This window comes from Aquarana catesbeiana, linkage group LG01 (genome assembly GCF_042186555.1).
Source record: "Aquarana catesbeiana isolate 2022-GZ linkage group LG01, ASM4218655v1, whole genome shotgun sequence".
NCBI classification, from domain to species: domain Eukaryota; kingdom Metazoa; phylum Chordata; class Amphibia; order Anura; family Ranidae; genus Aquarana; species Aquarana catesbeiana.
The window spans coordinates 417,915,179-417,987,267 of NC_133324.1; positions in this window are offsets into that span (position 1 = coordinate 417,915,179).

Sequence of the window (72,089 nt, forward strand, 5' to 3'; positions counted from 1 at the left end):
CCAAACTGCCCCAATACAGCCGGGCAGGGCTGTCCAGATGCATTTTTAGCTCAGTATGCAGAGTTCGAAAGACAGTATTGCCTGTCAAACTCGCCCATTGAGTTTAATGTGGCTCGGCCACAACCTCATGCAATGTACGCAATTGCAGCTGGGTAATGTGGCATTACAGAGTTAAATCAGGTGGTGACAAGACACCTTCTTATCACCTATAAAATGCCCTCTGAAAAGTGGTCCAAATATGGATCACTCTTCAGAGATCACCATAAGTCTGAAATAGCCCTTAGCGAGATTCACCCTCTCTCTTTGTCCTGGTGACTGTTGTGCTCATGACTGAATAAAATAGAAATTCCCAAACTTGAAACCAGAGTAGCAATGGAGGGGAAATCTTTAAATGGGTACACTTGTTCTGGTGACAATTATTGAAGAGGGCAATTTCATTACTTTGTAGATGTTTCTTCTCACTTCCTGCTGAAGCTACAGGACAGGAAATAAAGGGAAAACTTCCAATTGGCACAAATGGCAAAAACAAACCTAACAGGGGTTTTAATTATTCTACTCTCTATACAGCAGTTTTGCCAGCCTACCAGATTGAAATTTACTGACACGACACCTAAAATTTACTGGCACAGACAAATTTTTACCGCCATTTCTAAAATGCACAAAATTACAGTTGTAAGTGCAAATTTCAGTATTTAAGCTACAAACAAGTACAATATGTAACTAGCAATGTGATTTAGGGTAGATATTAAGGCAAAAGCATATTGCTTATTTTATTTACGATAAAGTAAATAAGTAGCTCAGGACAGGACAGATGATGATGACTCCTCACTGACAGGACACGTCCTCTCCTGAATCACAGTGACAGTCTCTCTCCACACCAGGTGGTCCATTCAGTCCACTCCAATCCAAACAGCACTGACAGTCCTGTTCCTGGCTTGCCTTGCTTCCATCCTGCGGACCCACACACAAAGCTCCAGCTGCTCCGCTCGGCTCCCTTGCACCATAACATCACACCACGCACTGCCTCCGCCAGACCCACGCACCACCCGAACACACTGTAGCAGACACTCAGATGGTCTCGGCCGGCTCCAGACTGAGCTGAGCATCACAGCCATATTTTTTACTGGCAACTTTTCCTGTCACTGCCTTTACTGGCATTCAAAAAGTTCGCCAGACCCACGCAACGCCCGAACACACTGTAGCAGACACTCAGATGGTCTCGGCCTGCTCCAGACCGAGCTGAGCATCACAGCCATATTTGTTATTGGCAACTTTTCCTGTCACCACGGCATTTACTGGCAGGCAAAAAGTCTGCCAGACTCACGCAACGCCCGAACACACTGTAGCAGGCTCTCAGATGGTCTCAGCCGGCTCCAGACCGAGCTGATCATCACAGCCATCTTTTTTACTGGCAACTTTTCCTGTCACGGCATTTACTGGCAGGCAAAAAGTGCCCTTTTTTACTCGCTGGCAGTACAAATACTGAAAGTTAGCAACACTGCTATACAGAAAAAAGTTTTGATTTTTTAAATACTTTAGGTTATCTGTCACAAGAATTACTCAAATGTAAAAACAAGACATTTACTAAACATTCCACATTTATGAATTGCTATCTGTTGCAATATTGTTTATAGTAAAAACATTTTTTTAAAAACTGCTCTGTTGGAAATCCCTGCTTTGTGCAAAGAAAGGTCTATGGGAACTTTTCATTCTTCTGAACATGTTTTTCAGCTATATACAGTATAACCACATAATTTATTCAGCTTTCTAGTGCATTTTTTAACTACTGATGTCAACTGTCCAGACAGTCATAAGCATTAGATAATCAAATATTAAAAATGCAATGAGAAGAAGACAAAGAGATTAGACACACATCTGGACATATTTTTCCATACATTTCTTTTTTATGAATAAGCAAAATGCTAAAATCTAGTATGTTAGCACTTCAGAGATTCACCTTAAACAAAGCACCTCATTTTAAAGTAGTGTTTTAACAGGATAATGGCATTGGTAAGTTATATCAATAAATCCCCTGGTTGTGAAATCCATTGTCCCTAGCAAGTATACTCAAATGAGATCTACAACCCCCTTAACTATAGCGCTAAAGAATGTCAGATCTTTATAAACAAACTGTCATAGTTAAATAATAACAATAACACAGCACGCACAGACACTCTCCAAGCTATTAACATGATAAATATTATACATTGTTATTGCTTTTTCACATTAATTGAAAATCGGTTTAATTATATTTTGTTATTAAAAAAGATTAATGCTGGTTTAAGCCACCACTAAACTGCTTACTATCTGTAAAGTGTGTTGTGTGCATATTAATGTTCTAGGGGCATATTTATCATTGTTAGGCAAACTCTGGCTGATCAATTTCACCAACATTCACCAGAGTCTGTTCGATGTCTGATGTGCATTTTAACCCATACTTATGAAGTTGCAAATAGTTCTGAACAATATAAAACAACTGTATTCAGTTGAAACTAAAAATGTGAGTATGGAAATCATGTACAGGTACAGTAAAACTTTGGATGGTGAGCATAATTCATGCTTGTAATCCAAAGCACTCAAATATCACATTTCCCCATAGGAAATAATGGAAACTCAGATGATTTGTTCCACAACCATTTATTTATAAGTCCTTCAGTTTATAGTCCATTTTAAAATATTATAGCAATGTGACCAGGTTGTGTAACATTAAAATGTCCATTCACAGATGGAAGCTTCCACAAGGGGATTAGAAGCAAAATCCAGCAGGAGCTATAGAGCATACAACAAGAGAGGCGCCTCTAAGTGTAACAATATGGTTACATTTAATAAGGTAAAACATTTAGCAACTCACATGGTTGATGATTAAAAGAGGCACATCTAAGTATGCAGGCATCCGGGGTAAAGCTGTCCATATAGACTGTCCTCCGCACCACCAGCTTTCACCGCTGTCAGTCTGCAATCACGACTGGGAAGATTACTCTGCAGTAGAGCGATCTGAAAGTGAGGCTTGAAGGGCTCGTGGAGCGCAGCATGCAAGGGATGACATTAATGGCGGTGTGGAGGACAGTCTATGTGGACAGCTTTACCCCGGATGCCTGCATACTTAGATGTTTTAATCATCAACCATGTGAGTTGCTAAATGTTGTACCTTCATTAAATGTAACCATATTGTTACATTTAGAGGCCCCCCTCTTCTCTTTTATACTCAGTTGTGACGTGACGCTACTTGCATATCAAAACATCGCTCATTTTTCAAGGCAAAATGTATAAAAAATGTTTGCTTGTTTTGCAAAACACTCTCAGACCAAGTTACTGTTTACAAGTTTACTGTATTTGCAAAACCTCTTTTGCTAATAGGGCATCAAACTACCTAAGGGCTCGTTTACATTTGTGTTAGCAAATTCAGTAGTAGATCACTCTTCAGAAGGTGATTGATGGGCACCTGTTTCCACCCCTATAAATCTGCACCACTATGTCGCAACTGTGTGCAATTGGATGATTGGTGTGCAGCTCCATTCAGTTGAATGGGTGGTGCTTGGCAGCCAGTACTGCCTGCCAAACCAAACAAGGGGATCATTTTTGCCACACCATGTGTACACCCAAAGCAACCCTTTGTCTTTGCAGCTTAAAGGGGAGCAGTTGGGGTGGTGAAAACTCAATGCAACCATGTGTTTTTACAACTCTTCCAACCGCAAATGTAAATGAGGACTAAAAGATCAAAAACTAGCTTCATCTTCAGTTCTGACATTAATTACAGATGTAAAGCTATTAAAAAAAAAAAAAAAACGGAAAGCCCTGGCTGTAAGGAATATAATTAATACTTACCTATTTCACTGCCAAAGAAGAGCTAAGTTTGCAGAATTATCTATGATATAAATTGTAAGCTCTAACGAGCAGGGCCCTCTAATTCCTTATGTATTGAATTGTACTGTAATTGTACTGTCTGTCCTACTGTTTTAAAGCATGGCGCAAACTGTCGGCGCTATATAAATCCTGTATAATAATAAAAATAACATCCAAAACACACTTCCAGTTGTGCTAGATGCCTGATTCCCCATTACCTGCCGTTGTTCTTTCCGCCAGCCCCTATGTTACTGCTGTTTCCTGTACTGATGTAGGAACTACTTTTATATATGGTTGATGGTGAAGGATATACACTATTCACAAAAAAAAAGTTTCTAGTTTGTCCATATTAGCTCGATGTGACATTTACTTTATTTCTAGAATTGGAATACTAACAACAATGTGGTATTTTTTTGTAGAAAACTCTTAATAAATATATTGAAACAAAAAGTTGTATTAAAAAAACTAATAAAAACATGTATTTTTTAATTATTTTTCTCTATTTTTTCCTTTTTTAAAGCCTAGGGCATAAAAATATGTGTATCCAAATCTGCTACCAAATTAAAGTCCTGAAGACAAAATTAGGTATAATACCATAAAGTAACCGACAAAGAGTACAGAACTGAAACATCACTTAAGCCAAAAATAAAATACTCTGGGATTCAAGGAGGTTAAAGTTTAGGGACTCAAGAGGTAAAAAAAAAAATGATGCTTTAGACATTTTCAAAAAATGTTTTAGCAAGTGCATCTTCAACCAGAGGTTAATAGTACTGCACATAAAACACATTAAAAAGAAGAACCTCAACAAATTAAAATAAGAGGTATAAATGGGCTGTTAGGCATCGGCTTTTATTGCTGTTTCACAAATCCAGGCCTGGTGCACTCCCTCCACATTGTCCTCCACCTGCTCACTTCTTGCCTTTGCATGTCAGATAGTAAATGTTCCCATTACAAAGAATCTTATGATACCGTGGGCCAGCGCATATAAAGCAGCAACAAAACCTGCACAAGAGAATTCATGCCACATGATGTGTTGATCATCAGATCACTGAACAGCAGGGATGTAGCTGAGTCAAATTATCACCTCTGACTCACCTCACATGCTCCTCATACATTTACACTGGGAGTCATTTACTAAATGTTAAAAATAATTTAACCTACGCAGGGTCTGATTGCGAGTTTTTTTTTATAAATGGTATGATTTCCATCCATACTTGATTTTTGTAATGATAAACAAGTATTTCTGTAAGTACATAAAATAAATACTACAATTGAATATGCAACTGTTTTATAGGGGTTTTAAAGCACAACTGTCATGCAGTTAGATGTGAGGGGGACTTAGCAGCACAATGTACCTGTCACTGCTTCCAACACTGCCTATACATAAGTAACATCATTGCTCTGCAGCACAGCGTATCTGTCACTACTACCAACACTGCCTATACATAAGTAACATCATTGCTCTGCAGCACAGCGTATCTGTCACTACTACCAACACTGCCTATACATAAGTAACATCATTGCTCTGCAGCACAGTGTATCTGTCACTACTACCAACACTGCCTATACATAAGTAACATCATTGCTCTGCAGCACAGCGTATCTGTCACTACTACCAACACTGCCTATACATAAGTAACATCATTGCTCTGCAGCACAGTGTATCTGTCACTACTACCAACACTGCCTATACATAAGTAACATCATTGCTCTGCAGCACAGTGTATCTGTCACTACCACCAACACTGCCTATACATAAGTAACATTGTTACTCCCCAGCACAATGTACCTGTCACTACTACCAACACTGCCTATACATAAGTAACATCATTGCTCTGCAGCACAGCGTATCTGTCACTACTACCAACACTGCCTATACATAAGTAACATCATTGCTCTGCAGCACAGTGTATCTGTCACTACTACCAACACTGCCTATACATAAGTAATATCATTACTCCCCAGCACAATGTACCTGTCACTACTACCAACACTGCCTATACATAAGTAACATCATTGCTCTGCAGCACAGTGTATCTGTCACTACTACCAACACTGCCTATACATAAGTAACATCATTGCTCTGCAGCACAGTGTATCTGTCACTACCACCAACACTGCCTATACATAAGTAACATTGTTACTCCCCAGCACAATGTACCTGTCACTACTACCAACACTGCTTATACATAAGTAACATCATTGCTCTGCAGCACAGTGTAACTGTCACTACTACCAACACTGCCTATACATAAGTAACATCATTGGTCTGCAGCACAGTGTATCTGTCACTACTACCAACACTGCCTATACATAAGTAACATCGTTACTCCCCAGCACAATGTACCTGTCACTACTACCAACACTGCCTATACATAAGTAACATCATTGCCCTGCAGCACAGTGTATCTGTCACTACTACCAACACTGCTTATACATAAGTAACATCAATGCTCTGCAGCACAGTGTATCTGTCACTTCTACCAACACTGCCTATACATAAGTAACATCATTACTCTGCAGCACAGTGTATCTGTCACTACTACCAACACTGCCTATACATAAGTAACATCATTGCTCTGCAGCACAGTGTATCTGTCACTTCTACCAACACTGCCTATACATAAGTAACATCATTGCTCTGCAGCACAGTGTATCTGTCACTACTACCAACACTGCCTATACATAAGTAACATCATTGCTCTGCAGCACAGTGTATCTGTCACTTCTACCAACACTGCCTATACATAAGTAACATCATTGCTCTGCAGCACAGTGTATCTGTCACTACCACCAACACTGCCTATACATAAGTAACATCATTACTCTGCAGCACAGTGTATCTGTCACAACTACCAACACTGCCTATACATAAGTAACATCATTGCTCTGCAGCACAGTGTATCTGTCACTACCACCAACACTGCCTATACATAAGTAACATCATTACTCTGCAGCACAGTGTATCTGTCACTACTACCAACACTGCTTATACATAAGTAACATCATTGCTCTGCAGCACAGTGTATCTGTCACTTCTACCAACACTGCCTATACATAAGTAACATCATTGCTCTGCAGCACAGTGTATCTGTCACTACCACCAACACTGCCTATACATAAGTAACATCATTACTCTGCAGCACAGTGTATCTGTCACTACTACCAACACTGCTTATACATAAGTAACATCATTGCTCTGCAGCACAGTGTATCTGTCACTACCACCAACACTGCTTATACATAAGTAACATCGTTACTCCCCAGCACAATGTACCTGTCACTACTACCAACACTGCCTATACATAAGTAATATCATTACTCCCCAGCACAATGTACCTGTCACTACTACCAACACTGCCTATACATAAGTAACATTATTGCTCCCCAGCACAATGTACCTGTTGTTACTACCACCAAATATACATAAGTAACATCATTACTCCGGAGTACAGTGTACCTGTCACTACTACCAACACCTCCTATACATAAGTAGCATCATTGCTCTGCAGCACAATGTACCTGTCACTACTACCACCTCCTATACATAAGTAACATCATTTCTCCCCAGCACAATGTACCTGTCACTACTACCAATACCTCCTATACATAAGTAACATCATTTCTCCCCAGCACAATGTACCTGTCACTACTACCAATACCTTCTATACATAAGTAACATCATTGCTCCCCAGCACAGTATACCTGTCGCTACTACCAACACTGCCTATACATAAGTAACATAATTGTTCTGCAGCACAGTGTATCTGTCACTACTACCAACACTGCCTATACTAAAGTAACATCATTACTCCACAGCACAATGTACTTGTCACTACTACCAACACTGCCTATACATAAGTAACATTATTGCTCCCCAGCACAATGTATCTGTCGCTGCTACCAACACCTCCTATACATAAGTAACATCATTGCTCCCCAGCACAATGTACCTCTTACTACTACCACCAAATATACATAAGTGCCATCATTGCTCCGGAGTACAGTGTACCTGTCACTGCTACCAACACTGCCTATACATAAGTAACATCATTGCTCTGCAGCACAGTCAACCTGTCACTACTACCAACACCTTTTATACATAAGTAACATCATTGCTCTGCAGCACAGTGTACCTGTCACTACTACCAACACCTTTTATACATAAGTAACATCATTGCTCCCCAGCACAATGTACCCGTCACTACTACCAACACTGCCTATACATAAGTAACACCATTGCTCCGCAGCACAATGTACCTGTCTCTACTATCAATACCTCCTATACATAAGTAACATCATTGCTCCCCAGCACAATGTACCTGTCACTGCTACCAACACTGCCCATACATAAGTAATATCATTGCTCTGCAGCACAGTGTACCTGTCACTACTGCCAACACTGCTTATACATAAGTAACATCATTTCTATGCAGCACAGTGTACCTGTCACTACTACAACACTACCTATACATAAGTAACATAATTGCTCCCCAGCACAATGTACCTGTCACTACTACCAACACTGCTTATACATAAGTAACAACATTGCTCTACAGCACAGTGTATCTGTCACTACTACCAACACTGCCTATACATAAGTAACATCATTACTCCCCAGCACAATGTACCTGACACTGCTGCCCACATTGCCTACACATAACTAACATCCATTGCTTAGCAACAAAATGTACCTATCTCTGATGCCAGCACTGCCTATACATTAGTAACATCCATTACTCAGCAATGTATCTGTCATTGCTGTTTGTCTCCATTTACTATGAAATACACAATACACTGCTCAACAGCACAAAAGCCCTATCTCTTTCTATCTTTATACATAAATATAATTTGCTGCTTATTAAAAAATATCCATGTCACTGTTACCAACACATTTATTGCCCACCATGCAGCAGTATGTAGTTCCAATTGATGCCGTTGGTACTAATTCCTTTCTACATGTATTATTTGCTGTTCAGCAGTACAGAATCCCTGTCACCTTGGCTGACTGACTTTGATTGATAGCAGAAGGAGCCAATGGTGCTACTCTGCTGTCTCAGCCAATGAGGAGGTGGATTCCCGGGAAGCCAAGACACCCCTGCAACATCGCTGGATCTAGATGAACCTCAGGTAAGTATTAAGGGGGCTGAGGGGAATGCATTAAGGAAAAAAAAAACTTTCTGCCTTTACAACTCATTTAAGCTTTGACAAAAAAAACTGGAAGCTGATTGGTTTCTATGCAGAGCTACACCAGTTTTTGCACTCTCTAGTTTTAGTAAACCAACCCCTATATGTCCCAGCACAGCGCCGGATTACAAAATAAACAGAGTAAGCACCGGCCTATGGACCCAATGCCAGTAATGGGCCCCGCAAAAACAGATCAAATTAAAATTGATTTGATCTTGAAAGAAAATTGCAATGAAGCTTTCTTAAATTGTTTACAAAAGATAGAAAACATGAATCAACTCAACCAAACAAAAACTTTACATTAACATTTTTATAGAGAAAATACTGTATTAATGTAATGCACCCAATAATCACTTAAATGGCATAAACCATAGACAGGTTTACATTATACTTTGCCTCCTAAAAGCAAAGTGTAATGTGTCAGCTGTCAGTTTGAAAAACAAATTTGGTGCAACGTACGTACAAGTAATACACAGTATGGTCATCTTAATCTAGCGGCCAACGTGCACACTACTTAGTTCAATTTCATTCGACTAGAATGTACACACTAAAAACCTCCAAAAACCTGCAAGGGGGGCCCCAAGTTTTTGACTGTCTAGACAGTCATTAATCAGAATTTAATCCGGAACTGTCCCAGCATGACCTACACATACTTGATATATTCATTGTACATTACCACTCCCATAACTTCTGTATGTTACTTATATGGATGATCTGTATCACTGATTGGTGTTTGCTCTTCTCTTCTGAGTCACCAGATTTAATTCAAGGTGGGCACACATTTGCCTCGTAAAATAAATTATATATATTATGCTTCTCTATTTTATAACTTACATGAACAAAGATACACGTTAAAAACTGTACCTTTGAAAAACACTTTCTTAATACAATAGAGTACAGTGCACTGGTTGACCAGGCAGAAGTATTGTATGATACTAGTAAACAGATTTGTATAATATAAGCTGGGGCATGCATTATCCTAATTTAGGGTTTTTATGGCAAGGTGGACTAAAAAGTCCAAGATTTTACTAGAAAAATGATCAGCCTACTCATAGACAACCAGAAACCCCAAAGATTCTTGTCTTATTTGTGAAAATTGCTGATCAATTTGTTTCTGTGGGGCTTGCTGCTTTGAAGTTTACAATGTCTGCTCTGAAATAGATAATCATTGAGGGTACACTCGGAATAAATCTCTCATTGAATAGGTTGCTTGCAATTCTTCATAGAAAATCCATATAAGGTAGCCATTTCATCCTTTTTGGAAATACTGACACATTTGAACCCACGGCTCCAAGTCCTAAGCATGTAAGAACATCCTGAAACATCTGCAAACGTATAAGATCACTGTTCAGCAGTGGCGGAATTACCGGGGTCGCAACAGTCGCACTTGCGATGGGGCCCGGCATTCCGCCACCATTTGGGGGACCCAGCAGGGTTGCTATTCATGGCTCTGAGCGGCTCTAAAGCACCGGCATTAACGTTCTATTTGCCCGTCCGTCCTCTCTCGCACGGGATGAGAGAGGACACACAACTGATCTCACTGCTCCCCCTTCTCCCCCCCTCCTCTCCTAAAGAGCTCACATTTCCCGCGGAGCACACAGGAGAGGGGAGGGGGGAGAAGGGGGAGCAGTGAGATCAGCTGTGTCCTCTCTCATCCACTGCCAGAGAGGACAGACGGGCAAATAGAATTTTAATGCCGATGCTTCTATCAGTGCTACTGTTTCATGACAGACACGATCTCTGCTCAGAGCCGTGCTGTCCAGAGAAGGCAGACGGCACTGATGGAAATTAATAGCATTCACTGAAGAGCACTGATAGAAGGCACTGATGATCACTGATAGAAGGCACTGATAGAAAGCACTGATAGAAGGCACTGATGAGCACTGATAGAAGGCACTGATAGAAAGCACTGATAGAAGGCACTGATGAGCACTGATAGAAGGCACTGATAGAAAGCGCTGATAGAAGGCACTGATGAGCACTGATAGAAGGCACTGATGAGCACTGATAGAAGGCACTGATAGAAAGCACTGATAGAAGGCACTGATGAGCACTGATAGAAGGCACTGATGGGCACTGATAGGAGGCACTGATGGGCACTGATAGAAGGCACTGATGAGCACTGATAGAAGGCACTGATGAGCACTGATAGAAGGCACTGATGAGCACTGATAGGAGGCACTGATGGGCACTGATAGAAGGCACTGATGAGCACTGATAGGAGGCACTGATGGGCACTGATAAAAGGCACCGATGAGCACTGATAGAAGGCACTGATGAGCACTGATAGAAGGCACCGATGAGCACTGATAGGAGGCACTGATGGGCACTGATAGAAGGCACTGATGAGCACTGATAGGAGGCACTGATGGGCACTGATAGAAGGCACTGATGAGCACTGATAGAAGGCACTGATGAGCACTGATTAGAAGGCACTGATGAGCACTGATAGAAAGCACTGATGAGCACTGATAGAAGGCACTGATGAGCACTGATAGGAGGCACTGATGAGCACTGATAGAAGGCACTGATGACCACTGATTAGAAGGCCCTGATGAGCACTGATAGAAGGCACTGATGAGCACTGATAGGAGCCACTGATGGACACTGATAGAAAGCACTGATGAGCACTGATAGAAGACACTAATGGGCACTGATAGAAGGCACTGATGGGCACTGATAGAAAGCACTGATGAGCACTGATAGAAGGCACTGATGGGCACTGATAAAAGGCACTGATGGGCACTGATAGAAGGCACTGATGAGCACTGATAGAAAGCACTGATAAAAGACACTGATGGGCACTGATAGAAGGCACTGATGAGCACTGATAGAAGGCACTGATGAGCACCGATAGAAGGCACTGATGAGCACTGATAGAAGGCACTGATGGGCACTGATAGAAGGCACTGATGAGCACTGATAGAAGGCACCGATGGGCACTGATAGAAGGCACTGATGAGCACTGATAGAAGGCACTAATGGGCACTGATAGGAGGTATTTATGGGCACTGATAGGAGGCACTAATGGGCACTGATAGGAGGAATTTATGAGCACCGATGAGCACTGATGGGAGGCACTGATGGCCACTGATAGAAGGCACTGATGGGCACTGATAGAAGGCACTAACGGGCACTGATAGAAGGCACTAATGGGCACTGATAGGAGGCACTGATAAGAGGCACTGATGGGCACTGATAGGAGGCACTAATGGTCACTGATAGAAGGCACTGATGGACACTGATAGAAGGCACTGATGGGCACTGATAGGAGGCACTAATGGGCACTGATAGGAGGCACTAATGGGCACTGAAAGGAGGCATTTATGGGCACTGATAGGAGGCACTAATGGGCACTGATAGGAGGCACTAATGTGCAGTGATAGGCTGCACTGATAGGTGACATTGATGGACACTGATAGGTGGTACTGATGGTCACTGAGGAACACTGATAGGCAGAACTCAAGCAGTATTGATGGGCTTTGATGGGCAGAATTTAAGAGTACTGATAGGTGGCACTGATGGACGCTGGTAGGTGGCATTGTTGAGCACTGATAGGCAGCATTGATGGGCACTGATAGATGGCACTGATGATTGGGGCACTGATTATCAGTGTAAACAATTTACTGACATTCTTGACAGTTAACGGCAGTCCTTTCCTAACACAGACACAGCGTGGGAGGAAAGCGCTGTGGATAACCAGCAAGTCTGTTTACATGTGATCAGCTGATCACATGGTAAAGGGCCGCTGTGATTGCGCTGGATGCAAGTCCCAGGAGTCATGCGAGAAGTACGGTTTTGGGGGGATGTCCATGGACACCCCCCAAAATTGGAAGCCCAGGACTCGGATGGAAGGGGAGCAGGGGGGCCCATCATGGTTTCTTGCACCGGGGCCCTGAAGGTTCTAGTTACGCCTCTGCTGTTCAATATTTCCACTTGTGGTTACATTTTTAAAACAATATGTTAGATGGATGATAAATGTACTTACAGTGTGCAGTCTCATAAACCAATGGTTAAATGCAGTTCAGGTAACTACTGACCAAATGGTATGTGTCATTATTCTGAAAAGAGATATAAAGATCAGTCACAGATGAAGCAATTTAGTAGTAGTTGTACTAAGTAACGATCAGCAATTTTTTTGTGTGTTTCAAGAATAATGGAACCTGCCTTAAATATGAATAACAAATAAAAAAAAAATAAGAAAATGCATCTAATCTATTCACAGGAGATGTGTCCTTTCAGACTTTAGTCCTATCGACATCACCATCAGCCTCCTTCCCTGTCTTGAAAACCACCTCTGCTTTGGCAGAAAGAGAAGATACCACTGAAACAAATCCTCACATGGTGCAGGCCGAAGTGCAAACAACACAGCATTCAGGTACAATGATGATGAAAACTTTTTATCTACAACAACTCCAAGAAAAAATGTCAATGCTAATTCACAGTAGTGCTTGTCTGGAGTGTAGTGATTCAGGTTAACGTTGCTGAAATGGGACTCTTATCAAAGTTTTTATTGAACCTCCTCACTTTAGACAGTAGAGCCTTATTGCTTTAAATATTAGGGCCGGTAACAATCTTACCCAGTAAAAGGTACATGCCAATCAAAACTGAAAATTAAACGCCAATATGCATATGCGTACTATACCAGTCAAGTATACTCCCTTTTGCTTGTAATCTGGGGATCCTGAAATGCACCTGCTGGTGATGGTGGTACACTCTCCTTGACAACTCATACAGATGTACTGTATTGATTTTATAAAACAGTACTAAAATGTTTACCCCTGTCACCAATCAGATTCAACCTGCTTGCATGGTGTGGCATTAGGCAGAGAGACAGAGACAGAAATTTACAATGGAAGTATTGTTCCACTGCCCAACTACTGACCCTGCATAGAGGTATGGGTGTAGTTTAGACAGAACACGTTAGTGAAATTTCTGATGTGCGCAAAACTGCAGTGTTTGCTAAATAGCATTAGTAGTTATCACGTACCTGGTAAAGACTGGGGTGTTGTGGAGGCCTCTTGCACCTCCCGTCCAATACTCCTGGAGATGGAGACAGAGTGTGCGGGCACGAGAGCTCTTCAAGTGGGTAGAGCTGGTAGTTGCAGTCCTCAGAACAGGATACAGAAGCAGCTTGGCACCAGTGCAGGGGACAGAAGCATATGTGCGATGAAATGGACCAGCACATCTAACCTTGCTCCTTCGCTTGGAAATATGAGCATGTGTGCTATGCTTTGGTGCTGGAGATCCAGTTTACCTTACAGTAGGTCACTGAATGCTTTTGTTTGTTTGCTCTGTAATGCTTTGAACTTGCTCTGCAGTATGTAGAGTTAGTCTAGAGTACAAGCTAGTATTATCGTGCTCTCTACAAGGTTGGATAAGAATGCAAAGTACATGTACAGGCCCAACAGGAAACATTTTCACCAGCAGCTATGTGGCACCGACAAGGTTGGACAGACCCACCATTGTCCTCTTTCTTCACCTTTGTATTTTAGCTTTTTTTGTAATTTATATTAAACAATTAAATGAACCCTGGTTACACAAAGTTAAAAGAAATCTTACAGCACAACTTGCATCCTTACCCTACCCTAATAGTAGAGGTACAAATGGGAGAAAAGGATGAGCAAAACTCACTCTGCTAATTAACCACTTGCCGACCAGCCGCCGTCATTATACGGCGGCAGGTTGGCTCATTCCTGCGAGTCGCCGTAGCTATATGGCAGTCCTTTTAACAGCTACATTGGGCGCACGCACGGCATGGCGGGGGAGCCAATGTCCGCTGGCCTCCCGCGTTTCCTCCACAGAGAGCCAGAATGGGGATCTGTCAATGATTGCCCCCTAGTGTTAACCCCTTCCCTGCCAGTGACATTTATACAGTAAATCAGTGCATTTTTATGGTCCCAAAAAAGTGTCCGATCTGTCCACCGCAATGTCGCAGTCCTGCTAAAAATCGCTGCTCACCACAATTACTAGTAAAAAAAAATAATAATAATAAAAATGCCATAAATCTATTCCCTATTTTGTAGACGCTATAACTTAATATAACGCAAACCAACCAATATACGCCTATTGCGATGTTTGTAGAAGAATACATAAACTGATGAAGAAATTTGTTTTTTTACGTTTTTTGGGGGGGATATTTATTATAGCAAAAAGTAAAAAATAATGTTTTTTTTTTCAAAATTGTCGGTCTTTCTTTGTTTATAGCACAAAAAAATAAAAACCACAGAGGTGATCAAATATGACCAAAAGAAAGCTCTATTTGTGGGAAAAAAAAGGACATGGATTTTGTCAGTTAAATCAACACAGCGCCGTACTGCAAAAAATGGCATATTCATTAAGGGGACAAATCTTCCAGTCTTTAAGTGGTTAAATACCACTTTAAGCTGGTAAATTAAAATAGCATTTGCATGTTTTTTGTTGAAGAAAAGGAAAGTGACTCTTCTGATTTATTCAAAAAATCTACACTCGAATGGTACTTATAATGTTAATAGAAATGGGTATATGAATCATTGGTGGGTGGGGGCTGGGGAGGGATCATATAGTGATGGTTAGGAAACAGAGCAGCTACAGCGGCGGTGATGTTGCTGAATAATGGCCACCAGTGCCAGGAGTTCTGATGCCGTTTATTAGTAACAAATGGCAACAACAACAATGGTGACCCACAACAGTAAAAATCAGTCTGTAAATGCAGTAAAGCATGTTTGTTATACTCACTGTGGATCTTATGGGGTTAGTCATCTGCATTGTGTAAAAAGGCTGTTTGATCTGTCTTCTCTAAACCTCCCCTTTTTCCACTGTCCCCAATCCATTTCCTGATAAGACAGAACCTTTGGAGTCACTCTGCACATGCTCAGTTTGGCGTGTATTGCTAGAGAGTTTTTTTTTTCTTTTCTTGGGAGGGTGTATGTGATCAGCACAGGGCCAGCACTGTCCAGAGGGTCAGGGGTCCTACAGCTTCATAGGACAGTTATAGTAGAATGAAAACTCCTCCTATAAGCTTTAACCAGACACTGATAGAAGTCACAAGACTACTATATACTGCTGATGAGAAAAGGTATTTAGCAGTTTATATTCACTAAAATAATTGAATTTCAATGTTCTGTGTACTGTAAGAAACCAGATATATAATAAATACAGGGTCCTGGATTTAGTAATACTTATTGATTCTGCATCACTAGAAAAAAGCAGAAGATACAGGCCCTTAGTGCTTTTTTTAATCCAAAAAGGTTTTTAGTACTTTCTGGTGCTCATGGGCAGCAGTCTTGTAAGTTAAATTGCAACAATGACAACTCATCTAGTCTACAGACCCAGTTACCCATGGGGCCATCAGTTAAATTTTTGGGGACCACGTAAGTGGTGACAATTCTGATCAGCCAGCATAGAAAACTAACATCTATGCAATGAAGTTCATCAAGTGGAACATACCAAAGTAAGTGGAAGATCAGGGCTCTAACTTGCAAAGAAAATAACTAATACATGTTCAATAGAATTCACAAAGTACCACTTTGCAAACTCTCCTGGAAAGGTGTCAGTTCTTTTTATGTAGGATTCTAGTTTGCAAAGTAAAGAACTGACAGAAAGTCAGGAAACCCAGTATTATAAAAAATAATATACAAAAAGGACATCACCAAAAATTGTAACTGCATTTGATTATGTGCTATAATAGAAAAATTCACAACTGGTCAAAGAAAATAGAACCCAGTTCTGAATAAATTTACATGAAAAATGTATGAACACCCATGATGTATACATATATTATATTAGGAGTGGGCTTTTTACTGTAGTTCCAGGTTGGGCAAATCATAGGCCTAAACTGTCTATAGTGTGCCCAAGTATGGGGACTGACCCTAGGATGGATGATTCAAAGGGTACTATTTAACCATAAAATCCGTTTTTCTACTAATATTAATTTGGACAAAATTACTCTATGATAGTTCATGCATTCTATCATTGCTAGTAGCCATCTCCAATTAATGTTAAGAACCTTTATAATTTAGGAACATTGTGTGCATTTTCATTTTACATTTTTAAATTGTTTAATATTTTCCCAGACAGGTATATCTAAAAATAGTATTCTTAATTTAAAAGTTTTGGAAAACAATTATTAACAACATTTTGGCCAATAGAATTTAAAACAAGACAAATGGGTTGCTAGAGTATTTTTTCTTTAATTTCTCTATCACGTTAAATAAAGCCTTTTCATTATTAGCTCCAATTCATTTGTGCAATGTAATTAAAGTACTACATCTTTCTACAAATTCAAGCCCTAAATGTGAAACTAAATAGTTTGATTTGTAGTATTTTAATTTGTTACAAGGTTTTACGCATTTTAAGCGCTGCATGGGTTTGTCTATTATAAAAAGGCATAGCATTACACAGACTGCAGTGACTTAATTGCTCTATTTTCCTCTTGGAGTACTATTAATTACACAGTTTCTTTATGTTTGACTTACTGGGGATGTGTTAGCGGTGGAGTTGACATGCTTTAAATCAAGTGACTAATTGTGCATTAGGACAAAAGTTAGCTTCTGTGGTTTATGTTTAATTCAAAACTATTAGTTAAAATATTCATAGTACATGTTACAAATGGATTAGACAGTTAAAGATCATGGTAGTTGGGGCTTTTGAAAATACACAAAAGGTGTCAGATTTTTAAATGTAATAGTTAAACTGAATGTATAGTTTGTTTATGAAGGTTCTCCTTATTGAGTTTGTGACTAAAATATAACATTTAGAAAAAAACAGTATAAATATTATTTAAATATTAGGTAAATATGAAACTTTGTATGTGGATATTACATCTACCTATTTCAAGCCAGTAGTCAGCTTGTGGGCTCTTTTTACTTTTATCAGTTTAATGCTAACTGATTTTGCTGACAAAAAGCTTGTTGATTAGCCACACACTCTTGTGTGCCCACTTCCTTATTTGCTCTTTATGCCTTACTACAGATTTTCAATTAGAGAAAGATTTTCTGAAAGCAAACAGCTACTATATAAATAGTTAAAGAAATACAATCTCATGATCACTTTTAAACATGTAAAATATGTTCTTATTTATTTCATCATTATAACTTCCCATGTAGACACCTTTCACACTGAAGACCACCCTGCGCTAGCAGTAAAGCACCGCTTGTTTTAGCTGCGCTTTACAGGTGCTGTGCAGGCGGGAGCGGGATACTTTTAACCCCAAAGAAGGGGTTAACAAGGGGTTAAAAGCACCCGAAAAGCGCCGCTACTTTTTCAGGCGCTTTGGCAGCGTTGCCCATTGATTTCAATGGCAGGGGCGGTTTAGGAGCACTGTATACACTGCTCCCTCACCACCCCAAAGATGCTGCTTGCAGGACTTTTTTTTCCATCCTGCAAGTGCACTGCCCCAGTGTGAAAGCACTCGGGCTTTCACACTTTGGAGGCTTGAGAGGAATTTTCAGGTGCTTTACAGTCGCTATTTTTAGCACTAAAACGCTTGAAAAGTGCCTTTAGTGTGAAAGGGGTCTAAATAATTATAACTGTGCATTATATAGCATAGAAAAGGTTATATATGCATATTTTTTTTTAATACATAGAAGGGGGTTGTCATGCCACCACTTAAGCCTGCTGTCTATGGGCTCCATTCAATAAAGCATAACGCTTGTGGTAGTTGGGTCACATGACACATTTTTGCTAAATATCGCATGTGAAACTGAAAATGTCAATTCGCTATTCCTTTATGCAGTATTTAAATCAAAAAGCAAAAACACTCAGTAAATATCGCATAAACAGCATTGAAATCAAATCACTCTCATTCATTCAAAGAAATAAATAAATGCATGTGTTAAATAAGAAGTGGTCCATGCATACAATAGTTAAAGAATGTATTTTATTTCAGAAGGTTGTCAAGAAGCTGGCACCCACTGTGGTCCTTAACCAACTGCCTACTGGGCACTTTTACCCCCTTCCTGCCCAGGTCAATTTTCAGCTTTCAACATTGTTGCACTTTGAATGACAATTGCGCGGTCATGCAACACTGTACCCAAACAAAATTTTCTTAATTTTTTTTACATAAATAGAGCTTTCTTTTGGTGGTATTTAATCACTGCTGGGTTTTTTATTTTTCGCTAAATAAACAAATAAAGACTAACAATTTAGTAGTAGTTTGTTTTAAAATTTTGCAAACAGGTAATTTTTCTCTTTCACTGATGTGCGCTGATGAAGCTGCACTGATGGGCATTGATAGGCTGCACTGATGAGCACTGATGAGGTGGCACTGGTGAGCACTGATGAGGAGGCACTGATAGACAGCACTGATGGGCACTGATGGATACTGATAGGTAGCACGAATGGGCACTGATAGGTGCTAGTAGGCAGCACTGATAGGTGACACTGATGAGGAGGTACTGATTGACCACACTGATGTGCACTGATTGGCAGCACTAGTGGGCACTGACTGACAGCACTGATGGGCACTGATTGGCTGCACAAGTGGGCACTGATTGGCAGCACTGATGGGCACAGATTGGTAGCACTGGTGGGCACTGTTGGGGCTCCACTGCTAATCAGAGCACTGATAATCAGTGCCCTGTTTATCAGTGTGCATGTCACTTATACACAAGCCAGTTATCAGCTCTCTTCTCACGCTGTGAGCATGAGGAAAGGAGTGTCGATATTCTTCTGTTTACCTCCATGATCAGCCGTGATTGGACACAGCTGATCACGTGATAAAGAGCCACTGATTGGCTCTTTACCTCTATCTGTAATCAACAGAGTCCAGAGGGGAGCGGCTGGCGCAATCATGGGGGCCTCCCAGAACTGGATGACAGTGCTGTAGCCATCATTCGACTATATTGTGGTCGGCAAGTGGTAAACAACCAGGAAATAGCTTGTCTTTAAGCTTTAATAGCAGCTTAAGTACCAGGAAATAGCTGGTTGTTAAGGAGCCGGCTCCCGCCCTGTGCTTAACAAATATGAATCATCTGCTGTCAGAAAGATTCCCTGCTGACAGCAGAATGTAAACAAAAGAAGAGCCAACATAAAAAAATATAAAAAAGAAAAACAGCATGGGGGTCCCCCCAGGTCCTTCGTGTCTGGTATGGATTTTGGGGGGGACCCTATGCCTATAGTTGAGGATATCACAAGGGGAGTTATCCGGCATTACCCGACGACCCCACCCCTTCGTTTATTCAGCTGTGGGTAGGCAGCAGAACTGTAATTAGGATGTCTCCGTAGTTTTTTTGTTTTTTTTTACTTTGCCCATTTCTTTGTTGAAAACTCATTAACATGGGAAGGCCTGGATCTGTAGATCTCGCTCCCTGAAAGAAAACTAATGTATGCATTAGTATATACAGTATGTTCCATAGCTGTGAACTGAGATCGTTTTGATTTAGGAGCCACAATTAGCAGAAATGCCTAAGATCAAATTCACACTTGCAGTTTGTGAAATCACACAGCAGCCATAGCAGTTTTTTTTTTTGTACAAGCTTTATTTGAAGTGTACAAAATGTACACTTCATTCACTGCAATGTTGGGCGGCACACTGCGTTGCCTGACATTGCCCTGCGATTCAGCCCGTTGTGCTGCGATATAATGCAGCATGTCTGCATTTTATGGCAGCATGCTGCAGCACAGCTCTAGGCTGCATTGTACCGTGAATGGGACACATAGGAAACAATTGTTTCCTGTGTGCCCCTGATGTGACAGATGTTTTGCCATGTGGTTAAACATCTGTCACCGCACATAGTGTGAATTGGCACCTAAAGTGGCTTTGTAGCTTCACATATACAGTATTTGCAAATGCATGCAACAAAAACCTCTTTTTTTTCACCTGAGATGTTGGAATAGTTGAGCTGACTAGGTGTGTGTGTGTGTGTTCAAAAATAGCTAAAAAGGGGAAAATGCTTTCTCAGAAAATTATATTAAACTATAATATATGGAAACAATAAACTGGAAAGCCTTATGCCGCGTACACATGAACGTTTTTTCCATCAGAATGAACTCTGACTGTTTTTTCGTCTGAGTTCCGACGGAGTTCTGCTGAAACGGACTTGCCTACACACGATCACACCAAAGTCCGATCATTTAGAACGTGATGATGTACGACGGGACTAGAAAAAGGAAGTTCAATAGCCAGTAGCCAATAGCTGCCCTTGCGTCGTTTTAGGTCCGTCGGAATAGCATACAGACGAATGGTTTTCCCGATTGATTCCGTTGGAAAGATTTAAAACATGTTCTATTTCTAGGTCCGTCAGAATTTTCGAAAGACAGAGTCCAATGAAGCCTACACACGATCGGAATGTCCGATGGAATAATTCTGTTGGACCTTTTCTGCCGGAAAGTCCGGTTCTGTGTACGTGGCATTGGAATTAAAGTGGTTGTAAAGGCAGAAGGATTTTTATCTTACTGCATTCTTTTTGTTTCAGTAAAATAATACTTTCTAAGATTTGTTTTGAACTTTCCTAAAGTTAGTTTGAGGTCATGTCCCTGTGTTCTTGATTTTGGTTTCACATTGCTCTCCTGAACCTTGTTCACCCCCTTAATGTATTTATAGGTTTCAATCATTCCTCCCCTTTCCCTTCTTTCAGACTCCAGACTGTACATATTAAAGTGGTTGTAAACTTTGTTTTTTTTTTTTTTTTTTAAAATAACAAACATATCATGCTTACCTCCCCCGGCAGCGCTTGCAGCTCCTTCCCGCATCAGTAAACTCCCTGGGAGAAGCGCTCTCCCGGGAGGTTATCTTGCAGGCGCGCTCCCGAGTCCAGGATTTGCATGCATAGACACAGAATGCCGGACTCTGCTCCACCACCCGGCACCCGTGTCATTGGATTTGATTGACAGCAGCAGTTGTAAATGGCTGAGCTGCTATCAATCTATCCAATCAAGCGCTGAGAACCCCGGGTAGAGAGGTCCAGCGCGTCTCCGCCGAGGGACCGAAGGGCTCAGGTGAGTAAAACGGGGGGCTGTGGGGCCAGTCACTGTCAGAAGTTTTTTCACCTTAATGCATAGGATGCATTAAGGTGAAAAAACATGAAGTTTACAACCCCTTTAAGTTCCTGAAGTTGCTCTTAATATGTTTTATCCCCCAGACCTTTCACCATTTTTGTTACCTGTCTCTTGTTCTATCTGATCATTATTTTTTTGTAGGTGAGGTCTTCAGAACTGGACACAGTATTCTGAATGAGGTCTCACTAAAGATCTATATAGCTGCTGGTGATACCTCTAGTGATACATTCTAGAATACTATTTGCTTTTCCCACTGCCTGGTCAGACTATTTGCTCATTTTGCAATCATCTGAAATAAGTACCCCCAAATCTTTTTCTCTAGTAGTGCTGGCTAACACTGTACCCCCAATGTCATACTCTCTCAGGGGATTCTTTTTCTCTATGTACATTATTTTACATTTAGAAACATTTAACTGCAGTTTCCCCTGCTTTGACCAATCTTCCAGCAATGTGAAATCATGTTCCCTGTTACAGACACCTCCAGGGATATCAAACTTATTACACACCTTTGTATCATCATCAAAAAGATATACCTTGCCCAACAAACCTTTAGTTGTATCACAGACATATACATTAAATAGAACAGGACCCAGCACAGAGACTTGTGGTACCCCACTAGTGACTGGTCTCTGTTCTGAGTGAACCCCATTTACAACCACACTCTGGTATCTATCCTTTAGCCAACTGCATATCCACTGAACCACCCAGAAGTTAAGTCCTAACCTGTACAACTTTTGTATAAGTTTATTATGTGGCTCTGTATCAAATGCTTTGCTGAAATCAAAATATGCTATGTCCACAGCACCACCCTGGTCCAAAACATTGGTAATATAGTCCAAAAATTTACCACTTCAGCCCTAGAAGATTTGGCTGCTCAATGACCAGGCCATTTTTTTCGATACGGCACTACGTCGATTTAACTGAAAATTGCGCGGTTGTGCGATGCTGTATCTATACAAAATTTACATCCTTTTTTTCTCACAAATAGAGCTTTCTTTTGGTGGTATTTGATTTTTTGAGCTATAAACAAAAGGGATTTATTTACTAAAGGCAAATCCACTTTGCACTACAAGTGCACTGCAAGTACATCAACCCCAATATCTTTTACTTTTTGCTATAAGAAATATCTCAATTTAAATAAAAAAACATTTTTTTTCCTCAGTTTAGGCCGATATATATTCTTCTACATATTTTTGGTTAAAAAAAATGTATAAGTGTATATCGATTGGTTTGCGTAAAATAGCATCTACAAAATAGGGGATAGATTTAATGGCAGTGATCTGCGATTTTTATCAGGACTGCGATATTGTGGCAGACAAATTGGACACTTTTGACACATTTTTGAGACCATTGACAATTATACAGCGATCAGTGCTATAAAATGCACTGATTACTGTATAAATGTCACTTGCAGGGAAGGAGTTAACACTAGGGGCGATCAAGGGGTTAACTGTGTTCCCTAGGTGTGTTCTAACTGTAGGGGGGATGGGACTGACTAAGGGAAGAGAGAGATTGGTGTTCATACTTAGTATGAACACATGATCTGTCTCCTCTCCCCTGAGAGAACCGGGATTTGTGTTTTTACACACACAAATCCTGGTTCTCGGTCTGTCACGAGAGATCTGTCACACGCCTGCCGGGCACTTGCATCGGCTCCAGGCACACGCTGCTCCTACAGCGTCTTAACCTCCCTGGTGGTATGATTATTTCAGATTTTAGGTGCTGAAAGCGGTACAATTATTTTGCATGGAAATTTGGCGTTTTATATTGTAAGTCTGTAATTCTTAACAATAACACACTTAAATCTGTCCAAACAAGAGTCTAGTAGATATCCCAGGTATGATAAAGTTTGAAACACAAAAACATAAATTATAATATAATAAATAAAAATAAATAATTAAAAAAAAAAAATAATAATAATAATAATAAAATAAATTTCCCCACGATTTACTATTGCTCAATTCTGCAAGTGTTCTAATTTATGATCGCTGTTTTCTAGCTGGTCTAAAGCCACTTTTGACATAAAGGGACACTTTTTGGTTGCTATGGACAATCTCCAGTTTCCAGGCAGAAAGAACAGTATATATAATATAAAACTGCATGCAGGGCATAGGACAAAGCACTGGGGACAAAAGGGATGTGAAATAATTTCATACAGTACTGTAAGTGTTATGTTTTTACAATTTTTTGAATTTGCCGCCAGGCTCCGCCCCCGTGCGTCGCGACACTCGCAGGGAACGGAGCCTGGCACGGAGAGGCTTCGGAGGAGGGCGGAGCCCGCAGACACTGTGGGGGACATCGCAGGATCCCGGGGACAAGGTAAGTAAAGCCACACCAGGATCCTGCGATGTAATCCCGAGTGCGGCTCGGGGTTACAGCTAATGGTCCTGAATTTTAACCCCGAGCCACACTCGGGAAAACCGCCAGGGAGGTTAAAGGGCCCTTGTACAGTTACGGCGGTTCGCCCAGGGGAGCCAACCTGCCATAGTACAACTGCAGCGGCCAGTCAGGAACCGGTTAAATCAGATTATCTGACATGATCTGCCCTCAGTAAAGCCATGCTGTTTTAGGTCCAGCAAGCTGTGCATTTTTAAGTGATGAATGTTCCTTCTTTTCAGGAGTGATTCCATTAACTTGACTACAACTGATGTTAAACGCATTGGCCTGTAATTGCCAGCTTCTACCTTGCTGCCCTTCTTGTGGATAGGTACAATATTAGCTGTATATATATGTAAGTAGAATTTAGAACTCTGGGATGAATACTATCAGGGCCCATTGATTTATTAAGCCTTAACCAAGCCAGTTCCTCTGCTACCTCTGTCTCCAGGAATCCTAAAAATATTCTGTCATTACTAGAACTGATATGATTCCCCAACTTGTTATTGTTAGTGCAATTTTTTTTCTTTTCTTACTATTCCTACTTACCTCTTTATTGAACCATATTGTTTTTTTTTCTTCTGTTTATTCTTACTGACTTGCTTGACATATAATCTAGTTGCCTCCAGGGTGGTAGACTTTAACAGTGCCCACTGATTACTGATTACTTAGACCCCTTTCACACTGGGGCGCTTTGCAGGCACTACAGTGCTAAAAATAGCGCCTGCAAAGCGCCCTGAAAGAACCGCTGCTGTGTCTCCAATCACATTGGAGCAGTGCGCTGGCAGGATGGTTAAAAAAGTCCTGCTAGCAGCATCTTTGGAGTGGTTAAGGAGCGGTGTATACACCGCTCCTTCACCGCTCCTGCCCATTGAAATCAACAGGGCAGCGCGACTATACCGCCAGCATAGCGCTGCTGCAGCAGATTTTTGGGATGGTTTTAATCTTTTCTCGGCCGCTAGCAGGGGGTAAAACTGCCCCGCTAGCGGCCGAATACCGCCGCTAAACCTACGGTAAAGCAGCGCTAAAAATAGCGCCGTTTTACCGCCGACGCCGCCCCAGTGTGAAAGGGGACTTACTCCTGTTGTTTTACTCCAACCTTTCAATTCATCTTTTAGAAATATCCCCATTGCAGCAAAATGTGTCCCTTTGAAATCTAAAATTTTTATTTTTGTATATGTTTTTTCAGTTCTTGTTTTAATATCAAACCAAAGCCATTGGTGATCACTAGAATCCACATTTTCTCCCTCCTCAACATGAGGCAGTCAATATGATGTCAGTACTAGGTCTAGAATATGATCACTTCAGGTTGGACTTTTTACTAATTGTTTTAAAGAAAGCCCATTCAATGCTTCCATTACATCCATGCTCCTGTTTGTAATAGCATCAGTGGAAAGGAGAAACGTTTTTCCCATATTAACTCTTACAGATGAGAATTTCCCTTCCTAGGGGTAGATTTCATCTCACTTCCTGTTGTCTCCTTCCGTTTGCAAGTAGAAGTCGTTTGTAAGTTGGATGTTTGAAAGTAGGGGCCTGCCCTATATACTCTGCAGAAATTGGGGCCTTAGGTGTTGGTATTGCCACAACACTGCAAGCCCTCACAGGGCCCTGCTGTGAAATATTAGATCAAGAATTGTAATTACATGCCCCTGATGAACAGGGGCAGAAAAATTGGGCCTTTGGTGGTGGTGGTGCTGGTGCCACAACACTGTAAGTCCTCACAGTTACTCTTGGTGGACGCAGAAACGGGCCCTGCTGTGAAATATTAGATCAAGAATTCTAATTACATGTCCCTGTTGAACAGGGGCAGAAAAATTGGGCCTTAGGCACTGGTGCCACAACACTGCAACCCCTCAAAGATACTCTATTTGGAGCACAGGAACGAGCCCTGCTGCAAAGAATTGCATCAAAAATTGTAATTACACACCCCTGTTAAACAGGGGCTGAAAAATTGGGCCTTAGGCACTGGTGCTAGTGCCACAACACTGCAACCCCTCACAGATACTCTAGTTGGAGCGCAGGAACTAGCCCTGCTGCAAAGAATTGCATCAAAAATTGTAATTACACGCCCCTGTTAAACAGGGGCTGAAAAATTGGGCCTTAGGCACTGGTGGCGGCGCCCAGAACCAAAATTGTTCTTACAAGCTATCATCAAGGAGGAAGAGGATAATTACTGAGCATAACAGGATAGTCACTCAGCATCAGCATAGGCAGTTTTTGAAGGGATCTGACATTTCCCAAAAAATTATTCGGTTACATCAGCATCAGGTGCTTGGTAGCTGGTGGTGATCCAAGACCGATTCATTTTTATGAATATCAGTCGATCAACCGAGTCGGTGCACAGACGCACCCTGTGATCTGTTACAAAGCCTCCAGCAGCACTGAATGTGCGTTCCAAAAGAACGCTGGATGCAGAACAGGCCAGTAGCTCAATTGCATACTGTGCAAGCTCTGTCCAGTGATCCATCCTCAACACCCAGTAACCCAGAGGATTTTCGGTGGGAAAGGTGTCCAAGTCAGATCTTGCCCCTAGGTATTCCTGCACCATGTAAAACAGACGCTGGCGATGGTTGCTGGAACTGATCATACCTTGGGGCTGCAGACTAAAAAAATTGTCTGAACGCATCGGTCAGACGGCCACCTTCTCCACCGCTCCTTCTTTGACTAACCGAAGCCTCAGCAACACGTTTTCCAGGAACAGGAGTTTGTAACCTCCCAGTCTCTGGGAACGCATTGCATAGACCTTTCTGCAAGGCCTCCCGAAGATGTTTCATCCTCTGCTCCCTCTGCGATGGCAAGATAAGGTCCACAACCTTACCCTTGTAACGTGGATCAAGGAGGGTTGCCAGCCAGTATTGATCCCTCTCCTTGATACCACGAATACGAGGATCCTTCCGCAGGCTTTGCAGGATCAGGGAGGCCATGCAGCATAGGTTTGCTGAGGCATTCGGTCCGGAGTCCTCTGGGTCACTAAGGACAACATGATCAGCAGCCACCTCATCCTAGCCACGTACAAGTCCATGGGTTTCTTGGGAATGTAAATGATCCCTTAAAGACTGCTGTCTGATGCTGAATGCCAGGCTCCACCTCCATGCTGACACAATCCTCCTCCTCGTCCTCTTCCTGTGTGATCGGCGGGCACGCAGGAACACTGTCTGGATAAAGGAGGCCTTGAGAGCTAAGGAAGTCCTCCGCTTCCTGCCTCTGTTCTGCTTTAAGTGCCCTATCCATTATTCCACGCAGCGTGTGCTCCAACAGGTGGACAAGGGGGACAGTGTCACTGATGCATGCACTGTCACTGCTCACCATCCCCGTGGCCTCCTCAAATGGTGACAGAACAGTGCATGCATCCCTGATCATGGCCCACTGGCGTGGGGAAAAAAAACAAGCTCCCCTGACCCTGTCCTGGTGCCATAGTCGCACAGGTACTCATTGATGGCCCTCTGCTGCGTGTGCAGCCGCTGCAGCATGGCCAACGTTGAGTTCCACCTGGTGGGCATGTCACAGATTAGGCGGTTCTTGGGCATGTTAAATTCCTTTTAGAGGTCTGCCAGCTGAGCACTGGCATTATATGACCAGTGGAAATGCACACAGACTTTCCTGGCCTGCCTCAGGACATCCTGTAAGCCCGGGTACCTGCCCAAGAACCGCTGCACCACCAAGTTAAGGATGTGAGCCAAACAAGGCACATGGGTCATTTGTCCCTGTCGGAGGGCGGAGAGGAGGTTGGTGCCATTGTCGCAAACCACCATTCCTGCCTTAAGTTGGCGTGGTGTCAACCACCTCTGAACCTGCACCTGCAGAGCTGACAGAACCTCTGCCCCAGTGTGGCTCCTGTCTCCCAAGCACACCAGCTCAAGCACCGCATGGCATCTTTTGGCCTGCGTACTTGCGTAGCCCCTTGAACGCCTACAGAGCACCGCTGGTTCTGAGGACAAAGCACAAGAAGAGGCCATGGAGGAAGAAGAAGAGGAGGGGGTGGAGGAGAGAGGTGTGTCAGAATCCCCAGTAGTGGCATTTTGGAGGCGTGGTGGCGGAACAACCTTCAACACTACTGCACCTTGTCCTGCATCCTTCCCAGCTGCCAGCAGAGTCACCCAATGCGCCGTGAAACTTAGGTAACGTCCCTGTCCATGCCTGCTGGACCATGAGTCAGCGGTAATATGCACCTTACCGCTGACCGCCCTGTCCAGCGAGGCCAAGACATTGCCTTCCACATGCCGGTAGAGAGCAGGAATCGCCTTCCGTGAGAAAAAGTGGCGTTTGGGAACCTGCCACTGAGGAACCGCACATTCCACAAACTCATGGAAGGGGGCAGTGTCTACCAACTGAAAAGGTAGCAATTTTGCCAAGCTAGCATTCAACCGCTGGGCATGTGGATGGCTGGGAGTGAACTTCTTTCTGCGGTGCAGCAGCTGGGGCAGGGAAATTTTCCTGGTACAATCTGACGTCAGTGTTCCGATTGCAGATTGCCCGCAAGTACTTGGCTGTGACACACCTAATTTTACACCTTCATTCTTCTCAGTGCAGGTCTCAGAGAAGACTGAAGGTATAGTGGGGTTGGAGATCCCAGCTGATGAGGAGCAAGGAGAGGTCCTCTTTGTTCTTTGGTGTGGGTCTTTTAGGTACGCTTGCCAACAAACTGCATGGCAGGTCAAAATATGTCTGGTCAAGCATGTGGTGCCCAAGCGGGAGATGTTTTGGCCACGCAAGATGCGTTCGAGACATCAAAAAAAGGCCCACACCAAAGAACTTTTGGAATAACGCGCAGAGACAGCAGCGCCCTTCACATGCAGAGCTCTGCGGTGTGATGCAGTCAGTGTGCTGCCCTTAGTCTGGCCCCTGAAGGGCATCCTGCCTTGTTGGTGATGTGCCTCCTCCTCCTCTCTCCTATCAGGCACCCACGTTGAGTCAGTGACCTCATCATCCCCTCCCTCCAGCAAACCTGGCAGTATGCTGCAGCAGGGGGAACATGACTGCCAGATTGCTGTCCTTCTTGGGCACTCCCTCTGTCTGTGCTCACGTTACTGCCTTCATCTAGCTCAGTATCATCATCAGAGCCTTCAAAACGCTGGGCATCCTCCTGGAGCATGTACCCAACACTGTGGTCAAACAGTTCGAAGGACTCCTCAGGAGGACATGGTGGGGCTAGGGAAGGAGTCACTGATGCCATTGAGCCGAGAGAAGAGGCCGCGTTGGCAGCTGCTTTGCCAGACAAAGTACCCTGAGCCTGGGTTAGAGAGGATGAGGAGGATGAGGACAGCTTGGTCATCCACTCGACCAAGTCTTCCGCATGGCCAGCTGCCGAAAAAAAGGCCAAGCGTGACCCATGGCCACGTGCTGATGAGGATGCACCGTGTCTACGACCAGCACTGTTGCCTCTAGACCCAGAGCCTGCTTGCCCTTTTTTATTGGCTTGTGATTGTCTGCCTCTCCTTGTTGGCCTTCCAAACATACTATTGGCCTGCAGTGAGCTGCACAAAACTGGGATATATATATATATATATATATATATATATATATATATATACCGATTATAATCAACTGCCTGCCTGTAGTATTATTAGTATGATAACACCTGCACTTGTCTTCAGGTAGCTATACTGTAGGTGCAACTGTGCAGGGTACACAGTACAGTAACTGGAAATACGTCAAGAGCCTACACAAGCACCTGGCTGCAGGTAGCTACACAAGCACCTGGCTGCAGGTAGCTATACTATAGCTGAGACTGTGCGGGGTACACAGTACGGTAACTGGAAATACTTCAATGAGCCTACACAAGCACTTGGCTGCAGGTAGCTTTACTGTAGGTGAGACTGTGCAGGGTACACAGTACAGTAGCTGGAAATACTTCAATGAGCCTACTCAAGCATCTGGCTGCAGGTAGCTATACTGTAGGTGAGACTGTGCAGGGTACACAGTACAGTAGCTGGAAATACTTCAATGAGCCTACACAAGCACCTGGCTGCAGGTTGCTATACTGTAGGTGAGACTGTGCAGGGTACACAGTACAGTAGGTGGAAATACTTCAATGAGCCTACGCAAGCACCTGGCTGCAGGTAGCTATACTGTAGGTGAGACGGAGCGGGGTACACAGTACAGTAACTGGAAATACTTCAATGAGCCTACACAATCACCTGGCTGCAGGTAGCTTTACTGTAGGTGATACTGTGCAGGGTACACAGTACAGTAGCTGTAAATACTTCAATGAGCCTACATAAGCAACTGGCTGCAGGTTGCTATACTGTAGGTGAGACTGTGCAGGGTACACAGTACAGTAGCTGGAAATACTTCAATGAGCCTACACAAGCACCTGGCTGCAGGTTGCTATACTGTAGGTGAGACTGTGCAGGGTACACAGTACAGTAGCTGGAAATACTTCAATGAGCCTACACAAGCACTTGGCTGCAGGTTGCTATACTGTAGGTGAGACTGTGCAGGGTACACAGTACAGTAGCTGGAAATACTTCAATGAGCCTACACAAGCACCTGGCTGCAGGTAGCTATACTGAAGGTGAGACTGTGCTGGGTACACAGTACAGTAACTGGAAATACTTCAATGAGCCTACACAAGCACCTGGCTGCAGGTTGCTATACTGTAGGTGAGACTGTGCAGGGTACACAGTACAGTAGCTGGAAATACTTCAATGAGCCTACACAAGCACCTGGCTGCAGGTTGCTATACTGTAGGTGAGACTGTGCAGGGTACACAGTACAGTAGCTGGAAATACTTCAATGAGCCTACACAAGCACCTGGCTGCAGGTAGCTATACTGTAGGTGAGACTGTGCTGGGTACACAGTACAGTAACTGGAAATACTTCAATGAGCCTACACAAGCACGTGGCTGCAGGTTGCTATACTGTAGGTGAGACTATGTAGGGTACACAGTACAGTAGCTGGAAATACTTCAATGAGCCTACACAAGCACCTGGCTGCAGGTAGCTATACTGTAGGTGAGACTGTGCAGGGTACACAGTACAGTAACTGGAAATACTTCAATGAGCCTACACAAGCACCTGGCTGCAGGTAGCTTTACTGTAGATGAGACTGTGCAGGGTACACAGTACAGTAGCTGGAAATACTTCAATGAGCCTACACAAGCACCTGGCTGCAGGTAGCTATACTGTAGGTGAGACTGTGCAGGGTACACAGTACAGTAGCTGGAAATACTTCAATGAGCCTACACAAGCACCTGGCTGCAGGTAGCTATACTGTAGGTGAGACTGTGCAGGGTACACAGTACAGTAACTGGAAATACTTCAATGAGCCTACACAAGCACCTGGCTGCAGGTTGCTATACTGTAGGTGAGACTATGTAAGGTACACAGTACAGTAGCTGGAAATACTTCAATGAGCCTACACAAGCACCTGGCTGCAGGTAGCTATACTGTAGGTGAGACTGTGCAGGGTACACAGTACAGTAACTGGAAATACTTCAATGAGCCTACACAAGCACCTGGCTGCAGGTAGCTTTACTGTAGGTGAGACTGTGCAGGGTACACAGTACAGTAGCTGGAAATACTTCAATGAGCCTACACAAGCACTTGGCTGCAGGTAGCTATACTGTAGGTGAGACTGTGCAGGGTACACAGTACAGTAGCTGGAAATACTTCAATGAGCCTACACAAGCACCTGGCTGCAGGTAGCTATACTGTAGGTGAGACTGTGCAGGGTACACAGTACAGTAGCTGGAAATACTTCAATGAGCCTACACAAGCCAAGCACCTGGCTTCAGGTAGCTATACTGTAGGTGAGACTTTGCAGGGTACACAGTACAGTACCTGGAAATACTTCAATGAGCCTACACAAGCACCTGGCTGCAGGTTGCTATACTGTAGGTGAGACTGTGCAGGGTACACAGTACAGTAGCTGGAAATACTTCAATGAGCCTACACAAGCACCTGGCTGCAGGTTGCTATACTGTAGGTGAGACTGTGCAGGGTACACAGTACAGTAGCTGGAAATACTTCAATGAGCCTACTCAAGCATCTGGCTGCAGGTAGCTATACTGTAGGTGAGACTGTGCAGGGTACACAGTACAGTAGCTGGAAATACTTCAATGAGCCTACACAAGCACCTGGCTGCAGGTTGCTATACTGTAGGTGAGACTGTGCAGGGTACACAGTACAGTAGGTGGAAATACTTCAATGAGCCTACGCAAGCACCTGGCTGCAGGTAGCTATACTGTAGGTGAGACGGAGCGGGGTACACAGTACAGTAACTGGAAATACTTCAATGAGCCTACACAATCACCTGGCTGCAGGTAGCTTTACTGTAGGTGAGACTGTGCAGGGTACACAGTACAGTAGCTGTAAATACTTCAATGAGCCTACATAAGCAACTGGCTGCAGGTTGCTATACTGTAGGTGAGACTGTGCAGGGTACACAGTACAGTAGCTGGAAATACTTCAATGAGCCTACACAAGCACCTGGCTGCAGGTTGCTATACTGTAGGTGAGACTGTGCAGGGTACACAGTACAGTAGCTGGAAATACTTCAATGAGCCTACACAAGCACTTGGCTGCAGGTTGCTATACTGTAGGTGAGACTGTGCAGGGTACACAGTACAGTAGCTGGAAATACTTCAATGAGCCTACACAAGCACCTGGCTGCAGGTAGCTATACTGAAGGTGAGACTGTGCTGGGTACACAGTACAGTAACTGGAAATACTTCAATGAGCCTACACAAGCACCTGGCTGCAGGTTGCTATACTGTAGGTGAGACTGTGCAGGGTACACAGTACAGTAGCTGGAAATACTTCAATGAGCCTACACAAGCACCTGGCTGCAGGTTGCTATACTGTAGGTGAGACTGTGCAGGGTACACAGTACAGTAGCTGGAAATACTTCAATGAGCCTACACAAGCACCTGGCTGCAGGTAGCTATACTGTAGGTGAGACTGTGCTGGGTACACAGTACAGTAACTGGAAATACTTCAATGAGCCTACACAAGCACGTGGCTGCAGGTTGCTATACTGTAGGTGAGACTATGTAGGGTACACAGTACAGTAGCTGGAAATACTTCAATGAGCCTACACAAGCACCTGGCTGCAGGTAGCTATACTGTAGGTGAGACTGTGCAGGGTACACAGTACAGTAACTGGAAATACTTCAATGAGCCTACACAAGCACCTGGCTGCAGGTAGCTTTACTGTAGATGAGACTGTGCAGGGTACACAGTACAGTAGCTGGAAATACTTCAATGAGCCTACACAAGCACCTGGCTGCAGGTAGCTATACTGTAGGTGAGACTGTGCAGGGTACACAGTACAGTAGCTGGAAATACTTCAATGAGCCTACACAAGCACCTGGCTGCAGGTAGCTATACTGTAGGTGAGACTGTGCAGGGTACACAGTACAGTAACTGGAAATACTTCAATGAGCCTACACAAGCACCTGGCTGCAGGTTGCTATACTGTAGGTGAGACTATGTAAGGTACACAGTACAGTAGCTGGAAATACTTCAATGAGCCTACACAAGCACCTGGCTGCAGGTAGCTATACTGTAGGTGAGACTGTGCAGGGTACACAGTACAGTAACTGGAAATACTTCAATGAGCCTACACAAGCACCTGGCTGCAGGTAGCTTTACTGTAGGTGAGACTGTGCAGGGTACACAGTACAGTAGCTGGAAATACTTCAATGAGCCTACACAAGCACTTGGCTGCAGGTAGCTATACTGTAGGTGAGACTGTGCAGGGTACACAGTACAGTAGCTGGAAATACTTCAATGAGCCTACACAAGCACCTGGCTGCAGGTAGCTATACTGTAGGTGAGACTGTGCAGGGTACACAGTACAGTAGCTGGAAATACTTCAATGAGCCTACACAAGCCAAGCACCTGGCTTCAGGTAGCTATACTGTAGGTGAGACTTTGCAGGGTACACAGTACAGTACCTGGAAATACTTCAATGAGCCTACACAAGCACCCGGCTGCAGGTTGCTATACTGTAGGTGAGACTGTGCATGGTACACAGTACAGTAGCTGGAAATACTTCAATGAGCCTACACAAGCACCTGGCTGCAGGTTGCTATACTGTAGGTGAGACTGTGCAGGGTACACAGTACAGTAGCTGGAAATACTGTAAAAACACCTGCCTGCCTGTCAGTATATTAGGAAGAGAAGAACAGGATCTAGCTAAACTGAATACAGTATATATATATATATATATATATATATATATATATATATATATATATATATATATATATATATATATACCTGGGATGCATATAAATACATAATGCACTGTAACTGCAGCTAACTGACTCGACCTGCCTACTCTATCTAACTTAAATCAAATGACACTGTCTGTCTCTCTCTCTCTATCTCTCTCTATCTATCTCTCTATCTGAACGCCGGAACACACTACACAGGGCCGTCGTGCAGGTGGCCTTATATAGTGTGGGGCATGTACTAAACCCCCTGAGCCATAATTGGCCAAAGCCTCCTTGGCTTTGGCCAATTACGGCTCTCTGTTCAGATGGCGCTGTGATTGGCCAAACATGCGGGTCATAGTGCATGCTTGGCCAATCATCAGCCAGCAATGCACTGTGATGCTGCAGTGAATTATGGGCCATGACGCACCACTCGAATTTGGAGCAAGCGGCCCATATCGTTCGTAATTCAGCGAACGGCCAAACACGCGATGTTCGAGTCGAACATGGGTTCGACTCGAACACGAAGCTCAACCCTACCCTCAGCAAGATATTTTATAAAGTACATTCAGGCATATTATGGTAACAACTATGGTATGTAAATCTCTGATCATTTTTGTTTAGCCACCACTAAAATAACTTTGTTGTATACCAGTGGGTCTTCACATAAATGTTATTGGACTGCCATTTGTTCTGCACCTCTGAATCTCTGCACATAAGGAGCTTGGAATATCAAGGTGCTCTCATATGCACATAAAGACAGAAACTAGTGTTTGTTATCGCATGTCAAATTTCACTATTGGTGAAGTCAGCCATCACTATAACTGGCCAATAGTAAAGTACAAGATGTGGCAGAGTGGGCCACTTCTTTTAGCACCTGGATATTTAGAGCGTCTGGTCCACTCTTCAGTAAAAAAGAGCTGAAATGCTCTCACCTGGAATTACCTGCTTGGTAATGTCAGTGCCAGTTTCATACATTTCATATATATTTTTGCAAAATACAAATAAAATTATCATTAATTATTTGCTAATTTTCCATGTATTCACCATTTCCATTTTTTTAAATTTGATCTTTGATCCTCCTATTTATTATCTACTATTTTGTACCGTAAATAGAAAATCTTCAACATTTATAAAGATTTACCTAAGGCATTCTCATATACTGTATATGTACTGTATCTGTCTGCATGTCGGTATCTAATAAACGAGTCATTAGATAGTTTAAGTTAATTTTATTTAAAATATTTTTTTTAAGAAAAATATTACATTAACCACTTCAACTCCAGAAAGTTTTGCCCCCTTCCTGACCAGGCTATTTTTTGCGATAAGGCACTGCGTTGATTTACCTGACATTTGCTTGGTTGTGCAACGCTGTACCCAAATAAAATTGATGTCCTTTTTTTCCCACAAATAGAGCTTTCTTTTGGTGGTATTTGATCACCTCTGCGGTCTTTATTTTTTGCCCTATAAACAAAAAAAGACCGACAATTTTGAAAACAAAACTATATTTTTTACTTTCTGCTATAAAACATACCCAATAAAAAAATTTAAAAAAATAAAATTTCTTCATCAATTTAGGCCAATATGTATTTTAGTACATATTTTTGGTAAAAAAAAATCCCAATAAGCATATATTGATTGGTTTGCGCAAAAGTTAAAGCGTTTAACCTATGGGATAGATTTATAGACTTTTTTTTTTTAATTGTTTTTACTAGTAATGGTCTAGTAATGGACTATCGATCAGCAATTTTTAGCAGGACTGCGTCATTGTGGCGGACAAATCAGACATTAATTGACACTTTTTGGGGACCAGTGACACCAACACAGTGATCAGTGCTAAACAAAAATGCACTGTCACTGTATAAATGACACTGGCAGGGAAGGGGTTAACACCAGTGGTGATTAAAGGGTTAAGTGTGCTCCTAGGGAGTGCTTTCTAACTGTGGGGGGAGTGGATGCACTGGACGAGAAGAGAGATCCGTGTTTCTGCTTAGCAGAAACACAAGAGCTTTCTTTTCCTCCCTGATAGATCAGTGGTCTGCCTTGTTTACATAGGTAGACTGCCATTCTGCCTTTCCCCTGAATGATTGGCTCCTGCTGTGTCCAATCTCAGTGGGAGCGGCGCTCTGGCGGCGCGTGCATGCACCACAGATCGCGTATACAAAATCATGTAGAGGTACAGTATACAGTGAGGACGGAAAGTATTCAGACCCCCTTAAATTTTTCACTCTTTGTTATATTGCAGCCATTTGCTAAAATCATTTAAGTTCATTTTTTTCCTCATTAATGTACACACAGCACCCCATATTGACAGAAAAACACAGAATTGTTGCCATTTTTGCAGATTTATTAAAAAAGAAGTATTCAGACCCTTTGCTGTGACACTCATATATTTAACTCAGGTGCTGTCCATTTCTTCTGATCATCCTTGAGATGGTTCTACACCTTCATTTGAGTCCAGCTGTGTTTGATTATACTGATTAGACTTGATTAGGAAAGCCACACACCTGTCTATATAAGACCTTACAGCTCACAGTGCATGTCAGAGCAAATGAGAATCATGAGGTCAAAGGAACTGTCTGAAGAGCTCAGAGACAGAATTGGCAAGGCACAAATCTGGCCAAGGTTAGGAAAAATTTCTGCTGCACCTAAGGTTCCTGAGAGCACAGTGCTCTCCATAATCCTTAAATGGAATATGTTTGGGACGACCAGAACCCTTACTAGAGTTGGCCATCCGGCCAAATTGAGCTATCGGGGAGAAGAGCCTTGGTGAGAGAGGTAAAGAAGAACCCAAAGATCACTGTGGCTGAGCTCCAGAGATGCAGTCTGGAGATGGGAGAAAGTTGTAGAAAGTCAACCATCACTGCAGCCCTCCACCAGTCGGGGCTTTATGACAGAGTGGCCCGACGGAAGCCTCTCCTCAGTGCAAGACACATGAAAGCCCGCATGGAGTTTGCTAAAAAAACACCCGAAGGACTCCAAGATGGTGAGAAATAAGATTCTCTGGTCTGATGAGACCAATATAGAACTTTTTGGCCTTAATTCTAAGCGGTATGTGTGGAGAAAACCAGGCACTGCTCACCACCTGTCCAATACAGTCCCAACAGTGAAGCATGGTGGTGGCAGCATCATGCTGTGGGGGTGTTTTTCAGCTGCAGGGACAGGACGAGGGAAAGATAAATGCGGCCAAATACAGGGATATCCTGGACGAAAACCTTCTCCAGAGTGCTCAGGACCTCAGACTGGGCCAAAGGTTTACCTTCCAACAAGACAATGACCCTAAGCACACAGCTAAAATAACGAAGGAGTGGCTTCATAACAACTCAGTAACTGTTCTTGAATGGCCCAGCCAGAGCTCTGACTTAAACCCAATTGAGCATCTCTGGAGAGACCTAAAAATGGCTGTCCACCAACGTTTACCATCCAACCTGACAGAACTGGAGAGAATCTGCAAGGAGGAATGGCAGAGGATCCTCAAATCCAGGTGTGAAAAACTTGTTGCATCTTTCCCAAAAAGACTCATGGCTGTATTAGATCAAAAGGGTGCTTCTACTAAATACTGTGCAAAGGGTCTGAATACTTAGGACCATGTGATATTTCAGTTTTTCTTTTTAATAAATCTGCAAAAATGTCAACAATTCTGTGTTTTTCTGTCAATATGGGGTACTGTGTGTACATTAATGAGAAAAAAAAATGAACTTAAATGATTTTAGCAAATAGCTGCAATATAACAAAGAGTGAAAAATTTAAGTGGGTCTGAATACTTTCCGTCCCCACTGTATATGCGGTGTGCAGTCCAGAAGCGGTTAATAGGACATTTTGCTGTAAAAACTCTATTTTGTATAATTTTTTGTTTGTTTGTTTTGTTTCTCTCTCTCTTTTTTATGCAATAATCAAATGTAATTTTACATTTGGAAAGGAGGATTTAACAATTCAGCTATTCACCACATTTTCACCAAAATTTACTGATTAGTTTTTAAGTGTGCTAATAATTTCCTTTGTATTCATTAACCTTGAACATATTCAGCCTTATTCAATGAAGAATTGTACCTATAGCAATTTTCACTTTACAGAAGTGAGACTAACAAAAGTCAAATTCTGACTGGCTGTTATGAATTACTGAATTACTGAATTTGAATAAAGAATTAGCAGTCTATAGTAAATAAGGTCAATTATACTGAAATTATTTCAGAATAATAATCATGTTTGATTATTTTCCTTTGTTCACCAATAACTGCTGGGATTACTTTAGTCTGCCTGGTAATGGGTAACAATGTACAATATACAAGATATAATTATTAAAGCATTTTTTTAAGTCACTGGTAGCATTAATTACTGGTTGTTTAGTGGTCCTTTAAAGTTTTATAAAGCAACACAAAGCATGCGTCCACTTGTAGACTTACACTGATTTGAGAAAAAAACATATATCTATAAAAAATGTTAAGCACGTAAGTGCTAAAATGTGTTAATTAACCAGGATGTGCGACTTTCTCTTAGGCCTCAGCCCAGAGCTGCCAAGGATTAATTTGTCTCCTATCTCACATCATCCTGAGACTTCAACATTGCCTCAGCTACCTGAAAATTCTCATGCAGAAATTTCTGACGCCAGTAAAGAATCTAATGACATTTTTAATGATGATGACCAACTTTCCAACCTAAGTGAAGGAACTATAGCACCAGAAGTGGAAAATAGCATTGCGGATCTCTCAACAACCACACCAGATCCATCTGTAACTGAGTCACAAGTCACGCCTTATGAGGAAATTGAGGCTGATGTATTATTAGAGGAAACATCAGAAGAACTTGGAGGTAAGGCAGACATGTCCCTGTAAAATAATTTAGCAATGAACATTGTGTCATACACATCACAAACAATAAATATACAGGATTCATAAAAAACTTAGCTATTTAATTTCATTACATTTTTCTACTTTCATATTAGACAATTATAAAGCATCAAACATCTTATTGACTTAATCTAGTGCAACTGAAAGGTTGAGCCTGTGAACTAAGAAATTAAGTTAATAATTAGGTGGAGAAAACAGGAGTTTGTAGCATCACAGATTTACTAGATTAAAGAATTCTACTGTGATGATGTTCTACAGAGATATATTAATTATATAGTCTGCAATGGCACACAAGTTCTTCCATAAGTCTAATATATATTTGGCTTCACCACTAGTTTGTAAACTTTTAAGAACTATCTTGATTTCTTCACGACCGTTTTCTAAAATGCTACCTAATTGTCATTTGAAGTATTATCATACTGTAGCCCTCTTTTTTGGGGGGGGGGTATGACAAATGTCCCACCTCAGACAGGTTATTACACTAACCCTGTGAGAGAACCAGAACCTTTAATAAGTGGAAGAGTGGGTTTGACAATAAAGTTGGCAGTGCTTCCACCCAGAGCAGGGCCTCTGTATAGAGAGGAAATTTCCTTCCTGGGAAATGAATCATTGTAGGAGCTGCTGGATATGATGGGCCCTCTGTTCTTGCCTCGACCTTCTCAAGAACCTCAGCCCCCTGACACACCAGGGTGAGTGTACAAACATGCAATATCACAGGAAATCACAGAAAATAATATTTGGTACCCAGTAGTAGTGCTATACCAAAGAATATCGGCAACAAATCAGGTAGTAAAGGCAAGCTTAATATACTGTCACCCAATATGATTGGTAACTAGGCAAGCAAAAAAATGGATTGCCAATGGTAATAACAAAATTTAGCATGCTACTTGATTAACAGTAAAGACTAGGCATAAGATGACATTTGGTGCCCAGATCAGCATAAACAGTAGCAAGGCCACTTCAAGTGCAGCTGTGAGCAGTAGTAAAGATGAATCTCTTAAGTGCTGGAACTATACAGGCAGATAACTTTCCTAGGCAGTGTAATAAAAATAATCCTTCCATTCCCTCCTACTGCACAGTGCATATTGGGATTTGTATTGTAAGGAGTCAATTTATTCCATTATATGGCTACTGTCTCAAACTGCCACTCCCGGGATTCTCAGTGCACTGCATGAAAGTCTATGGGCTTGCTTGGCTTTAGCTCTACCCTTGCCAGCTAGAGGAGAATAGTGCAGAATAACATCAGTATTTCCCCTCATTACCATAGGCGTGCACACAGGGTGTGCCGGGTGTGCCCAGGCACACCCTAGTCACCCTGTGCAGCACAGATTCCCCCTACTGCCCTGGCTCCCCACTCCTTCCCACTGAAGCACTTCTGGCTTCCCTCCTCTCCTCTCCTCTCCTGCCAGCTGTTGCTGCGGATGTGTTTCAGGATGAGTAAGGGAAGGGGTCGGTAAATATGTATTTATCAGCCCCTTCCCTTTCTGAATGAACATGGTGAGTGATGTGAGTAGTAGTGAGTAGTGTGTGTTTGAGCTTTGGGGTGCACGCCCTAATGCAATAGGCTGCGCACACCTATGCTCATTACTGTAGCCCAGCACTTGACTACACCAGTAATCTAATCAAAGAAATTGGGAGCAGAGGAACTACTGCAAACAGCATTTAACATTAACCATAAGTATATAGATGAACACCAGTATGGAAATAATACAAGCTTTATATAAGAAAAGATTAATAATAATATACACATCCAATATAAATGTAAATCCAAACATGTATTATCAGCAAAGGGCTCAACAATAGTTCTGGTGAAATTGTGCACATATATCCAGGTATATACAGTATATAGGTATTAATAAAGATACAGTACCTCCCAATGCAGCAAAGTCCCTCATGATGCATCTTTCATCTTGGTGTCATAGACCTAAAGACAAGATCTGCTGGGATGAGAAGACCCTCCATCTGATGTCCAACCAACTTGGAATGCAGCAAAAACCTTGGTGTGGCACTGGAAATCAGAGTCAGCCATGATAATCTAAACTGGAAATCAGAGTCAGCCTATCTACTCTGCACTTAGTCCTTATTAGCATCTAATCTGTCATGAAAGTGGCCCTCTAACTACCAGAATTAGTCATTGGAAGCCTATCCTGATGCCTATCCTTAACTAAAATAACAGGAGCTGCATATAAACCCTATTGCAATAAATGGGTTCACCTACTAATATACTGGAAGGTGACCACTACACACATTTATTAGCACAGATCTAGCTATCTGGCATTGTGCACGTGAGATAATAACAATAGGACAGAGATGCATATGTCACGAGGATTCAGATACACACACTAGAAGCTATGGGTAGCTACAGTTAAACGATTATAACAGGAATACTTGCCCAATAGTTGCTGCTTCTGGTCAGATGGCTCAATTTTGTGTCTACTTCCTGGAAACACCCAGCTAGCATTTCTATAACAAACTATATGGTAAATAACAAAAAAAAAACAGCTATTTACAAATACAGACAGTACAGGGCAGCAGATCCATATAATTTCCCACATTTGTGGCTTTTTAAATCACAATTAGTGTCTGTGTATAAATAGTCAATTAGTTTGTTAGCTCTCACATGGATGCACTAAGCAGGCTAGACACTGAGCCATGAGGAGATAGAAAAGAACACTCAAAAGACCAGCGTAACAAGGTAATGAAACTTTCCAAAGGTGGAAAAGGATATAAAAAGCTATCCAAAGCCTTGAATATGCCAGTCAGTACTATTTAATCACTTATTAAGAAGTGGAAAATTAGAGGCTCTTTTGATACCAAGCCAAGGTCAGGTAGACCAAGAAAGATTGCAGCCACAACTGGCGGAAGAATTGCTCAGGATACAAAGAAAGAGCCACAGGTAACTGCAACAGAAATACAGGCTGCTCTCCAAAAAGACGTTGTGGTAGTTTTTAAGGCGCACAATTCAACGATACTTGAACAAAAAAGAGCTGCATGGTTGAGCTGCCAGAAGGAAGCCTTTACTGCGCCAATGCCACAAAAAAGCCAGTAGGACATGTCAAAGTGTTGTTGGGCATATTATAACCAGGCTTTTTTGTGGCACTTGTACAGTAAAGGCTTCTTTCTGGCAACTTGATTATGCACTTTTTGTTCAAGTATCATCGTATTGTGCTCCTTAAAAACAACCACACCATCTTTTTTCAGAGCAGCCAGTATGTCTCCTGAGGTTACCTGTGGGTTTTTCTTTGTATCCCGAACAGTTCTTGTGTTGTGGCAGTTGTGGCTGAAATATTGATCTTGATCTACCTGACCTTGGCTTGGTATCAAGAGATCCCCAAATTTTCCACTTCTTATTAAGTGATTGAACAGTACTGACAGGCATATTCAAGGCTTTGGATATCTTTTTATATCCTTTTCCTTCTTTGCAATGTTTCATTACCTTGTTACACTGGTCTTTTGACTGTTCTTTTCTACCTCCTCATAGCTCAGTGTCTAGCCTGCTTAGTGCATCCATGTGAGAGCTAACAGACTCATTGACTATTTATACACAGACACTAATTGTGATTTAAAAAGCCACAAATGTGGGAAATTAACCTTTAATTGCCATTTTAACCTGAGTGTGCCACCTTCTGTGTCTGTACCAAAGCCAAACATTCCAGGGTATGTAAACTTTTTATCAGTGCCATTTGGGTGATTTCTGTTATCATTATGATTTAAAAAGGACCCAAAAAACTATGTGATAATAAATGGCTTCATGTGATTGCTATCCTTAAATAAAAGACAGTTTTTTGGCATGATCAGTCATATTTTCAATATTAATGCCAAATTTCACAATTTCTGCCAGGATATACAAACTTTTGAGCACAACTGTATATATATATATACACAGAGCAAAATTATAAACGCTTCACTTTTGTGTTTTCCCCTATTTATCATGAGCTAAACTTAAAGATCTACGACTCGATGTACACAATAGGCCTATTTCTCTCAAATATTGTTCACAATTCTGTCTAAATCCATGTTAGTGAGCACTTCTCCTTTGCTGGGATAATCCATCCACCTCACAGGTGTGGCATATCAAGATGCTGATTAAACAGCATGAGTATTGCACAGGTGTGCCTTAGGCTCGCAACAATAAAAGGCCACTCTAAAATGTGAATTTTTACTGTACTGGGGGGGTCCGGGGGATCCTAAAACCAGTTGTATCTGGTGTGACCACCATTTGCCTTTCACAGTGCAGCATATCTCCTTCGCATAGAGTTGATCAGGTTGTTGTATCCTGTGGAATGTTGGTCCATTCCTCTTTAATGGCTGTGCGAAGTTGCTGGATATTGGCAGGATATTGGCATCACATGACGCCATACACGCTGTCTGCCATCTGCCCTGTACAGTGAAAAGCAAGATTAATCCGTGAAGAGAACACCTCTGCCAGACGCCATCGAATGTGAGCATTGGCCCACTAAAGTCGGTTACGACGATGAACCTCAGTCGCAGCTTATGGTAGAGAAATGAACATTCAATTCAAGAGCAACAACTCTGGTGGACATTCCTACAGTCAGCATGCCAATTGCACGCTCCCTCAAAACTTGCGACATCTGTGGCATTGTGCTGTGTGATAAAACTGCACGTTTTAGAGTGGCTTTTTTATTGTGGCCAGCCTAAGGCACACCTATGCAATAATCATGCTGTCTATTCAGCATCTTAATATGTCACACCTGTGAGGTGGATGGATTATCTCGGCAAAGGAGAAGTGCTCACTAACACAGATTTAGACAGATTTGTGAACAATATTTGAGAGAAATAGGTCTTTTGTGTAAATAGAAAAAAGGCGTAGATCTTTGAGTTCAGCTCATGATAAATAGGGGCAAACACAAAAGTGTTGAGTTTATAATTTTGCTCAGTGTATATATATACATATATATATATATATATATATATATATATATATATATATATATATATATATATATACACACACACAGCATCTCACAAAAGTGAGTACACCACTCACATTTTTGTAAATATTTTATTAAATATTTTCATGTGACAACACTGAAGAAATTACACGTTGCTACAATGTAAAGTAGTGAATGTACAGCTTGTATAACAGTGTAAATTTGCTGTACCCTCAAAATAACTCAACACACAGCCATTAATGTCTAAACAGCTGGCAACAAAAGTGAGTAAACCCCTATATGAAAATGTCCAAATTGGGCCCAATTAGCAATTTTTCCTCCCCGCATCATGTGACTCGTTAGTGTTACAAGGTCTCGGTTGTGAATAGGGAGCAAGTGTGTTAAATTTGGTGTTATCGCTCTCACTCTCCCATACTGGTCACTGGAAGTTCAACATGGCACCTCATGGCAAAGAACTCTCTGAGGATCTGAAAAAAAGAATTGTTGCTCTACATAAAGATGGCCTAGGCTATAAGAAGATTGCCAAGACCCTGAAACTGAGCTGCAGCACTGTGGCCAAGACCATACAGCAGTTTAACAGGACAGGTTCCACTAAGAACAGGCCTCGCCATGGTTGACCGAAGAAGTTGAGTGCACATGCTCAGCGTCATATCAAGAGGTTGTCTTTTGGAAATAGACATATGAGTGCTGCCAGCACTGCGGCAGAGATTGAAGGGGTGGGGTGTCAGCCTGTCAGTGCTCAGACCATACACTGCACGCACATTGCAAATTGGTCTGCATGGCTGTCACCTACAGTCAAGCTTGGTGGTGGGAGTGTCATGGCCTGAGGCTGCATGAGTGCTGCCGACACTGGGGAGCTACAGTTCATTGAGGGAACAATGAATGCCAACATGTACTGTGACATACTGTAGCAGAGCATGATCCCCTCCCTTCGGAGACTGGCCCTCAGGGCAGTATTCCAACATGATAACGATCACAAACACACCTCCAAGACGACCACTGCCTTGCTAAAGAGGCTGAGGGTAAAAGTGATGGACTGGCCAAGCATGTCTCCAGACCTAAACCCTATTGAGCATCTGTGGGGCATCCTCAAATGGAAGGTAGAGGAGAGCAAGGTCTCTAACATCCACCAGCTCTGTGATGTCATCATGGAGGAGTGGAAGAGGACTCCAGTGGCAACCTGTGATGCTCTGGTGAACTCCATGCCCAAGCGGGTTAAGGTAGTGCTGGAAAATAATGGTGGCCACACAAAATATTGACACTTTGGGCCCAATTTGGACATTTTCACTTAGGGGTGTAACTTTTGTTGAAAGTGGTTTAGACATTAATGGCTGTGTGTTTAGTTATTTTAAGGGGGACAACAAACTTACACTGTTATACAAGCTGTATACTCACTACTATATATTGTAGCAAAGTGTCATTTCTGTGTTGTCACATGAATATTTACAAAAATGTGAGGGGTGTACTCACTTTTGTGAGATACTGTATATATATATATATATATATATATATATATATATATAATATATATACTCAGTATATAAAGTATACTGTATATACAATCACACCACCAATATTCTCTATTTCTGATGGGTATAACAATTACTGTGTTACACAAGCCTGATGATTATAAACACGATTTCTCCTTCCTCAACAAACAAAGAGCCTCTTGTATCCATTGAAAAAATGTTCTATATTTAAATAAGTATGCTTCACCAGGTGACTATCCCATGAGACAACTGTGACTCTATATACTAATAGAGATGATTGTAAAAATTGTACTCCATACACACAAGGCACTTAACTGGGTAAACTGGGTAAACTGTATTTTTAGTTACATGATTAAAGTATCATCTGCTGTAAGATGTAAAGGTATTAATATATACAGACCCTCTTTCATAAACATCATTATGTACTGTAAATTCCATTTAGCTTCAATTACCTGTGCACTGCCATCAACGCAACATTCCTTCGGTTATCAACTTTGTATATATGTATAGGCACAAGTTAATCACTTACATAAACACACACACATTGAAAATTTCATGTAACTGAAATAAAATACAAACACAATAAAAATAATTTTATTAAATGTCCTTTAAAGTAAATCCACATCAGTCAGGATTCCAGCGATCTTATCCACATCAATCATAGTATCTAGCAATGTAATCCTCATGAACAGTGCTAATGTTTACCTTCACTTAATAGCAGATTCCTTTGCTGCAATAATGTAAACAAACAGCTGGGAATCCTGGGTGACATCACTGATCGAATTTGAACAAAATAAAAGGTAACTCCAAGAACAGATTGTCAGGATCAGGTAAATTCGGCACTTTGAGCACCCCAAAATTAAAAAGACCTTATCAACATTTTTAAAAAATCAAGAAAAACCACTTAGAATTCAACTTTTTTAATGGAAAGAAAAAAAGATTTAAAAAAAAGAGCAGTTTGACCTCATTAAAAAAAGTCCTATTAACATATAATAAAAACCAATATATCCCACCCAAAAAATGAAACTCCAAAAAAATAGCCCACTGTTTTAGCCTAATTTTTTTAAGGGAAGTTATACCTGGACTCAGGGGGTCTCTCTGTTACTCTCTATGATATGGGAGCCTGCTGCTGGGTGAAAAGGCTGAGTGATGACATAATACTAAAATGTGCTGCCTGATTGTTTTGAGGAACCCATTAGAGTGCAACCTGTTTGTCAGGAACTGACCTTAGTTTAGTTAGTGGCTTAGACAAGCAGAATTGTTTGTTCTGTTCTATGAACTTGCTACACAAAGTCCTCTTACATTGAAACTATGCTTGTTTGCTGCTTTGCTGAATAAAAGTGCAGGAAAAACTTGTTCCTGAGTGTCTCTGCCCATGTATGGTTTACCACTGGCAATACCAGTTAAAAAAGACTTGTACATTCATCATTCCCCAGTTAGGACCAGTTAGGGCCATGTCACGTGAGCGATTTTGTACTTTCTACAGCTGCTTCCTGCTGTGGTGGTGTTGTAGCAGCTAATTGCTCCCCTTAGCGTTTATACTCAGGAAAAATTGAATTGTGATTAATGAAATATCTGTGTTACATTAGCATAAACAAGTTGGAGCTCATTCAAAGTGACTGACATTTTTCATTATTTAAACTAGCTAAATATTTATCAACAGTAAGTACAGTAATCATATTATCCAATGCAGTTGCTGGTGATCATGAACCACCACAAGTTTGTATCTGCATATCCAAACACTGGGGTAGATTTACTAAAGGTAAATAGACTCTGCACATTGCAAGTACAGGTGCACTCTTCAAGTGCTGTTTTTAGTAAATGAGGGGAAGCTCTGCTGACTTCCATCATCCAATCATGTGCAAGAAAAAAATGTATTTCCCTGTATTTGATTGGGTATTGGGTGAAGCTACTTCTCATTTATTAAGCGCTGGAGTGCAAAGTCTATTTTCCTTAAGTAAGGCCCCATTCACACCTGAGCATTTTGTAGCCTGAAGCTACAAAACGCTGGAGGGGAAAAAATCAATTATTCTCTATGGAGATGGTTCACATCTCCACTCCAAAATGCCTGAAGCTAGAAGCTACAAAACGCCTGAAGCGCAAACAAGTTCTGGAGCTTTTTTTTAGGCAGGTTACAGGCGTTTTTCGTCTTTTTACATTGGTGACCATTTGACCTGTACATAATCGCAGCAAACTCGCGGCAAAAACGCGCCTGAAAACGATACGCTCAGGTGTGAATGCAGCCTAAATCCATCGCTATGTTGCTATTACTAACTAAAGAACAACGAGCTAACTAAAGAACAATAGATAAATAAAGCACAATTCTTTGCTACAACATTACTAGTGTTACATTGCCCTTAAGTCTCAAGTTCACAAATGGAAAACATTCGGGAATGGTGATACTACCCATATCATGTTGAAAGAAGCAAAAATAAATCAAGAACTGGAAAGAAACAGGTATTTGAAGTTGACAATTTAGGCGCAACTCTGGGAAACCATACAATTATCCCTTGAAGTGGCAATGTGCTTAGACTGCAGAGATTAATTGCTTATAGGTCTTGGGGACACAGAAAAGCAGATTTACTTTCTCGATCATCTGCTTCTCCTCAATGCTATACCAGTCCCTGTACCAATTTCTCCCCTACCTTCCACTTGGTCTAGGGTTCAGACATCATCATCACCATTCCTAGGTTAATATTCCTGATCTGGACATGAGGACCACGAGGGACAGTCCACTGCCAGAGCATTGGGGAGCACCATCTCTCTTCAACCTCTTCAAACAAACTGAACCAAAATGAAATCTTTCTATTTGCTGTAGAGGTGATTAACATTCATCCATTGCGTTATATGTTTATTTATATTTACACCACCATTGAATTACACAGTATTACATCTTTATTAAATAGACATTACAATTATTTACAATGCAGATTTTAAGGGCCCCCACTTATGGGTGTTAATCACTCTTACAGCAGCCACATACTTTGATATTTTGGCTTAATTCACATATAGCAAGCTGTAAGCAAAATCAGCAAATTCAGTGTGAACAGGCAGATGAGTTTGCTTTTAATTCATACCTGGGAAGAGAAGCAGCAGATGAGTCTGTAAAGGCAAAATTTTGGATGGTAAAGGTGTCAGCTTTTATGCAATCAAGCTTAGATGGAGCAAAAACATCCATATAACTACCTATTCAATTACAGGATCTAAAGGCATAAACTTACTCCATACAGGCAAGGTAAGATCTGACAGCAGACAGATCATAAAGGTGAAAAACAGATAAACTGTGCTTGTGATATCAAATCAGCAACTAAACAGCTGCACCACTAACATGAGATATTATCACAAAATATAAATGTATATAAAAATTGTGATGCGCTTGACTAAAGTAAATAAAACTGAATAAAGTTCAGTGAGTCACTGAGTCCATGAGTCACTGGGGTGACTTTATAACAATGTATAAGTGTACAGGTGTCTTAAACTTTACAGTCACCAACAGAATCCTCCACCTTGTGAATACATCACCAGTGCACCAATCAATGAATGTGCTCTTACCAGAGAGCATTGACCACCTATTACAGGGGGTCAGAGAAGGCTCATGTATCTAAAAAACTCCATCACCGCTCAATATCCAGCATACGGTAGACGAAGATCACTCCAAGTAGTCAATGGGTAAATCGACACTTCTCTTGTCTCAAACCATGGTACCGGATGGCGTACCCCAACAAAGAGATAAGATGCCAAATAGTGTAAAATCTTTAAAATTGGGCTTTATTTTAAAGTAATGCACTTACATGCCAGCAGAATAAAATCAGCGTATATTGCTATTGGGCACAGTAGCAGTCGTGTGCTCTCATCCAAACGCGATGACAGGAATCGACACCTCAGATCATAAAGGTGAAAACTATCTGGGCTAAAACTAGGGGCAACCAAGATAGAGGAACTTGGAACTTTATTAAAGCAACACTAAACCCATCAAATAAACTGTTTCCTAAAACAAATATCCAACAAGAAAGAATGGAGCCGCACACTTGTCAACCTAGGGATGCTGGACATGAAAGATCAGTTTCAGCTAGTCTTCTCCTATAAGCCATGGCTCTCTGATACATTTCACCAATCTATGGGCCTAATCGTAGACTCACAACTTGGAGTTACCAGGAAGTGCGTTCACAACGGCTTGGATCGTTGCTTTCCTTATTGTGTTTCATAAAACAGTTATATTCAAGGTGTGAATGATAGCTGTTACAGTTGCTTGTGCTCTCAACAGAACTGACAAGCCAGCCATGGCTATTGCCATAACTGGTCACATTTGCAGCACCATGGCAACTTTAGATTAAGCAGAGGCTTAGCTAGCAGCTTCCTTGGCTGTAAAGGGGAGGTTTAGTGCTGCTTTAAGATGCAGGAACCAGATGGCCTAAATACACATAATTTTTTACTCTGTAGTTTTATTTAAGCTTAAATAAATCAGAACAGAATAGAATAGAGAAACTTTGAACTTCATTAAGTTAAAACAAAACCCATCCCAAAAAAGTTACATTCAAGGTAAAATGCCTATGCTTGGAACATTGAACAGGGTGTGCTTCAAATAGTGTAGCATTTCTCCATTGTGACCTGTTACATGAACAAGTGTGCAAAAAGGTAGCGGGATGCCAGATGCAAAGCAGAACCCCTTTGATTCATAGCAGAGCATAAACAAAAGAAAAAAAATAGTGATTACATAAATGGTAAATTTTGTCATAAGAAAGAAGCTTATCAGGGTCACATCAGTAATGAGCTTATTGTGACACTGCTTGCCCCCTGCAAGAGGAAGAAGAGGCCATTGCCTAGAAGACTGTAGAAAAGGGTATGTAAATGTTTTTTGTTTTTTTTTTAATAAAAAAAATACACAGGGGGCTACATTCATTGGTGGAGGGGGAGTTGATATGAGGCTGTCAATGGATGGGGATAAAGTCAGCTTTAAAGATTTTCTAATTTATATTCACTTACATCTGTGTGTATTTTTAAAAACTATATTGCCCCGTACACGCGGTCGGATTTTCCGATGGATAATGTCCGATCGGAGCGTGTTGTCGGAAATTCCGACCATGTGTGGGCTCCATCGGACATTTTCCATCAGATTTTCCAACACACAAAGTTTGAGAGCAGGCTATAAAATTTTCCGACAACAAAATCCGATCACGTCAATTCCGACCTTGTGTGGCCAGTTCCGACGCACAAAGTGCCACGCATGCTCAGAAGAAATTCCGAGACGGAACCGCTCGGTCTGGTAAAATTAGCGTTCGCAATGGATACAACACTTTCGTCATGGTGCAATGTTAAAAATGGTTTAATACAGCACACTCTCTTCTTCTTTATAATGTGAGAAGAATGAAGTAGTTTTGCTGCTCATATTCACACAGACTTCTCACAAACTTCTTTCTTTATTATTTATCGGGATTCCCTCAAAATATTTTGATTTGTCACATCTGACAAAATTATTTTTGTGTTGTTTTATTTATTTTTTTATTTTAAGGCATAATTTTTTTTTTTTTTAGGTTTGTATTTTTTTTAAGGCTGAACTTTGTTTTATTTTATTTTTAGTTTTACTCCAGAATATTTTTGTGTGTGTTTTGTGTGTCAAGTTACCACAACACCATTGATATCTTGTATTATTTAATCTCAAGGAGATTGCTTGGTGTTGGTGTCTCTTGTAAATTTCACATTGTTCTTTAGAAATGTACCTGAATCATCACAAACAAACTGTCCTTTTTGAAGGAAAAAACACATAGGCAAGTATAATTGAAACAAAAATTCCTTTATTAAGGGCTCAGAACCAAACAAAGAGGGAGGCAACGCTGGAGAAACAGCAGAAATTGGTGAAGCCTTGGACCCCCAGGGCAGATATCAATTCTTTAACCTCAAAATTGGTGGCCTGAGGAGTCCATATCTAAGGGAGTGCAGTCCCAGAGATCCGGAAAGCAGCAGATGACATCTGTGTCCCCAGGCTGTGGTACTACAAGAGCCTGCATCTTTTGCCAGACCAGACTGGACCCAGGGTCATCACTTTCTGGTCTTTTTTCCACGCTTCCTTCCTGGCTGTGGCTCTGCTGCTGGAGATGTGGCAGGAGGAGGAGTAGGACCTGGAGGAGGACTAGTAGGACCTGGAGGAGGAGGAGGACCATGTGTGAGGTCACAGATGTGGGTAGCAGATGTTATTTGGCCCCTCAACCCCTTATTGAGAGCTTCCAACATTAAAGACTCACACATGAGTTGTTGGCCCTCCTCCATCCGCTGCATTTTGCAGGCAATTATGACAGCAAAGTCCTCCTCCACAGTGTGGGGGGCTGTCAGGGCCTCTGTAGCCTTCCAAAAGAGGCCTATGGCAGCCTCCTCCAGAGTACTCCTCTTCCTGCCACTTTCTCTTTGCAGGTGACTGGGAGGGACCTGGATATCAGGCAGCCTGCTCGGCCCGGCCACCTCCTGGCTGAGACTTCCCTGTGTATGAAAAAGGGACATGGTTTTACTTTTTGCATCATCAATCACAATCATAAATTAGTACTCCAAACTAACATCTAGTTAACATCATTGATTGGACAAGCAGAAATATTTATAGGAATGCTATACCTGGCTCAAGCTGGGCTCCTCCACATGTTGCTGCCTGGAAGGTCCAGGTTGGGCGTCAGAAGCCTCAGCTGGGGGGGGAAGGAAGCGTGGAAGGAAGACTGGAGAGTGATGACCTGGGTTCAGTCTGGCGTGCCAGAAAATGCAGCCTGTCATAGTACCACATCCTGGGGACATAGATGTCATCTGCTGCTCCTGATCTCTGTGAATCCTGGACCTTCTTGTGCTCCCTTAGATAAGTGTTCCTCAGGCCACCAATTAGGATCTTCAAATAGGTCATGTCTGCCGTGGGGATCACCATCTTCACAAATTCCAGCAATTGATCCAGTGCTGCCTTCCTCTTTGTTTGGTTCTTATAATGTGGGTGGTTTATCTCCCAAAGACAAGGCAGCTCCCTGAACATATCTATGAAGATTGCCATAAAGTCAGTATCTTTCAAGATATCCATTTTCACTGCAAGACACATGTAACGAGCCCCTTGCTCGCTCGGTTCCACTCTCCCGACACTCCTCTGCAGCTATAGAATCAGATTGCAGATCGCAACATCTGATTGTTCGGTCATCCGATGCTCCGGGATTAGAACTACAGCTATGTGCCATTCTAACCCAGTTGTGATAGCTCAGAACAAACACCAGGCAGGCTGTATGTAAGTTCAACCAGGAATCTCTTTTATTCAAAAATACAGGCTCTTTTATACAATTAAAGAGGAGGTGCGTACCTCCGGCTCATATTACTCTGAACATACACCTGTGACCAGAAACCTAATTAACATGGGCTAATTAACTAATCCCTTTAGACAGCCTAGATGACTCAGACATGACCTTTAGGCCAGACTGGCCGTCTTGTAGTTCAGAGAACCCAATCAACATTATCACAATAGCAGAGTTAATTAACACAAACAACAATGGGGATCTAATGACTCTTAGATTCCATACTAGAGACTTATTTATAATACACATTTTAGCAGACAACAGACAGGTAGCTGGAATTGATGACATTAGCATCTAACAGTAGGAGTCCCAACGGTATGAATCAGTCACTATTCCAATATGGCAAATCCAGGGTCCCCAGAGTCTGTGTGTCCTGGGGGACCAGGACCAGAATCCGCAGTAATACCACCTCAAGGGTCCCCAGGCATACAGCTCACAAAGAGCACCGTTCCCCCAAATGCCAGGGCCCACGATCGATCGGCAAGAGTCTAGCATTCAGTCCCCTCCAAAAGTCTCTCTCCCGGCTAAGTCTGTCACAACACAACACAAGACAAACCCTAATGTCAGGCAAAACTCTCCTAATATAGTTACAATATAGGCCTCAATCTAGAAGCAGTATAGGCCCAAGTTTGGCTCTTACCTTCGCTATCACGATCGCGCCTCCGATACTCCTTCCTCCGCTCACAGATCGTACGCACTACGCACGCGTGTTACGCTTTATACACACTGCGCACGTGTGTAACTCCGCCCGCCCCTGACGTTCTTTCTAGTCTATTCCCCGCCCCTTTTTGTTCGGCGCAGTGGGTGAAGAGCACATGGCAGAGTCAGAGCAGGTGCGTGCTAATTATAGCAACGAGGAGGAGGAAAGCCCGGATCCGGAAATGTCCCGATCCAGAAGGAGACGATTTAAGGCCTCAAATGTGTCCTTTGGTGAGATGTTGGAGATGGTCGACATCCTGAAGAAGGCCGACTATGACGGAAAGTATGGACCTTACCCCAACCCCAATATCAGAAAGGCCAAGATCATGGCGAAAGTGGTCAAACGTCTGCACCGGAATTTCGGGGTACGACGATCGAAAGATCAGCTCAGGAAGCGGGGGTCGGACCTGAAATTAAGAGAGCCCGAGCAGTACAGAAAGATCTGGAGAGTTCTGCAAAAAAGTAAGTAGTTGTGCTGTGTTCCTATTCTTTTTGTCTTTATTATGTTCGTGCTGCTCCATGTGCTTTTCTTAAGTGTTATACAGTTTAAAATGGCAACTTTCATGTTCATGGGCACATTATTTGTTCGTATCAAACATTTTTCTTTCGGCCTATAAAACACCATTGTTTTGGCCATATGCATTTGCCCACATTTTTTAGGGCCTACTTGTATGAAAAATATTTGGTTGTGTAGATGGGTTTGTTACTAGAATGAAATGCAAACTAGATTCTGTGTAAGGAGAAAACACTCAGCAGCTGTTTTCACATCTGGACGCTGGAGCACTAGTGTGGGACACAAGATCACCCTTTTTATTAGGGGGCCCACACAGGTGCTCCAGTGGATACTATAAAGGGGGTTCTCCATCTGTGAAGCTTGTACAAAACAGGTAAAGTATTGAAGCTTGACAAAGGACACTAAAAATTCTACATCTTGGAACTCTGCAAAAAATTGTACACCACTTCCAAGCAATGTTTCATCTTTATAGTTCTGCCATCAAATATCTGTGTGCTAAGTATACCATTTTTGTTTTACATAGGGGAGAAAAGACTCGGAGGACACCCCTCATCCGAGGAGCACAGAGACCCCCCACCTCAGGAAGAAGGGGAAATACCCCCAACACAAGCAGAGCAGGAGGAGGAAGACGTGGTGGAAATAGGCACCACAACAGGTGAGTGTCTGCGACCACAGGCTCAGGTAAGAGATGGATGTCGGCATATTTATAATACCTGTTTTTTTTTTGTTTCTCTCTTTTTAGGTGATCGTGATGTTGTGGATCCAGGGCATTTCACCTCGGAAAGTGCACAGATCCTGATCGAGGAGATCATGGGGTGTAATTTAGCATTGGAAAACCTCAAGAAAAACATCAATGATGTTATTCAAAAAAATAATAACATCATTGATGTTTTGGGGAGAGTTTAAAACCCCTCCAAATCCCTTGTTTTTTTTGTGCGCTACAATGTTAAAAATGTTTTAGCGATATTTAGAAAAGCCAAATTTTGAGGATGCACACAGTGTGTCAATATGTGCTATCTGCCTTAACGGGAGATCAATGAATGCGTTTTGGGGGTGCAACCCCTTCCTCAATAATAAAGTAGCTGAGAGGAAGGGGTTGCTCCCCCAAAACACGTCCCTTGATCCCCCATGATGGCAGCTAGCACATGTTGACATTCGGCTATTTGTGTGCATCTTCAAAATTTGGCTTTTCCGGGGGTGACTTCACCCCATCTGAACGCAATATCAAACACAGTTTCTAAATACTCATGTCTGATATTGCCTTCAAGTTCTACCAAATGTGAACTTTGTAAGTTCAAGATTTGTGTCTTTCTTGTTGTTTTGAAACATGCCTGTTTTATCTTAAATGGACATTTCTATTTTTGATAAGGCCACCCTAAAAATTGTTATACAACAAACATGTTGGTTTGTTTTAAAAACCTTTTCTAAATGCACATGTGATTGTGCAGGTATTAAAAAGATTGTTAATCAAGAATGTGTGGATTATTGTCTCAACGCTACAACACTTTTGTGGTGATGTAATTGCTGCTTTCTGTGACAATGGGTGTTATTTCCTAAGGGCAAATCCACTTTGCACTACAAGTGCAGTTTCAGTGCATTTTCAAGTGCACTTGTAGTGCAAAGTGTATTTGCCTTTAGTAAATAACACCCAACAGTGCTTTGTATAAGGTTACATAATCACGCCATTTTCAGGACTCACCTCATTTCGGTCAGGGTCAGCTAAAACAAACACAAGCAGTAAATGTCACCAAAGATTTGCTTAATTTTTTTTATTTGATCAAGGTTTCACAAATTGTCTGGCATATTGATGGCCTCCCTACCCGCAAAGAACTCAAGGTATCTTAGCCGGACATCACGGGCACTGGCAGAATGTTGCCGTAAAAAGTTATGTAGAACACAGCACGCCAGGATTATATGATTCAGTTTATACTCCGCCATATGGATGGGTGTAAGAAATAGGCGGAACCAGCTGGCCATGATTCCAAATGTGTTCTCCACCACTCTTCTGGCTCTGGCCCTCTGGTCCGGGGTGAGGGTCCTCATCGGGAATGGCCACATAAGGTGGTCCCCCAGAGCAAAGGCTTCATCCGCAACGAAGATGAATGGGAGTCCTTCCACATTGTCTTCTGGAGGTGGCAAGTCCAAGCTGCCATTCTGGAGACGCCTGTAAAACTCCGTCTGGGCGATGACTCCACCATCAGACATCTGGCCATTCTTCCCCACGTCCACATACAGGAACTCATAATTAGCCGACACCACCGCCAACATCACAATACTATTGAACCCTTTATAATTATAATAGTATGACCCAGAGTTGGGTGGTGGGATGACGTGGATGTGTTTCCCATCAATTGCCCCTCCGCAGTTAGGAAAGTCCCACCGCTGGGAAAAGTGGGAGATCACACAGTCTGCCATTCCTGTGGCGTGGAAGGAAACTGTGGAGAAAAAAAATAAAATTAGTCTTTTTGCACATTAAAACATGGAAAGCAGATTAGACACAAACCTTCTTGGCCAACATCAAGATAACATTTATTAATGGGAATTTTTAAACACCAAAGTATAAGGTACACCTATCAGTTTCCCCCTCCCCCACCCCCTCTCATGGGCCATTTCTAACATTATGGGGGGGGGAGCTCTTGGACAGGTAACCCTCTCCACTTCATTGAGAGATGAATGCCTAAATAATGGGTATTACTTTGAACAACCGCTCCTTAGTTATACTATTGGCAGCCCACTGGACAGGTAAGAAGTGTCATAATACAAAGATATTAATACACACTGTACACATTTCAGCACATTTGGACATTCTGCTATTACCTATCAAGATAATAATAGGATACAAAAACATTAAACAGTACCATTTGAAAGTATACAGGCAGGCCCTTGCACTACATGCTTTGGGGAGTTCATCCATACATCTGAGCACAAAAGAGATGGGTATAGTGTGTATGGGTTTGGCAAAGTGACCAGATAGATGATTCAGGATAGATAGAGAATTGGTATCAACTGACTTAGCAGTTGGGGAAGGGAGGGTTAAAAATGATTTGGGGACACCCCAACAAAAAAGCCTCTAGCACTCTGCCTGAATTTAAAGCACCAATCACATTTTAAAACATTTTAGGGGGTGTTTGGGGTAAAGCACTACTATGGAGCTGATAAAATACATTGTTAAGTGATTACATGAGGTGAATATAGGGCCTGTAGTCCATGCTGGGGAGGTAAGTGAAAGCAAATATGTATGAAGGACCAAAAAAAAATTAGATAAAAATCCAGCATGAATGAGGACAAAGGGGACATTCACAGCATATTCCAATCATGGTAATTAGGGAATGAGGAAAGAAATACAATATATTATCAAACATTATATACAATAAAATGTGATATTAAAGGATAAAAATCTTACCTTAATATACTCCTTCTGCAGGACCTGGATGATGGCAGAACAGGTCCCTGGGATAATGATCCCCAGAGCCTGGGGGGAGATGCCTGTCGAGAACTTCAAGTCCTGCAGGCTTCTCCCTGTTGCCAAGTACCGCAGGGTGGCGACGAGCCTCTGCTCCGGAGTGATGGCTTGCCTCATGCAGGTATCCTGCCTGCTGATATAGGGGGTCAGCAAAGCCAACAAATGGTGAAATACGGGGTCCGTCATCCGAAGAAAGTTCCTGAAATCATCAGGATTATTCTCACGGATCTCACGGAGCAAAGGCATATGAGAGAACTGGTCACGCTGAAGCAACCAATTCTTGGTCCATGAACTCCTCCCCATCCTGTTCATGGACTGGACTTGTGTCAAGGTCAGGACCCCAACACCAACCCCCCGCACAGCACGAACTCTACGAGGAGTATGTATACGCAACATGGCTAGAAAACGGTCGGCTGCTCAGAACGAAGTAACAGAACACACTGAAGAACAGCAAGGCCTGTGAAGAGCGACCTGAAAAACAGCAACGAACGAACAAGAACACAATGACTAATGAAAGTCACGCGTAGCTTGCTTGCACGCACTGAAGAGCAGATACAAACCCACAAGCACAAACTGAACTGCAGAAAACGATCTGAAAGCCACGAGTCTGAAAAAGCGCGAAACGTCTCTCACCAAACTTTTACTAACACGAGATTAGCAAAAGGAGCCCAAAGGGTGCCGCTCTTGGTTCTGAAATGGCCTTTTCTAGTCTCGTCGTACGTGGTGTATATCACCGCGTTCTTGGCGATCGGAAATTCCGACAACTTTGTGCGACTGTGTGTACGCAAAACAGGTTTGAGCCAACATCCGTCGGAAAAAATCCTAGGGTTTTGTTGTCGGAATGTCCGATCAATGTCTGACCGTGTGTATGGGGCATAAGACTTATTAAATTATTTAGCAAGTATGCTTTAAGGCACTAGAGACATTTTTCAGAAAACAGTTCTTATTCCTAAGTGCTGTTTTTAAATTACAGTAACACTTGCAGTACTATCTTGTACGAGTCTAACATTTGAAAAGCAGAATTATTATTGATTGTTGAATAAGACTGTTTTTTTTTTTAAAGAAATAGACGAAATAATGTCAACACCACAACCTATATGCATAATAGAGGCAATATGTATATCTGATTTCATGACTTTATGTTTAAAATAGATCAAAATATCCCTGAAGAATATACATTTTAATATATACAAAAACCTGACATGTTGGCTTTACTTTATGGCAACAGAAAAGGAACAACAATACAATATGGAAAATTGGACAGTCAAATGCTGCATCTTCCCACTGCAACCTTTATGAGGGTATCATGCTTGCTTTTTTTTCCCTTGCAAGAAAGATAAAGGCAATGGGTGATTTAAACCCACCGATGTTCAACTATAACTGAAATACAATTTTGGGTACATTGACATTTATCTATTGAATAATAATAATAATAAATTATTTGTGTTTTTACTAAGGTGTAAATTGCATATTCCATAATTATTTACTAAGGTATAAATCAGATATTACATAATTATTAAAGAATTTAACAACGCTTTGGTAAAGTTGGTGATGATGTACAAAGCATAATTATTTGTTGCAGGTTATCAGGTTCCATACTTGAACTCATAACATAAGATGCATCACTACTTCATACAGTACTTTGGTCTGTATAAGCAAGTATAAGCTCTTAGTATGTGCATCCATAACACAGACTGGATGCAGTTCCTTTATACTACATTGTGGTCAGATTATTCAAATGATATTTCTGATTAGATTTAACAAGTACATTAACATCATTATTGTTCTTTAAAATATTGTTCTTTGAATTTTACAGATGTACTTGCCTGTACATGTTACGACAGATTATTTTGCTAAAATCCCAATTTTAACCGCATTCTCCTATGTTTATATTTAGGAAAACAAAGACATTTGGGGCTGGAACCATGGAAAATTGGAGTTATCTCTGTTGGTGTTTTCCTGGCCATAGAGGCTGTAGTGCTTGCTGTCTATTGCTTGCTATGCAGAAAACGAAGGTATTATTCATATACTGTAACAGATAGCATCCATTAGCATATCTCTTGTGCAGCTTACCTATAATTCATCAATGTTAATAAGGCATTATAATAAATATATATATTTTTTTAAAGTAACTTTCTTAAAGAAACACTATTATAACAATGTGTTTGTCCCATGTTGCTAGGTGCTTCCTAATTCTAGTTATAAAGTTGACCTGTCCCCTTCTCTGCACTGCAAATCTGACAACAGCTTGGAAGGAGATGGATCCATTTTAACTGCAGCTTGTCTTGGTTCAGAGCACTTTCAACTGCAGCAGGAGTAATGCAGAGAGACCAGAGAGGATAACCCCCCCCCCCCCCCCCAGATTGCTCTTGTCTGAGGAAACTGCTCTGGGCCTTAGGCTCCATGCACACTAGGAGCAGAAAAAACGTCAACGTCTTTAGCTTAAAAATGTGGCATAAAAGACACAAATTGAAAGCATATTGTACAAAGTTTAGGCGAGTCTATGAGAGTTTAAGAGCATTTCATTTATAGGCGTTTTTTGCACTACACGCCCCTCTGCAAAAGCCAGGAAATGATGAACAGTGACAACACACCTTTTTTTTTTTACTAAAAAAATGTTGAAACTTGACGTTCAGAAGAGATAAGAGGAGTTTAGGAGAGACTGATGTTTTTACAGCTCCTAAACTTCTCCAGAAAACGTGATAAAGAAGGGTTTTTTTTCCTTCCTCTGAACGTCCCTCACAGAAAACGCCTGTAGTAGTCATAATGTGCAAAGACACATAGAACACAGTAGAAGTGCTTCTAGGGGCAGGTGAAAAAATGTCAAACACCTGTAGAATCAACGTTTTTTAAGTCCAGTGTGCATGGAACCTTAGACAAGCTGAAGTTATGATGGATCTGTCTACTTTCAAGCTGTTGTCAGATTTGCTGTGTGGGGAGGGGAGGCAGGTCAGACTTCCTACACATAGGAAGCACCTAGTTACGTGGAACAAAGTGCTAAATATACAGTGTGTCGGGTAGAACTTTTTTTAAAAGAGTAATTATGGTTCTTTAAATGCCGCTTTACAAATATAACAGCAAAGAAAACGTATATTATATTTAGAGCACAAATTATATATTGAGCACACATCTTTTCTATTCATGTTTACATGTGATCAAATAAGTTGTTATGAAACACATGAATATACATTAATGCTTTGACAAACACAAACTGACATACGGCAGATGTAGAGATCGAGTTCCAAACCACTGACCGAGTAAGAAGTGGAGTAAGAGTAAGACATTAATGGTCATAATCCAGAGTCTGTACCTTCAAAAATCACATCAAGGAAAAATGCAACTCCCATTTTTCTCTCCTAACATAATCTTTATTAGCCTAAAGTTTTTTTAAGCCATAACTGAATAACAATTAATTTGCTAAAGCATGGTGTATCATAAACAATTGCATTGTTTTTGGAATTTTATTAATAAAATGCAGTTTCTACATTTTTTACATCATTTGCTACATATAAGCATGGTTAATACCCTGCAGCCTTTTGAAGCCGCTTGATTTACTAAAATCTGGTGCAGCTGCATAGAAACCAATAAGCTTCTGTTTTTATTTTGTCAAAGCCTAATTGAACAAGCTGAAGTTAGGAGCTTATTGGCCACCATGCACAGCTGCACTAGATCTTGCACTCAGTTTTAGTAAATCAACCCCTTTCTGTCTGCATGTATGCACTCCAGCAACTGCTATACATGAATTCTCAGGGATGGTTTTCTGGTAGTCACAACAGTAGGCCAACCTTGTGTTCTTACAGCTGCTTGCAGTATATAAAGTGTATGCGAAAGATGGTTGGACTATACCAAGGACATCTCAGACAATTTTTCCAATCCCTAGTTTAAGTATATCATGAAAGGAAAGAAGAGAAGGGGGGGAGGGAAATAAAGGGGTCCCCCTCCCTCCTCAGTTGGAGTGGGACTTTGAAGGAAAAAGCTGAGTTTAGTAGTGTAGTAGTGAATATCAGATTTCATACGTGACTAATGCCAACATGTTTCGTAAATGAATCAATGATATCGTGTCTAGCCCTGATGAAGCGAAAATCCTTTTGCGAAACATGTTGGCATTAGTCACGTATGAAATCTGATATTCACTACTGGATGGTCATATGTCTGTACATGTATCTGATAAATGCTATTTTAATTTAATCTCAATAAATATTGTTAAATTTCTTATCAAATGTGTTTGATGTTCACCTACCAAACTCAGCTTTTTCCTTCAAAGTCCCACTCCAACTGAGGAGGGAGGGGGACCCCTTTATTTCCCTCCCCCCTTCTCTTCTTTCCTTTCATGAGCTGCTTGCAGTCTCTATTGGTAGAGACAGACTGACAACACAGAATCACAATTACAATACATAGTGCCATCATTTTATAACAGGAAGTGCCTGCACAAGGACCTTAATGGCAGGATCACGTAATATTATTTTACTGAAAGCTGCAGATTTAAAAATATATCAATTTAAAAATGTTGAACAGTACTTTTGAAATTACTTTAACATGTAAAAACGTATATGAGACTGTAGTGTGTGAGCTTATATTTACTTTCATTTTTTTTTAATCTACTGCTAATGAAAAGTACAAAACTATTTTGAAATAAAATGTAGCAGTTTTGTCTTGTTATTAGTCTCTAAAACAATGGATTTGTGAATTGCGTATTTGCTAAAGGTGCATAGATAACTGAAGCAGGTGTCCTTACACATTAAATGTAATTAGGGAAGCGGTTCATGTAAAACTGCATGGGATAGCTTTCCAGTTTGCACCCGAATCATCAGTTCAATGCAGATGCATATGTTTGCTCAAATTTCCACATATGGGGGAATCAGCAAGAAGAATGCTAATTTCCATTAATTTTAAGTAAAAGCATTATAGTTTAATGACTGCTAATACTGTGCTTTGATTATATGTTCAAAATAAATTACATTTAACCCAACCAGGATCCTTATTATGCATAGGTTTTCCAGTGGTGTTGGAAATAATTTAATACATTTCTTTTTAAATATTTGTTTAAAGCGGAACTAAACTCTCTCAGTTAAGATTAACTATTTTGAATCCCTTTGCTGCTAGCATTGGTGCCACATCTATGCAGTTCTGTGTGCCATGTTTGCACAGGCACAGCAGCCTAGTCATTTGAATGGGCTACTTTACCTGCGTTTCCTGCAGGAAAAAGGAAAAAGGTCCGCACGGTGCTTTGTGTTTTTCAGTGCATGGGGGTGCCATTAACAGTTAATGGCACCCCACATGTTTTCTTAAAAGCACTGCATTGTGGGTGAGGGACTGTGTGCGATTTACATGCACTCCAGCTTTTCCACAGATGGGAACCTAGCCTTACTCAGGATGGCCTCAACTAGAGATGCCGGGGGGGGGGGGTGGGGGTGGAGGAGGGTTCAAAGTGATTTTCAACAAGATAAAGCATGGAGACATGGATGGATGGGTGAGTTTGATGTGAATATTAAATAATAATTAGATAGCGTTTTCAGCTTACGGTGCCCAGATACAGTTAAGTTCTGCTTTAAACACTTTGAAAAGTATGTGAAGAGTTAAACATTTAGGCCTCATTCACAAAGGCATAAAGAACAGGTATTTGCTTCACCTTATTGAAGCTTATCCAATGCTTTACAATACCAGTCCCTACTCTCTAAGGCCTAATGCACACAGACAATGAGATGATGAAAACATGCTGTGCTTAAAGTTGTGGACATTTTCCCACACCCAGGAAGCCTCAGGTGGCACTAACAGCCTGTCATACAAGTGAATGGCTGTACCATACACTGATGCTTCTGTCCATCAGCATTTTACCCTCACATGCACACATTTCGGAAATACATCAAATGTATGTGTGTGGGTAAAAGCTGATGCACAGAAGCATTCATGTGTATGGCAGGCTGTATGCAGCACTTGTGACTCTCTGGTCACTGGAAAACACCTGAAATTTTAGGGCCAGAATATTTTCAGCCTCTTGCCCTTGGAACTCTTTAGTATAGACATATAAAACATAAAGTTCAGAATGTGTTTGTGTTGCTTTGCTGCACTTCATGTTGGTTTTTATTTTGCTAGCAGCATTTGGCAGGTGTAAGCAACTTGCACAGCTTAGAAACTCATAAACTGTTCAAAAATGTTTTTGTTTTCAATTAATTTTTTCTCAAAAAAGCTTTTTAACAAAGCTATAGATGACACTTTACAATTACTCCTAAGCACATTGAGAACACGGCAAAAACACGTTTTAATGTTTTATGCGATTAATTTTGTGTGTCCTTTTAAGACCAGTATGTAGTTCACTTTGGATAAAGTAAGGATTTTTTTGCCATCTGTGTCCTATTGGGAAGATTTACCTTCACTTAGCGTCCCATAGCCAAAACAGGAAATGAGAGGAAATCCCTGCAAATTATGGTAATCCCTTGGGCCCCCCCCCCCCACCAGGGCACCCGAACTAGTGTTCCCATTGGGAGATTTCCCCTCTATTACACCCCTTTCACACTGGGGTGCTTTGGAGGCACTACAGCACTAAAAATAGCGCCTGCAAAGCGCCCTGAAAGAGCCGTTCCTCACATTCCAGTGTGAAAGCCCGAGGGAGGACGGTAAAAAAAGTCCTGCTAGCAGCATCTTTGGATCGGTGAAGGAGCGGTGTGTATACCACTCCTTCACCTCACCTGCCCATTGAAATGAATGGGGCAGCGCGGCTATACCGATGCGCTGCCCCATTCAAAGCCGGTAAAACCGCCCCGCTAGCGGCCGCATACCGCCACTAAAACGGCGGTAAAGCGGTGCTAAAAATAGCACCGTTTTACCGCCGGCGCCCGCACCGTCCCAGTGTGAAAGGGCTCTTACTGTTCTGTGGACAACCCAATTCTCTTCAACTTTCATATTTGATGATAACAGTAAGCAGGACAGATAGAGAGGGTGAATGTCCTTAACGAGTGGGAGAGATCACAATAAAGACCTGAAAGGTGTTCAAATCCCTCTCCACTTTCCAAAACGTAAAAAAAGTTTTGCCTTTAGTAATACCTTAATGTTAGTTATATAGTTATACATTAGTGTGTGCGCTGGTTCCCAATCCATGGAAAGGGTATTTTCGTACAAAGCAGAGACCCAGCTTCTTATAATACCTCTTTGTTGAGGAGTGAGAGGAGCATTGCTAGGAACAGTATTAAAGAAAACAGAGAATTCTGGGAAAGGTCTGACATTAGTGAGATCTAATACAATTTAAGGTATTATTTCTGATATGTTGAAGGATGCCTTAAAGGAAACATGTACAATTGCTGATTTATTTTTCAAATGCTGTTTGCCTGATTGCCTGCAACATGGGGCTGCTTTTCTGACCAGGTATTGGTACCTGGTGAAGAGTACAAGCCAGTAAAACCAGGCATGTAGAATTTTCAAACATGGCAGCTGGCATTAGTTTCTCACTACAAGTTTCCTTTAGCCCAGAGGGCAACAGTGAAGTAGGTAAAGCATAGAGGAGGGGGGTTGCAGGCATGTTGGTTAGAGAAGGGGTAATTTGGTCTAGGTGATACTTCCTATGGCCATGGGGTATGGGATGACAGCAAGAGGGACGTTATGCAGGCATGGAGTTGAGGGGGTTGTGCACTGGCTTGGAGAGAGAGGGTCTACAGCTATGAGCATAAAGAGAGAAGGAGCAGCCATAAATGTAAGGAGAGGGGTGGGGGTGTACAGGTGCAGTGTTCAGAGGGGAGTGCTTTGTGCAGGTATCAGGTGAGAGATTGGCCTACAGGTGGGGGTGTTAGTGGTGGCACAGGTGAGTTTGGGACAGTGAAAAAAACACATGCACAGGCACACTTCTGAGAGGAGGGGTAAAGGTGCAGTTGTTATAGGTAGGTGGTGAGAGGAAGGATGATTAATGGGGAGCATGCAGGTGTAGGTGGGGGAGGTGTCACTTCTGCAGGCATGGCATGGAGTGATAAGTGGTATGCTTTCCTCTACCTCCCTCTCTCTCAGTACTACTGCCTTCCTCTCAATCTTTTATGCCTTCCCTCTTTCTCTCTACTCCTGCTCCCATCCCTTCTCACTACTTCTGCCTCTGTCTTTCACTCTACTGCTTTCTTGCTCTGCCTCTTCTGCTGCCTTCTATCTGTACTACCTTCTCTCTCTATACTCCTGTTTTCTCCACTTTCTTGTAGCTGCCTCCATTACTGAACTCCTTGCTGTCTCCTTAGTTCCACTCCTACCTCCATCTCTCACTGGTTCTGTTTCCACATATGTGACAAATAGTAAATATTGAGAGCATGAAATTGAGTTTTACTCCCATGTTCTTGAAAGGCTGCCATTAATATGGCAGTAAAAATAATATTTTACCCTAAAATCCCAGGTGTGAAATATGCAATAAACTTTTTTTTTCATTGATGAATGAACCAAACCTATTGCATAAGGTATGTGATAACGCAGCTGCATGTACCAGGGTCATAGTTACATGATAGTATGATAAAGGTGCAGAGGGCTTCAAAATCCAGGGACTCAAATCTCAATCTAAAAGCTTAACTGAGGAAGCTGAAGATTGAAGCGAATTGTTTACCATACAGAGCTGCTTCAGATTCACTTTGCTCCAGTTTTAATAAATGTATCCAATAGATTTACCAGTGTCTTAAAGTGTGTCTAAATCCAAAAACAAAATGTAGGTGGCTGCATTAGTTTTCTATTTTCAGACTTTTTTTTTAATTTTTATTTTCACCTCATGATTCTGCCAGGAACACATTTCTTGTCATAAAGTCACAACGCTCACTCACTGTACTATATCTATTGAAGTAGTGCTGTTACCCTAGGACACAAAGTGTGTCAGGACTATATTCCACTCTACGTCTCTAATATAGGGAAAGATTTAAAAAAAAAATCAGTTACATATTTAACTGACTAAAAGAGAGCAAAAAATAGAGTTTGTTGTTAAAGTTTACATACATTTTAAGGTAACAAATACTTATATCATTATATAAGAATTCTATGTATTTAGCTATTTAGGTTTTCTCTATTCAGTGCTTGTAACCTTACTCTAAAGCTTTTAACCTTATTAGATATGATGGATTACATTTTCTCTTTAATGAGCAGTGGTGTCTGTGGGTACTCCCACTAAGGATTATTTGACAGATGTGCTTACATCTGTTATGGTTTATAAGGTAATTAAGAAGCTGAGAGTATTAATTTACATTGTGTAACTCATTGGGGAACATTGCTGTATTACACTTTAGATTGTGTGTGGGTATATACATCTATGACAAAGCCAGAAGGGCAATTTGTTTACAAAGCGTGGTGGAATTTTTACATTAAAATTATTAGAAAGCCTTGTTTTGTATTTTTTTTTTCAAGGGGCCATATTAACAATGTACAAAACCCAAGGCTTGGTAAACTGAGATAAAAATGTACAAGTCTATAAACGTGTTACTAATAAACCTTTGCTTTATTAAAGAAGAAATATACAAATTCATACACACTTAAATTTTTGTGTCATGTGACTTACATTAATCTATATAGAGGACCAATGTGTTCTACTGCTCTTTACAGAGTCAGCTATGCTTAATCAACTATTCTTAATATTATCTTACTCCTCTTTAGTTTATTTTCCAAGATCCATAATAAAAAAAAAACTGAATAAATACTCATACAGGAATACCCCACTTTTAAGTACACTATGGGGTTTATTTACTAAAGCTGGAAAGTGCAAAATCAGGCTCACTTCTGCATAGAAATCAATAAGCTTCTAACCTCAGCTTACTCAATAAAGCTTTGGTAATAAAACCTGGAAGCTCATTGGTTTCTATGAAGAAGTGAGCCTGATTTTGCACTTTCCAGCTTTAGTAAATAAAGCCCATTGTGTACTTAAAAATGGGGTATGCCTGTATTCTTCGGTCAGTCCAAACATGACCCAATTATTCTACCAGCATTGCTTACTACACATAGTAGATTGTAGTGTGAAGGTCTATATAAACATTCCCCTTAACTTATTCCCAATCAGGTAGCACTTTAAACCACTGTTGGTTAACTACTCAGTTGTTGCTAAATATTTTTTAAAATGACAAATCAAAAACTATGTGTGTTCAGCAGTGCTGCCTGTATGGGGCGCAGGGGCGCCACCCCCTAATCCATGTGCTCGGCCCCTATTCTACATGCAGGGCGCCGGACGCATGGATGCCAATGTTTTTTTTTTTTTTTTATAGAAGCACATGATTAGAGCCTGAGGTTTTAATTGGCTTCAAAAAAAGGGTGGGCTTGGGGGGCAGAGCACTGCGCCCTGAGCCCACTCAGTTGTGTGACAATAGCGAAATAATATTTGCTATTGTCATCCTGATTCTCCTCCCAGCCAATCAGGAAGCGTGTCCTGAGAGCCGTCACCCAATTGGCCAAGAGGAGAAGTGATCCACGGCTGGCTCGTTTGCACTGCTCGCTTTTTTTTGCCTCAATATAACTGTTGCCACATTTAAAGGAACAGGGCACCATTTTATATTTGTATTGTTTTATCCCACATGCAGGATTTGGGTTGAAGCAGTTTGACATGTGCTTAGCGCAAATTATTTTTTGTTTTGAATAAATATCAGTGACCCAACAATTCTTTGGATGGTCCATCATCTATAGAAATATAACAGAAAAGTATGGTTTACTCTGAATCTGTGCAACTAATACTGTAGATCCAGATGCACATTTAGCCATTATGGCATTAGAAAGTATTTCCATAGCTCTGTCTTTTGTCAATTGAATAGCAGTGGAAAAAAATATATATTTATATGGCACGCAAGACACCACTCTTCTCTATATAACCTGATTTTCCTTACAAATAATTAAATTAAATTAATATTAATAACTATAAGTCCTCATGCACACGGACGTTTTTACAGCTGCTTTTTTGAGCTTTTTTTGCAGCTTAAAAAGGCCTGTCTATGTGAGTCTATGGCTTCATGCCCACCTAGGCGTTTTTGAGCTGCAAGTGGCATAGGCGTCTTTAAGCTGTAAAAAAAACCCAGGACCAGTGGGTTCTGAGAGACGTTTTTCAGCTGTAAAAATGCTCTAACGCTGAAAAATGCTCAAAAACGCTCAAAAACGCTCAAAAACGTCATTCACCAATGTTTTTTAACGTTTTTGATCCATTGAAAGAAAAAAAAAATTTTGAAAAAAAAAAAACGCTAAAAAACGCTAACGCGGAAAAACGCTCAAAAACGCTAAAAACCGCTAAAAAACGCTATTGCAAAAAACGCTGAAAAAAGCTGAAAAAAGTTTAAAAAAAATCACTGCAAAGATACTGGCGTTTTCATAACGTTATTTTAACAGCCTGTGTGCATGAGGGCTAATAACATTTTTAACATCATAATTTTAAGTGGAGAAGTGCTCCTTACAATGATGCTAAGTGTAGTGTCTTATTACACTGTTGGTCAGTATATTGCCCCCTTATTTTGGAGATCAGTGAAAGAAGAGCACCCTTACATTGGTGGTAGTGAATGATATGCATTAGTGTCTAGTAACAATAAAAAATGCTCCCTTACATTGGTGGTTAGCAGAAGGAAAAATGTCTTATTGTGTTGGTGGTTAGTGGGAGTAGAAAATCCCTCCTACATTGATGGTCATAGCAAGAAAGAATGCACCCTTACATTGGTGGTCAGTGGAGGAATGCCTTCTTACATCAGTAGTCGCTAGAAAGAATGCCTCATTTCTTTGATGGTCAGTGGGCATAGTGTCCATTACATTGATGGGGAATGGGAAGAATGTCCTCATGCATTGGTGGATATTGGAACGACCTTTACAGATCTGGAGAATGAGAGGAAATGTTCCACTAGCCCCATTCTGTTGGCTCCTTCTATCAACACCAATGCCAGACCTGTTCAGGCCATGTACCATATAATTGCCTAAGTATAAGAAACAAGAACCTAATTAGTCATGAGAGAGGTATGATAAAAAAAAAACATAATTATATTCATGTTCAAAATGAACACTGCATCTTTTGTGGTCAGTAGCTAATTTATTACATTTCATTGATAAACCTTAATTACATTATAGGAGAGTTGTAATAGTCAAGAGTTGTGAGCAAGACAGTGAAGCTGGTGAAACAATTAATGTGGAATCCAATGACAATACAGTAATAGAAGTAGAAGGAACAATTAGTGGGTAAGTAGTTAACAACATACCACATTTTCGCTCACAAAATTAATTTCACTTTCACTGTAAAGCAGCACTTTACAATTTCCCTACCTCTGTTCTTGCCATTTTGTTTCCTAAAAACTCTAGATAACAGTGAAAAAGTTAAAAAAAAAAATGTTTATCAAATATAGCTCTATCCATTTCCTTTACTAGTGAATGTCAAGTATGTGCTTCTTCCTGCAACAATGATTGTGATTTAGCCCCTTTGACCCCTGTAATTTGTGGTTGTTTCAGTTCTCTAATGTTTTTTATCAACTTTTTTTCACTTATACCTCTCCATGTGGCCTTACCATAAATCCGTCCTCTAGGATCATAGTTTATAGGATACATATACATTGAATTGATTTTATTTTATAAAACTATCAATTTTGCATTAATCTGTGTAATACCAAAAATTATATTGTGCATTTTATTATTTACAGAAACAGTAAATAAATGTTTTTTGTTGTAGATCGCCTAGTCAAAATGCAGGGGACAGCAGCAGACCCAGTGAGCATCAGGAAGCTCATCAACAAAGAGGGGACATGCCAGGCAGGATGTCAGACAATACATCTACAACCGTTTAAAAATAAATATAGCAATATATGATTAACCATACAAAAAAACAATACATCTTGTTGCACTTTTTTTTTTTTTATTGTTAATTTATGTTCACTTGCATTCATTTAGAATTGTAATTTTTCCTGTGTCTATATGATACAGTTAAACTGAATGTATATATTTTTTGCTTTGGATAGAATAGAGAAGGGATTAAAACACCTGTCTGTCTATTTCCCTTTGAGGAGATTTTTCTTCACTTCCTGTCCTAGAAACATAACAGATTGTGAGAAAGGAATTCCCCCTAGACAGCTGTCACCTACTGGAAGACAATAGATAAACAGAGAGAGTAAAACTACCTAGTGGGGACACAGGCAACAATCAAAGCTAACACAAGAGGGAAAGGTTTGTGGTCCATCATAAAGTGCCCCCATTAATGCATCTCAAAAAATAAATATTCAATCAAGAAAACAAGGAAGGGAAAGGTGAGCAACGCTGACTTCAAAATAGAAATATAATAAGGGTTTTGAATAAATGCAAAAAAACAAATCACTAAAGGAAACTCACCTATGTCATAGTCCACAGGAAAAACTTGCATCTCAGTTAACCTGAATTATGTTCACACTTATTCATGCCAAGTATTGAGCAGGTTTACAGTATTTAGCCAGCATAGAGACATACACTACTGTGCAAACATTTTAGGCAGGTGTGAAAAAATGCTGTTAGTTAAGAATGCTTTCAGAAATAGAACTGTTGGTAGTTTATATTTATCAATTAACAAAATAGAAAGTGAATGAACCCTTTGCCTTCAAAACAGCATAAAATCTTCTAGGTACACTTGCACACAGTTTTTGAAGGAACTCTGCAAGTAGGTTGTTCCAAACATCTTGGAGAACTAATCACAGATCCTCTGTGGATGTAGGGTGCCTTAAATCCTTCTGTCTATTCATGTAATCCCAGACAGACTCAATGTTGAGATCAGGGCTCTTTTACGCTGAATATAGTTCTTAATGACATTGGCTGTATGTTTAGGGTCATTGTCCTGCTGCAGAATAAATTTGGGGCTAATCACATGCCTCCCTGATTGTATGGCATGATGGATAAATATGTGCCTGGATTTCTCGGCATTGCAGAAACCATTGATCCTGACAAAATTTCCAACTCTATTTGCAGAAATGCAGCTCCAAACTTGCAAAGAACCTTCACCATGCTTCACTGTTGCCTGCAGACACTCATTATTGTACCAGTCTCCAGCCCTTTGCGAACAAACTGCCTCCTGCTACAGCCAAATATTTCAAATGTTAACTCATCAGTCCAGAGCACCTGTTACTATTTTTCTTCACCCCAGTTCCTCTGTTTTCGTGCATAGTTGAGTCAGTTAGATTTGTTTCCACATCAGAGGAATGGCTTTTGCCTGCAAATTTTCCATGAAGACATCTTCTGGCCAGGCTTCTCCAGAGAGTAGATGGGTGTATCTGGGTCCCACTGGTTATCACCAGTTCTTTGCTGATGACACTGATAGACATCTTCTGGAGTCAAAGGGAAGTAAGCATCATGTGTCTTTTATTGAGTTTCCTTGGCCAACCACTGTGTCTACTGTCCTTAAC